Below are 72,089 nucleotides of genomic sequence, written 5' to 3' on the forward strand. Positions count from 1 at the left end.
GGTAGGCAAGTGAAGGTGTATTGCTTGCCTTGCCAGCTAAAGGCAAACTGCTTCTGATGGTGCTTCAAAACAGGTATGGAGAAAAAGGCATTAGCCAGATCAACAGCTACACACCAGATACCAGGGGAAGTATAATTTCCTCAAGCAACAAAATCACATCTGGAACCGTAGCTGCAATTGGAGCCACCACCTGGTTAAGTTTTTGATAATCCATTGTCATTCTCCAAGATCCATCTTTTTTTTTTGCACAGGCCAAATAGGCAAGTTGAATGGGGATGTGGTGGGAATCACCAACCCTGCATCCTTCAAGTTCTTGATGGTGGCAATAAGACCCATAAAACAAAAAAAGACTAAAGGGGCACACCAACCCTGGGGCAAAGACTGGAAGGCAGGAGGGGAGAAGAAAGCCAGTAATATGGAACCCAGGTTTGAAAAGGGAGAGTGTTGATATGCCATGGGGTTGTTAACCAATATCATAAAACAATGTGTGCACTAACTGTTTAATAAGAAACCAGTTCTGTATACCTTCATCTAAAGTACAATTTGAAAAAAAAGAAAAGAAATAAGGTTTTCTGTCAAGGCACAAGTGGAAATTTTGAGGTTGTTTATGCGGCACGTGAGCTTTGACTCTGAAACCGTGAACTCATCTCTTTCTTTCACTGCTTTGTCTAGCAAAAGTAGGACCAACCAGCCAGCTTCCTTATACTTCTCATTCTGACAAAATTGTGAAAAGGTATCACACATACAATTACCCAGAGCTTCGTCTTTCACCAATACCTGACCTATTGGTGGTGATATTTTGCATATTTGAATTGCCACCTCACAGCACGGATTGTCAGTGCCCTCTTTACTAGTAGAAGAAGAGGCTTCAACACCTTTAAGACTAACCAGACTTGAGAACCAATTTAGAAAACTCATCCTTACAATTTTGTTTCTCTAGAACCACTCTTGGTACCAAATGTCTTAGGCTGGGTTTTCTAGAGAAGCAAACCCAGTAAAGCATATAAATATATACAGAAAGAGAGATTTATACCAAGGAAATGGCTCACTTGCTTGTAGAGGCTGAAACGTCCCAAGTCTATGGATCAGGATAGTGGTTTCTCCTGATTCATATAGCTGCAGGGGCTAGTGAACCCAAAATCAGTAGGTCAGGCAGTAGCTCACAGGCTGTGACGTTCGACAAATCCCAAGATTGGCAGGCAAAACCACAGGTAACCTGCTAGCTCAAGTCCAAACAGGAGTCATCTGCAGGATCCAGAACAAGTGAAAGCCCCCAAGCTTTGTCAGAATGTCCACTTGTATTCGGAAGCAGGCCCCATGCCCAAGAAAACTCCCTTTCAATTGATTGGCTTCTCACACCAGATCCCATCATGGCGGTGATCACATATCGAATCTCAGTAGGGAAGTGATCACAACATTATACAACTGTCAAAACACTGAGAATAATGGCTCCGCCAAGTTAACAAACAATCAAATTTTCTTTGTCAGTTGAATGCTGCCACTTCAGCCCTATCACCATGGGGTCTAATCAGTTCCATTGTAGTTAGGTATCTTAATTTAGTTAGGGCAGTTCCCACTGTCAAATCTGACTTACATAAAATAGCTATCACAGCAGCCTTCAAGGATGCTGGAGCTCTCTTCACAAATTTGTCCCTCACCGGTGCGGTCAAAGGTGTGTCCTCTGGGCACTCCATCTGTGAGTCTGTGGATCTAACCTGATAAATCCTGTCTCACATGTCAATTTCCCTAAACCTTTGGATACCTTCTTTTTCAGTACACCAAGGCAGATGTGGTACTTCAGCTTGGTTCAGTATAGGCTACCTCTTAATCCATGCTTCAGCAACCCAACCAAATAAACTATTAGATCCTTTCCTAACCTCTCGAACTCAAACATTGAATAAAGGATCTGTGCTTACTGGACCCATATCAATAAACTCAGACTGATCCATCTTTCTGTTCCTTGCACCATTATTCCACACCCTTAATAGCCATTCCCACACATATTCCCAGGGTTCTGTTTGTACATATTAGAAAACTCAAGCAGTTCTTTTGGAGTGTAGTGAACCTCCTCCTTGGTCACACTTTGTACTTTACCTTTTGGGGCTTGCTGGAACTTAAGTCTAGCTATAGGTCTATGTAATGGATTGGATTGTGTCCCCCAAAAGTATGTGCTGACTTGGTTAGGCCATGATTCCCAGTATTCTGTGGTTGTCCTCCCTTTTGTAATTTTCCTATTAAATCATAATCTCTGCTGTGATTAAAAAGGATTAGGGTGGAATGTAACATCCTTCTCAGGTCATATACCTGATCCAATCTAAAGGGAGTTTTCCTGGGGTGTGGACTGCACCACTTTTTATCTTAAAAGAGATGAAAGGAAAGGGAAGCAAGCAGAGAGTTGAGGACCTCATACCACTAAGACAGCTGTGCTGGGAGCAGAGTGAATCATTTAGACCCGGAGTTCCTGCTCAGAGAAGCTCCTAGTCCAGGGGAAGATTGATGACAAGGACCTCCCTCCAGAGCCAATTGAAAAAGTCTTCCCTTGGAGCTGGTGCCTGAATTTGGACTTCTAGCCTACTAGACTGTGAGAAAATAAATTTCTCTTTGTTGAAGCCATCCACTTGTGGTATTTCTGTTATAGCAGTAGTAGATAGCTAAGACAGTCTAGAAGCCAAAATGGGTGGTAGGGGTGTGTTTTGAGAACATTCATCATTGTTTTGTAAGGCATGTGCCTTATGCAAGGCCCCAGGCAATGACCTAAACAAAGGCTGTTTAGACACTGCTGGGTTAATATCATCAGATGGAGATGAAGGGACTAACGATTTTACTGGGGTGACTTAGCAGACAAAGGTGGAGTAATCTCTGCAGATGGGAGTGAGAGGGCTGGTTCTGTTGGAAGGAGTGATTCAACAGAGTTTAGGGGTTCAGCCCCCCTCAGCTTTCTGAGTATCTGCCCATCTGTCCCCATCCCAGATTTCAGGATTCCATTTCTTCCCAATCAATGCCCTCACTTTAACTTCAGACACTACTTGAGGCTAGGAATTCAGTTGGCATTGTAATTCACCCACTCTTATGATAAGACTCTGAGTTTGGTTTTCAGCAATATCCACTCTGTTACTACAAAAAGTAAGACTTTCTTTCAAAGCACAAGTGGAAACTTTGAGGCCATTTATGCGATGCTTGAGTTTTGACTCTGAAGCCCTGAGCTCATCTCTTTCTTTCACCACTTTGTCTAGCAAAAGTATGACCAACCAACCAGCTTCCTTATACTTCTCATTCTGATAAAACTATAGAAACATATGAAGCATGCATTCACCCAGAGCCTCACCTTTCACCAATACGTGATCTATTGGTGATGACATTTTGTGTGTTTCTATTGCCACCTCAAACCATATATTAGCAGTGCTCTCTTAAATAGTGAAAGCAGAGTCATCAACATCTTTAAGACACCAGACTTGAGAAACAATTTAGAAAACTCATTCTTATAATTTTGTTCCTCTAGAACCACTCCTGATACCAAATGTCTTTGGCTGGGTTCTCTAGAGAAGCAAAACCAATAAAGTACATAAACATTATGTACTTTATATTAAGCAAAACCAATAAAGTACATAAATATTATGTACTTTATATTAAGGAAAGGGCTCACAAGGTTGTAGAGGCTTGAACATCCCAAGTCTGAGGGTCAGGCTGGAGACTTCTACTGATTCACGTAGCCACAGGGGCTGGTGAACCCAACATCAGCACTCAGGCAGCACAGCTCTGGCTCACAGGCTGTGAAGATCAACGAATTCCAAGATCAGCAGGCAAGGCAGCAGGCAAGCTGCTAGCTCAAGTCCCAAGAACAGGAGGTCAGAGGAACAGGAGCCAGCTGCAAGATCCAGAGCAAGCAGAAGCCCCTGAGCCTTGCCAGAAAGTCCACCTGTATTGGATGCAGGACACATGCCCAAGGAAACCCCCTTTCAATTGATTGGCTAGTCACAGCAGATCCCATTATGAAGGCGATCACATTATATCAAACCTCATTATAGAGGTGATCAGATCATTACACAACTGTCAAATTAAATCCTAAGTGCCAAACCACTGAGAAACATGGCCCGGCCAAGCTGACACACAACCGTAACAATCACACCATATGATCCAGCAGTCCCATTCCTAGGAATATATCCTAGAAAAGTAAGAGCCATCACACCAATAGACACATGTACACCCATGTTCATTGTAGCATTATTCACAATGGCAGAAAGATGGAAACAACCTAAGTGCCCAACAACAAATTAATGGATAAACAAATTATGATACATATACACAATATAATACTACACAACAATACAGAACAATGATGAATCTGCAAAATACCTCACAACATGGGTGAGTCTGGAGGGCATTATGCTGAGTGAGATAAGTCAATATCAAAAGGACAAGGAAACAATCAAATATCCTCAACTAGTGAATGCATAAACAAAATGTGATATATCCATGCAATGGAATAGTGTTCAACAATAAAACGGAAAAAATGCTGATATATGCTACAAAATGGACTTTAAAAACATTTTACTAAGTGAAAACAGTCACACACAAAATATTTTTTGCCACATGATTCCATTTATATGAAATGTTCAGAAAAGACGAATTTATAGACACAGAAAGCAGATCAGTGGCTGCCTACGGTTTGGGGTGGGGAAGTGACTTAAGTGTAAACAGGAGCCTTTTTGGGGTGATGAAATGTTCTACAGCTGGATTGTGGTGATAGTGGCACAAATCTGTAAGTTTACTAAGATCATTGAAGTTTACATGTACGATGAGTGCATTTTGTTATACATAAATTTTATTTCAATAAACCTGATAAAATAATCTTTAAAGAAAAAGAAGTCTTTCTAATAAAAAAATTTTTTTAGAAACCAAAAAATTCAGAAGACAGAAAAGAAAAAAATATATTTGAATAAAAATTTTAAATTTCTTAACATGCAGAGAATGACAAAATCAAAGAAATATGCAAGCTTCAGGGAAAAAGTTGCAACAGAAAAGGCAGATATTAGGCTAAATTTCTTATTGTATAAAACTGTCGACAAGTCAATAAATTAGTGAACAAGAATCCACGAGAAAATTGGGCAAAGGATATAAACTATTTACAGAAGAGAATACGCCAATGAGCAGTAAAATATATGCTCAAGCTCACTAATAATCAGAAAAACGCAAATCCAAATAGCAATGTGGTGAAATATTTCTCCCCCCAAACTAGCAAATATAAGTTTTTATTTTTTAATCAATAATTTGCACGACCCTGTGAGAATGGAGTCTCTCATGTAGTATTAGGATTGTGAATGGGTGGCAGCTTAAAGCAAAAGCCAAACCAGTTGCCATTGAGTGAGTAGATTCTGCCCCATAGCGACCCTATAGGTCAGAGTAGAACTGTCCCATAGGGTTTCCAAGGAGTGCCTGGTGGATTCAAACTGCTGACATTTTGGTTAGCAGCAGTAGCTCTTAACCACTGAGCCACCAGGGTTTCTGGGGGCAGCTTGGAGGTATCCAATTCAAAATGTAAATGTAACATGATTGATGACAACAACAAAAATCCACTCTTGGTATGTATCCTAGAATATCAGCCCTATATGAGCTCAAGAAGACTAAAACTGAATATTTGTTGCACCAGGGTTTGGAGTATTAAAGATATTTCCAAATTCTAAAACTAAAGACTGATAAGTTTATCCTGTTCATTAAAATTCTGTACATTGAAAAGCTGTAAAATACATGAGATGACATCATATTGCAGGATTATATTTGGGTACTGTACATGGGGATGTGAGTGTAAATTGGTATACTCCTTTGGGTGGTTTGGATAATCCAGTATTTCCATCCTAGGTGTTTACACTCTAGATAAATTCTCACATGTAGGCCCAAGATTACATATAAAAATGGTTTATTGTACCACAATAAAAGAAAAGAAACATTCTGAATTTTCAGATGGAGAATGGATAAATTGTTATATACCCATTCAAAGGAATAAAAAAAAAAACACAGAGCTTAAAATAAATGGACTAAGACTAGCAACGTGGATAAGAAAAAAATCATAAGATGTAGCGCCGGTGAGGATGTAGAAAGTTGCAAGGGCCATCTCTGCCACCATAAGGACAAGAAAACAAATGTATAAGCTAAATGAAACGGCTAAATTGGAAAAAAAATCTTATGTTTAAAGCGTCCAAATTACTGTAGAGGCAAACAAACCTAAAAACTCCACATTCCAGATATGGACAAGCTCTGCTTAGTTGAGGAAGGACAGATTTCCACTCTCCTCCCTTGGATCATCTGCTGAATCGCAACACCGGTGGAAGGAAGTTTGAACCTATCACGGAAGGGAGATTTTGATGGGGTAATGAGAAGTCAACAAAGCTTTATATAGTCTGTGGGCTTGTGTGATGGACTGAATCTGTAGGGGCTCCAAATATTAAACTAGTTTAACCTTGCCAGCTGATTCTCCTCCCAGAACTTTTGCTAAGTTCATGATGGTGGTGTGGGAACTTGGGAGGTGGATACAAAAAAAAAAAAAAAAAAAACTAAGTTCACTGCCATCAAGTAGATTCCAACTCATAGGGACCATATAGGACAGAGTAGAACCGCCCCATAGGGTTTCCAAGGAGCACCGGATTCAACTGCCAACACTTTGGTTCACAGCTGTAGCACTTAACCACTAGGCCAAAAGGGTTTCCAAGTAGGTGGATAGAAGTCAGAAAAACAACTCTATAATTTCGTGCAAACAAATATCAGTAAGGAAATCAAAGCTATAACTATTTTCAACCATCTTGACCCAACTGTCATTTATAACAGACATATATGTTGACTACATACAGGTCTTGCCTGCCCTGTCCCGCAACCAGATGAGCTCCAGGCTTCCCTTGGATCCATTTCCTGCATATCAAAGTTATACCTGCCCCTTACAATGAACCATTATTAAGAGGGGGCGATGGAATAAGCAGTCTATATTTTCTTGGTGGGATTTCTTACCTATTTTTGTTCCTGGTGTCAGCAATATTAATATTATGACCAAAAGGGAGACATTACAAAAGTTTGTCACCGGTACCCTAGATGACAATCAACATGGACTTGCTGCTCTTAATAAAAAAAAAAAAAAAAAAAAAAACTGCCGCATGCGAAAGCGGTGCTCCAGAACAGAACGGCTTTGGACAGGATAACGGCAGTCCAAGAAGCCATCTGCGCTTTATTAAAAATCAAATGTTGTATATATATTTCCCGTTATACAGCCCTCATAAACCACTCCCTTGTTCACTTGCAAACCCAATTAAGTCATATAGAATGTATGGAGGATGACACCTGGTTGGCAGAAATCAAGGGGTGGTTCACCGGGTAAAAAACACAGTGGAAAAAAATTACTATTTAGCCCTCTTTGCACAATAATAGCTGCAATCATCCTTTGCACCTGCTTATACAGCTGGTGTGGTATATGTTTACAGTGTTTTAATAAGTTAAAAAAGGGAGCCCTGCACTCATTTACCCCATCCTGTAGGCTCTGGAAAGCTCTCAAAAGAGGTGGGTGCAGGAGATTATAAAAAGGGGATAAAGGGGTGGAATGGGGGATTGAGGTTTATCCAAAACAGGTCCTGCCCATGAAGGACTCTGGGATTGAGCAAGAGTCACTTACCGGGCAGTAGCCTGGTCCCGTAGTTAGACAGGAACTTTAACCAGACTCCCCTCTCTTCTCCCTCACCGCTGAAGTTAAGAGCTACTGATTAACTGCCTTTATGTGTAAATTCAGCCTTCAATTAACAAAGTAAACTCCCTAAGATTCCTTAGGACCCTTAGGACCGGCTACCCCACTGTTTTCAGAATTAACTTCCCACTCCCTTACCCCTGTGATACCCATATCACATTCATTTCCCCTTTTTAATTCACCCACACTTTGAGAATATAAGTGTTAGAACAAAGGGGTCCCCCCCCCAATGCCACACACACAGATTATAACCTAGGTTAATTGTCAGCACTTCCTGGTTTGTCATGGGATTCAGAGCTGCCTTCTATCCATAATTTTCCCCTAATTAAAAGCCTTTTGTCCAATCAACCTGGCTTTTACCACCTCTTTTTTTGAAATCCCAACCAAACCTTTCCAGGGTGTTTCCTGGTTGCTTCACCACATGTGACTCTGGCCCCCATCTTTGGTATTGCCCTGACCTGGTCCAGAGTGGTACTATGGAAGTGGGAACCAATAATACAAGGTAATTCATATGCATAAACTACATTCCCTCCTAAAACAGAAAAGTCTTAGGAGAGAAGGGGTCAGAGTTTATTTAGTATTTGTTACACGATTTCCTCTCTCCCTCTGAATGCTAGCACAGTATTAATGAGAGCGAGTGCAGCCCGCAGCTACTCAGACACTGTTAAGCAAGACCTGCTCCTCCTGTCCATTGTCCTCAAGACCCTGAGCACTGCCTGTAATTCAGTTTCTTCCTTAAACCAGTCGAAACCAGTGTATTAGCCTCAAAAGTGTCCTAAAGTAACCTAAGCCTCATTAAGACCTAATTGAATGTTAAGAACCCTGCCCCAGGCCGAGCTTATCCATTTTCTATACATGTTGTTGTTAGGTGCCATGGAGTTGTTTCGGGCTCATAGAGACCCTATGTACAACAGAACGGAACACTGCAAGGTCCCACGCCATCCTCACAATCGTTGTTACGCCTGAGCCCGTTGCTGCAGCCACTGCGTCAATCCAATTTGTTGAGGGTCTTCCACTTTTTTGCCGACTCTCTATTTTACCAAGTATGGTGTCCTTCTCCAGGGACTGATTACTCCAGATAACAAGCCCAAAGTATGTGAGACATAGTCTCGCCATCTTTGCTTCTAAGGAGCGTTCTGGCTGTACTTTTTCCAAGACACATTTGTTCATTTTTCTGGCAGTTCATGGTATATAGTCAATATTCTTCCCCAACATCACAATTCAAAGGCGTCAATTCTTTTTCCGTCTTTATTCATTGTCCAGCTTTGGCAGGCGTATGAGGCGATTGGAAACACCATGGCTTGGGTCAGGCGCTCCTTAGTCTTCAAGGTGACGTCTTTGCTTTTTAACACTGGGCCGCGCGGTGCGGGGGTCGTGGCGCCACAGTTTCCCCGCAGAGAATTACCTGTTCCAGGCACCAGCGGAGCGCTACTGCGTTTAACCGGACCCATCCCTTCCTAGAGAACTACATCTCTCTAACCAGGACAGCGACGTGGGTGAGTTGGTGGCGGGGACGGTCATCGGCCAAGAACTGGAACACACAAAAGGACACCATGAAGGAGAGGCGGGCCACGAAAGACACGTTCTGCACACGCCTCCGGGAGCTCAACCTGCAGCGTCGACGTGAGCCAGGCGGCGGGCCCGGGGAGGGTGGCGGCGGCAGAAGGGTGTCCTCTGCAGTCCCGACTCACCAGGGCCGCAGGGTCCGCGGAGAGACAGCGGGAGCGCGGACGTTGGGTGAGGAGCAGGAGGACTTTGGGGCTGAAGATGATGAGGGAAGAGAACCCGCCGGCAGGCTTGCTATTTGTCCATGGGAGAGAGGGCAGGTCCTGAGCTGGGCTGTTCAGGAAATGAGAGAAGAGGAAATCAATGACAAATGGTCAGGGAGTTAGTGGCCCTGACAGCTGGTTGGATGTGGGTGTGAAGGGAACCCAGGAGACAAGTCCGGGTTTGTATTGTGGGACATGGAGACAGTACCTCCCAGTGAGTAAAGTGATGTAGGAAAGAAACACTTGTAGGGGAGACTGAGTTCACTTTGGGGTCTGTTGGCTTTCAGATGCTTGAGGGACACCCAGGGGGACTGTGTGATGGACAGTTATAGTAAAGGGCCTGGACCTGTAGAAAAGGGTCTGGACTAGATGAGATTGCCTAGGGAGAGGAGAGCCAGTGAGAAACATAGAGAGCAAAAGAATAGTTGACATTTGTGGTGTTAGCTAAGAGACAAAAGCCTATGAAGGAGACCAAAAAATAAAGAGCAGGTGTTAGGAAAATCAGGACAGAGAGCTGTCCTAGAAGCTGGGATAAAGCGTGACCAAAAAGGCACAGTAGTAGACAGTTGGAGAGAAGACTTTGGAAAATCAAGTAAATACAAGTTGAAACGTGGGTTTGGGAATCAGGGAGACCTTGGGGAAGCCAGACTGGCTACAGCAGTGAGAGCAGGAGCTGGGCCACAGTGGCCTGAGAAGTGAGTGGGAGATGGGGTTGGGGGAGCAGGTGAGGATGGGGTTGGAGAGTAAACTCCTTCAAGGCTGAGATGGCATTTTATTCCTCTTTGATTCCTCAGCGCTGGCACAGAGTAGTTTTTGTGCTGAATTGCACTGTTCGTTCAAGAAACTTGAGTTGTCAAGGGAAGAAAAGGAATCAGGTGTGTGTAGAGTCAAGAGGAATTTTCAAGGATAGGAGAGAAGAGCCTTAATTTCTTCCTGTTAGCTTGTAAAGAGGGAGACTGGGTACACTAACCAGAGGTAACCAAAAGAAACAGTATCCAGAGGTGGAGGGAGGAGCCTTAAACAAAAACAAGGGCCCTTCTCACAGAGAAAAAGAAAAGGATGGAGGGTGGGAGCAGGGAGGAACTGTGGTAGATGACAGCCTTTGACCCTTTTTTCTTGGAAAAGCAGAAGAAAAGGTCATCTTCTAAGAGTGAGATGGAGGACAAACTGGGTAGGAATGAGGACAGTGACATGTGTTTACGAAAGTTGCCGAGGTAATTAGGTAAGAGAAGTGTCCAAAGACAAGTAATAGGATTGGCAAAAACTGTTGAGGCCCTTACCAAGAATTTGTAGGGGCATAAAACTTCTTTGTGGCACCATTGTCTTTAATGATAATCAGCCGCCGTATTGCAGAGAGCTCTGAATGCCAGCCTAAGGAGTTTAGGTTTATCTTCTAAGCCAGTTGGTCCCCAACCTAGCTCTGCTCACCAGAAACTCCTGGAGATCTTTAAGCACAGACACACCAAAACTACTGCCCAGAGATTCAGACTCAGGGGATGGTGAGGTCTGGAAACCTATATTTTTAATTAGCTCCTTAGTGATTCCCATGTAGTTGGATAAGTGTTGCCAGGCACTGAAGATTTTTTTAACTAGGAAAATGATAAGATCGGGGCTGAGTTTTCAGAAGAGTGTGAAATGAGTTGGAGAAAGAAAGGACTGGAGTTAGGGAGATACAGTAAGAAATTGTTATTATTGTTGTTGTTGTGAATAATAATGAGGACATGAATTAGAATGAAGAAGAACATGAAGAGGTAGGTGAGGAAGGGAGGATGGGAGTTGTGGCAATCAGTTCTGATGTGGATCCCCAACTAAGTTCTATAAGTAATTGAACAGACTTGGGGGGGGCATTAGACAAGGCAGTCTTAGAGTAAATAGAAATCTTTTGCCTTCGTGAGGAGCCCTGGTTGCCCAGTGTTAGGAACTTGGCTGCTAACCAAAAAGGTCAGCAGTTTGAATCCACCAGCAGTTCCTCGGAAACCCCATGGGGCAATTCTACTCTGTCCTATAGGGTTGCTATGAGTCGAAATCAACTCAATGGCAACAGTTTTGGGGTTTTGTGTTTTTCAGTTTTTTGTTTTGTTTTTTGGTTGCCTTTGTGAAATGTATTTTGAGCTGGGTCAGAGATTGAGACCATTTGACCTCTAGACAGCACCGGTACCTCCTAGAGGTTGGCTGTATACTACAGGCAAAGTACCTATCATAGAATGCTCTGGGACCTTAAAATAGATGCTCAGGGATAGCCCCTGATTTGCATGGGGCCAGGAGTCCTATGGAAGCAAACCTGAACCTAATCCACAATTGGGAGTCAGATTTGGGTTGAACTTTCTGATGAACTGTGAATTTATATAGGTGATTATAGTAGGGTGAGACACAAGATGTCCCTAAAAGAAAATCAACTTAAGAAGGCTGGCAGTTTTGACAAAACTGGGCACAGGGCAAAATATCAGTGGGAGCAATGGGTCTGTGAATAGTTCAAGACTATGCGTTTACCTGACCCAGCCCCACCTCAAGATCTTTGTGTTCTCTGGGAGATAGGAAGGAGAAAACTTATTAAGGACCAAGAACCTCTGATGGGGAAAATCTCTCTGAATGGGCTGTTCTTCAGGGATAGATGGATCTGCCCTCTGGAGGGAAGAAGGGTACTGATGGCAAAGGTACAAAACAAGTAACTGCACTGGGGGTTGGAAGGTGACAGGCAGTTCGCAGTAGTATAGACATTGATCTAAAAGGACAGAGAACATGATCAAGGAGAAGAAAGGACGTCAAGTAGAGAGATGCAGAGGGACAGGTACACCTGATTATTTGTGAGAACCCTCGGGGAAGGAACCCAAGAAGACATAATTGCAGGGAAGCAGAGAAGGAACTTGGGAAAGTTCGGGAATTCCTACTAATCAAGCATGTAGGGCCTCAGAATACTGGGTTTGGAGCTATTGCTATAAAAATGGGGAAAAAATTTTGTAAGGGAGACCATAAAACATATAGGCTATTTTTAAAATAAGTCATATCAAACTTATTTCATTTCCTTTTTATTTTTCTTTGAAATAAAGTCACTGGTCCAAAACAATGTCATTGTTCAAGAGTATCTTAACTTCGACAAATTATTTGAGTGGATTTTTCATCTTTTTCGTCAGGATAGAGCATTGAAAAGTTAGGGAGTTTCACAGTTGGTTAAACATTCTTTGTCCAAAGACTATTAGTTAATGGTTTCCAGTTAAAATTTCTGTTGAGTCTGCCACAGAGTGCTAGCTTTGTCTCTCTCCTGTTCTTCTCAATCTTTATTATGTAATTCACAGCCATATATATTCCATGTGAAGGCCTACTTCTGTCTTTTCAATACCACCCTCATCCACTAGCCTAATTATGTCATTTTTATTCTAAACACCTAGAAATCGATTCCATGATGAAAATGTCAAAAATAATAAACTCCAATGCCATTACGTTTTTTTCTTCCCTGCTGCTAGTCAAACCTAACAGGAACATCTCCGCCTCTAAGAAAGCGCCGCTGTAGCACCATGATCTGTTCTGCCACATCACAGCTGTCTCTCCAGGCAGCATTCAAGTCCAGTGTTTCCTTGAATGGGCAAGAGGGGCTGGGTCCACAGAACTGATCCGCAGTGGAGACTGGACCTTCCAGATCCTGGTGAAGCTGGAAATGACCCCTTATCAGGACAATGTCTACACCTACATATGGAGCTCCCGAGCCTGGACAGGCCTGTCACTGTGGAGTGAGTTACTCCCTGATGACCCCTCTAAATCTCACATTCTAAAGAATAGGGGACCCTCTCATTCTGGGGCCCCTTTGTATTATGTTATAGTGGAGTCACACCTACCCCATCTTTCTCCTATACGAGCCCCTGACTCTGGTTCTGAGCTGGGGGCGTTGGAGACTTGTCTGTCCCTAGTCAGAGGATCTTGAGGAGTCACAGTTCTCCCCCATTGTCAGAAAATCTAGTGAGCTCAGACACCTTCCGGAATGACCCTCAGACATGGAAACAGTTCTATTCCCTCAGCCTTTTAGCCTATCCTGAGTTATTTTGAGAGGCAGCTGCCAGAAATCAGTGTTTATCCCCTTGATGAAGTCACCACCTGTCTTAGTCATCTAGTGCTGCTATAAAAGAAATACCACAAGTGGATGACTTTAACAAAGAAAAATTTATTCTCTCACAGTCTAGTAGGTTACAAGTCCAAATTCAGGCTGTCAGCTCCAGGAGTTGGCTTTCTCTCTGTCGGCTCTGGAGGAAGATTCCTTGTCCTTAATCTTCCCCTGGTCGAGGAGCTTCTCAGGTGCAGGGACTCCAGGTCCAAAGGACACGCTCTGCTCCTGGTGCTGCTTTCTTGGTGGTATGAAGTCCCCAATCTCTGCTTGCATCCGTTTCCTTTTATCTCTTATAAAATAAAAGGTGGTGTAGGTCACACCCTAGGGAAATTCCTTTTATATTGGATTAGGGATGTGACCTGGTAAAAGTGTTACAATCCCACCCTAATCTTTAACATAAAATTTATGATCACAAAATGGAAGACAATCACAGAATATTGGGTATCATGGCCTAACCAAGTTGATACACACATTTTTGGGGGGACATAATTCAATCTATAACACCATCCTAAGGTCCAGAACCTGGAGACCCTTTCCAGATTTACTCCTCCAGAGTGTATCCTTCTTGCTTTCCTTGTGTTGGTACTCTACCTCAGACTTCAGGACCTCAGACAGGACCTGAGAGGTGCAGCAGGTGGAAGTGAGACTGCCCCTGGGATCTGTTCTTCCCAGAGGCGTAGTCTGATTCTGCCCAAAGCAAGATGCTTGAAGCCATCAGCTAATAGGCTCTTGTCAAGCAGACTATCAAACTGAAGTCAGCTAGACACAGGGTTGGAAGTACAGAAAGGTTTATTCACAGTTTGCAAACTGGGAGGCAGGCAGAGTCTGTGACCTAAGGCTGCCAGCTCCCTGAACGAGGGCAAATTTGTTCCTTTTATAAGGAGTGACATACATATGCATGAACAGTGAGGGGAGCATCCTCAGTCTTGTGATGTGTGCGCAGTTTGCATAATTTTAGTGAATGAGTTTTTGCACACAGCTCTAAAATATTGCATACAGCCCTAAAAAAATGGTGATGGCTTAGATTCTGAGTCGGTGTCCCTGCACCTCGGTCTCCTGCCCGGAGAAGAGAAGAAACCTGTGGATTCGACAAATCATGGTGAAGTGCTATAAAAGTTGCAACAAAAATGTAGCAAGAATAGACTTTTCTGGAAAAACAACTATTATGGGATGGTTAATAACCCTTTCATGACTGTCTGCTTCATGTTGACTGCAGTTGGGGGATTTGTACTGAAATTCATCATCCTCGAAGTGAGTGTCTTCATGCATAAGAGAAGCAAGAAAGGTAAGGAATCTTCAAGAGGTGGCTGAGACTTGCCTTCCCGTGTATCACTCACTCATCTTCCATGAACAGGGTCTGAGCCAGAAAAGCAACTCCTGAGAATCCTGGAGACCACAGAAATCAGATGGTTGAGGAGCAAAGCTGGCCTGTAGGTAGAGAGGAATTCCCAGGCTGAGGTCTCCAGCATTCAGGCTCTTGCAGGGGAGGTGGCGGGGAAGGGGAGACAGGGGTGGAGTCATTTAGTGATTGGTTACGCTCCAAGAGCCCCTAAATTCCTGATGACAGGATGAGGGCAATGGGGGATGAGGTGGGAAAGTTTATTTAATTGTCTCAGGTGTTTTGTGCAGTTCTGTTCTGTACACATGAGGTCACCATGAGAATAACACCAAATAATGAAGCAGGGAAAATACATTTTCTCCAATGTTTTAATATTAGAATATATTTCCTTGTTTGTTTTAGTATAGCTGTATAAGCTGTGATTAATCTCTAGTCTTTAGAAAATAGCGCAGGTTCTGTTCAAGATATGGCTGAGCAGCCTGTTCCACTCTTAACAAACACCCTAATACCTTACAACATGTTTTCTCCTATTCACAATGGGTGATTGAGAACTTGACATAACTAACGCCATAATGATGCTTTAAGTAATCTCTGAAAACATTTTTTTATTGCGCCAGCTACACCAGTCTCTTCCAAAGGGGTGCAGAGCTCTCTCAGCTCCTGTGGCCTTGATCTCTCTTCTCTTCTTTGTTCTCTCAAGAAATGTCCTTCAGCCTATAAGATGGCAGCTAGAAAAGATGCCCAACATTTTTAATCTACAACTTTCTTTCTTGCTCCCTATCTCAGCCAGAGTGGACTTGGCAGGACAGTTCCACTAGCCGGGAGATTCTTATGTGAGTTTTTTCGGCCTGTTACAAACATACTGATTAGAGCCCAGATGTCTGACATGCATATCTTTAGTTTAATAAAGAGTTTCTTGTAGTTGTTTTGTGATGTATAAGACCATCTGTGGACTATGTGCTCAAAACATTAGGTAACCCTGACCTTCCCTCTATAAAACTCCCCCGCTAGTTCTTTAGAATTAGACAGAATTTGGGAGAAATTTAACCCCCTCTGTCTCTTGAATACCGGTATTCAATAAAGCTCTCTTACTGCTTACCTTCTCCTGTCTCAGTACTGGCTTTGCAGCAGGCAGCTCAAACCCGCGATTTGCAGAAACATAGCTGCACCTAATTCTGTTTGAAATGGCATGTAGAATGACAAGCAGACTAAAAAAATACCTAGATACTTTATAAAGGAACTGTAAGAACTTCAAAGACAAAGAGGAAATTCTGAAAACTTCAACCTATACAAGAACAAGAGCAGATCCATCTATAAAAGAACAAGAATCAGATAGACATCATTTTTGTCAACATTAACACTTAATGCCAGAAGATAATGAGATACAGAATTTCAAATTCTAGTGGAATCCAGCCTTTCTGGAGCCATGGAGGCTATATGAACCTCCAAAACTATTGCCCTGAGATAGTCTTTAAATCTTAAACCAAAAATACTCCCTGAGGTCTTCTTTAAATCAAACAATAAAAAAAAAAAAAAAAAGTGCCAGTTTAGCTTAATTAGTAAAGAATGGCTGCCTTGAGCATTGTGCTCTTTTAAAGAACTATCTGTATGGGATCAAATTGACAACAGCGACTGGGAAGGTTAGATAGGAAGCTTGGGGAGCGGTGAGTTTATGTTAATAGGGGAGGAACAATTCAGAAATGGAGGAGAGAAAGAATGGTTGTATAACTTGAAGAATGTAATCAAAGTCACTGAATTGATTTACATGCATAAATTGCTGGATTGGTGTATGTTTTGGTGTGTGTATTTTCAACAATGAAAAAAGAAGGTAATTGGCTGTTATTCTCATAGAGCTAGAGGGAAAGAACTTTCAATCTCAGATTTTATATTCTGACAAAAACCCATTGCCTTCCAGTCCATTTTGACTCATAATGACCCTATACGACAGAGTAGAACTGCCCCATGAGTTTCCAAGGAGGGCCTGGTGGATTCGAACTGCCAACATTTTGGTTAGCAGCCGTAGCACTTAACCACCATGCCACCAGGGTTTCCTGCAACAAATAGTCAGTTTAATATGATAGGTATTCTCAAACATTCCAGGCCTCAGATGTTTTGCTACTTACAGTACCACTTTTAAAATGCTTTTAGAAGAACCCAAATGAAAAGAGAAACACATCTAAGAGGATTGTACATGAGTTATCAAAAATAAGAAAGATAAAATAGTTTTTAAAAGTTAACTGTTATCTTAAAAAGCAAACACAAATTTTTTTTAAAGGAAAGGAAAAGTGTGTTTAAAACAAACCAAAACTTTTAAATGTAGAGAATGTCCATATGGAGTTGGTGGCAGATGATGCCGATGGGAAGGAACAAAAGTACTGCAAAGAACTTGTCTTTTGGAGTGGGGGCAGGAAGAGTATAGAAACAGATCAGCTTTTTAAAGTCCACAAAGTAAATAAACGTAATTTAATGGCATTAAGATAAAAACACTTTATGAATATAATTAGAATGTTTATCTTCTATAACAGATGAAGTGGACCTAACAACTGGGAAATAAGAAATGAGAAAAATGAACAAAAATGAAACTTACTAAATGAAATATCTTAATAATATGGCAGCAATGTTGTAATATAATAGCATTTGCAGTAAATTGAACAGGTTAAAGAACCAATTAAAAAGGAGAGATTCTCAGGTTGTATTTTTGAAAAGACCTAACAAATTCAAACAAAATAAAAGGGTATATAAAAATTGAAAATCAAATAGTAAAAAAAAGCATCAGACAGATATGAAACAAGAATAACAGGCATAACAAATTTTATGTCTGAGATAGAGGTCAAAGGGAAAAAAGAGAGCAAGGAAGTATAATCCTCATGAACACGTATGACCCTAAAAATAAAACCTTAAAGCAACAGATGACAGAAATATGTAGATGAAGAATTAAATCTAAAAACTTAGCTGTAGATTTTAACATAGCCTGGGAAATTGAGAGCAGAAGCAGCAAACAGAGATACAGACCATCTCCTGTGGATCACAATGGTCTGATCCCATTGTGCATGGAGTTGCAATGAGTCAGGGGTCAGCTTGACAGCAACGAACAACAACAAACAACAGAAAAGGTCTAAATAATACAATGAATTAGCTCCAACAATTAGTTACATAGAGATTTCTAAAACCAACAAAAAGAAAATAATATGCATATTATTTTCAAGCACACGTGGAACATGTATGAAAATTTAGCATTTTTTAAGCCACACAGGGAGTCTCAATAAATTAAAATTGATCAATATCTCATGAACTTTATTCTTTGAACATAATGCAGTTTAATTCTAATCAATTAAAAGGATAAATAAATGAGTTCCATGTATCTAAAATACACAACTAAAGGATCTTGGAGCTAAAAAACTAAATTACAGAAAACTTAGTTCTGAATGAAAAACTATATCAAGAGTAGTGTCTAGATGAAAATGTCAAGTTTTAAATAAATGTACTAGGAAAAGAAAAAGGAGCCCTGGTGGTGCAATGGCTACGTGCTCAGCTGCTAACTGAAATAATCAATATAAGGGCAGAAATCAATGAAATAGAAAATAGTAGAAAAATTGCCAAAACCTAGTTTGGTCCATTGAAAGTTTAATGAGGTTGACGTACCCTGGCCAGACTGTCCATAAAAAATATAGATTTAAATGAATAAATACAGGCCGAAAAGGGGAAAATAACTTAGACACGAGTATTTTAAAATGATTAAAAACTTGTTATGATCAACTCTATACTAATAAACTTGAAAGTTTTGATAAATATACAGGTCAAAATATAAGAACAAACAGAAAACTAAAATAGACTAATACACATCAATGAAACCGAAATGATAAGCAAAGAATTGCCTCCTCCAAGACCCCCAGTCCTAAAAACATTACAGGTGAGTGAATGCTACCACATTTCCCAAAGAACAGATCATTCCTATTATTCATATACATATACATGTTATTCATATACATATACACGTTTATAAGCTAGTCTAAATGAAGAACAGGACACAGGAGTGGAGGAAGACTCATTAACAACCTACATTATGCACATGAGACAAACCTTGCTAGAGGAAAGGAAGAGAACCTGAAGCACTTCCTGATGAAGATCAAAGACCACAGCCTTCAGTATGGATTACACCTCAAAATAAAGAAAACAAAAATCCTCACGACTGGACCAATGAGCAACACCATGACAAACAGAAAAAAGATGGAAGTTGTCAAGGATTTCATTTTACTTGGATCCACAATCAACACCCATGGAAGCAGCAGTCAAGAAATCAGAAGACATATTGCATTGGGCAAATCTGCTGCAAAAGACCTCTTTAAAGCATTGAAAAGCAAAGATGTCACCTTGAGGACTAAGGTGCACCTGACCCAAGCCATGGTGTTTTCAATCGCCTCGTATGCCGGTGAAAGCGAACAATGAATAAGGAAGACCAAAGAAGAATTGAAGCCTTTGAATGTGGTGTTAGAGAAGAATATTGAGTGTACCATGGACTGCCAAAAGAACAAAAAAAAATCTGTCTTGGAAGAAGTACAGCCAGAGTGTTCCTTAGAAGCAAGGACGGTGAGACTACATCTCACATACTTTGGACATGTTATCAGAAGGGATCAGTCTCTGAAGAAGGACATCATGCTTAGTAAAATGGAGGGTCGGCAAAAAAGAGGGAGACTCTCAACAAGATGGATTGACACCGTGGCTACAACAATGGGCTTAAGCACAGCAAAGGATGGTGCAGGACCAGGCAGTGTTTCATTCCATTGTACTTGGGGTCGCTATGAGTTTGAACAGACTTGACAGCACCTAACAACACAACATATATGTATGTGTGTGTGTATATATATATATAGTTCTGGAAACCCTGGTGGTGCAGTGGTTAAGTGCTACGGCTGCTAACCAAAGGGATGGCAGTTCAAATCCACCAGGCGCTCCCTGGAAACTCTATGGGGCATTTCTCACTATAAGTCAGAATCAACTCAACGGCACTGGGTTTGGTTTGGTTTGGTTGTATAGTTCTAAAAAATAAAAAGATACAAAGCTTTCCAGATCATTTTATGAGGCTGTTGCTTCCTTATTTCCAGATCCAGCAAAGGATATACTACGAGAGAAGTACGGGCTGTTCTCATCCATGTCACTGAATCCAACAGTGTGTTTTTAAAAATTTATTTTGATTAAATAAGTTTTCTTCTAGAAATGAAATGATGGTTCAATGTCACAAAATCTATAATGGGATAAAACATATCAGTAAGTCCCAGGGTGATGCAAATGGCTACGAGACAAAAAGTTGGCCATTCAGACACACCCAGGGGTGCCTGAGAAGACAGACCTGGTGATCTGCTTCCAAAAGGTCACAGCCTTGAAAACCCCATGGAGCAGTTCTCTGCACAAGTGAGGTCGCAATGAATCACAATCAACTTGACAGCAACTAACAACAGCAACAGACTAAAGAAGAAAATTCATATAATTTCAATTTAATTTGACAAAGTAAAAGCATAAAAAGAATGAACAAAATTCACCATAAAGATTATAAACTAAAAAGCCTATAACAATCATGTTTGTGGAGAAATTAGATGCATCTCTTTTAGGTTAGGCACAAGATAGGATTGTTGCAACTGTTCAGCATAGTACTGAAGGTCTGAACATCACTGTGAGAAGAGAAGAAAATTAAGGCTGTAAATATTGCAAGGAAGAGATATAATGGTGGTAGGTGATATATGTTGAAAATTTAAAAAGAATCAATAAATTATTAGAAAAATAAGAAAGGGTGGCAAGTTCACCCTTTTTTTGTAAGTCAGAAAAACTTACCAAAATCAAGTCATACTCAGCTAGAATGATCAATAAGATTATTGATTATAATCTACAGACTATATCTACAGATTAATATAATCAACCATTATCCACTAGAAAAAGCAAAAAAGGATACAATACCATTCACATAACAAAAATTACAAGAATCAGTATCCACTTAAAGAAAACACAAGAACCCCCCCAAAAAATTGTAAACTCTAATAATGAATATTTTAAAGGTCCAAGTAAATGGAGAGATCTTTCACGCAAAGATTGGAAAGGCTTAATATTCTAAATATTTCAATTCTCCCCCAAATTTATCTACAGATTCAATGTAATTCCAATCCAAAGCCCAGTTGAAATCTCTGAAAAATTCAATTAACTTATCCTACAATTACTGGAAAAAACAAACTGCACAGCTGCACAAATAATTCAATGCCATAGCACATAGTTTATAAGGACACATCCAAATAATTATACAGATTGTCATAGGCACCACTGCTGTCCACGAAGTGCCCTTACCAAGCCATTGCCTACAACCCCAGCTGCAGTGAGTCCTGGTTGCCAACAGCTCACAGCTGCACCCTTTTCCTGAGAACTGCCCTCAGTAATCACTTTGCCCAAAGATTCTGGCAAAGGTTGCCCTGAGTCAGGGGCAACTCCAGGGCAGCTAACAACAACCACCCCCACCCCTTAGTGGCAACCTCACAGATAATGACAAACTAATAAAAAAAAAAAAAAAAGAGGGGTACAAAAGCCTGGTCTCCTTGACTCAAGTTGGAACAAAGTCTGTTACAATTCATGCTGCAGGTTCCTCACGGAACAAGGCTGGGGCTAGACTCCAGCTGTGATTGCGTCCCTGCTGACCTTCCTCCTCAGCCTCATCCTGCTGCCCTCACTCCCTTACAGGTTTCTTCCTCAATAAGTCACTTACACAAGAATCCACATCTCAGACTCTGTATCTAGACACACATCAGCCGTTTTAGGATGTTCACACTATGGTGGAAAAAAGGGGTCTAAAAGGGAAAAAATATAAATCATAAAACAAGAGGTAATTGTGTGGACTAATGGTGACAGCATACCATGAACTGAGGAGTATAAAATAATGTAATGCTCTGCACCTAAAGTCCAAAATTTTTTTTAAAAACTAAATTCAAAAGAGATGTGGTCATTGCCACTGAGAATGTCACTATTTAATAGAGGAAAGAGGTACATAAACAGATACATAAGTATCTTTTCAAGTGGAAGTGCAGCAACAAATAGGGAGCTAGGAGCACACACGTAAGAGGCGGGGGTGTGTAAGTTCTCCATTAGTGAGGCCAGAGGGTGTTCGCTGGGAAGAGGAGGAAATAGGTGACTGAGCATCTGTCGCAATGAATTTTAAGCTTGAATTTCTGTGTCTTGTCTTCCACTAGATGACCGGCTCAGTGAGACCTGGGAGCTGCTCTCACACTTCATGTAACAGAGGCAGAGTGACACAGCAGATAGGAGTGCAGCCTCCAGGTACCCAGTGCCTGGCTCCAAACCAAGCTCTGCAGCTTTCAAGCTGTGTCACCTCGGACAGATTGCTTCACCTCTCCTTATGTCCATTATTTCCTCCTCTGTAAGATGGGAACAATAACAGTACCAACCTCCACACATAAACAAGTGCAATACATAAGAAGCATTAGGATAGTGCCTGGTACTTAATAAGCAACTCAACTAGTGTTATTTATCATTATATGAGTAATCGTTATCATCTAACTCAGGAACTCTAAAATATAAAATGCTCAAAGAATCCCTGTTAAAGTGTTTCTCCTTTCCATACACCATCCATAACATGCTTTTTCCACTGCGTCCCCAATACCCCACCTCTCGGATGATTCACAGGGATCCCTGCACTCAGGGATGCTACCAGAACACGTGGTCTTCAGGGGGACGGTGACAACAACAATGCCCGCCAGGCCCAGGACACAGACCACATCTCCGTCATCTCAGGCACGTGAATGGGCTCCTGGGCCCCTGGGACACAGAGGAAAGGAGTTGGAAGGTGAGGAGAGCAGGGGCTGGCCTTGTATGTAGGGGTGTGGAGAGTTAGAAACCATGAGATGGGAAAGTTTAGACAAAGTGAGAATGGAGCCTTGGAATAAAGGAAAGCAGATGCTAAGAGGGAGGATCCTGGAAATAAAGATGGTGTCAGGATGGCAGTGCCAAAGGAAGGACGACTCATACCACAGTGCTTGAGGAGTGGCTCCTCCAGGCCCCAGTGCTCCACTTTGCAGTCATAGATGTCCTCGGCTGAGGGGACAAAGATCAGGTAGTCGAATTTGTGGAATCTGAATTCCATGCTGGGTAGGAAGATGGTCTCAGCAACACCCTCATTGACTGGTTGCCCACTGCTTAACCATGTCACATTGAGCACCAGAGGGAAGAACTTGTCAACATGGCAGAAGAAGGTGTTGGGCTAGCCCAGCTCCACAGGAACTTTGTGAAACACAGTCACCTTAGGGGGACTCTGAGAGGAGACAGGACCTGGTGAGTCTATAGCCATTGGCTGAATTTCAAAGATTCCACTACCCAGACCCTATATTCTCCAGATAAGGAACCTCCTTTTGCAGACCCAACCTTCTGCTCCCCCAGGGCTCCCAGGTCAGAGCCACAGCTTCTCATCCTCCTGATCTTGCCTTCCTCAGCTCAGCCTTTCTCCTGAATTAGAAGAAAGTGCCTCCTCCTCTGATGACCCAACCCCCCAGCTTTGTGGGGACAATACTGCTCACTCGGATGGAGGGGCACATTCATGAGTGGCCATCTGACTCTCCCATTTTAGTGTGGCAGAGGCGTCCTCCCCAGTGGTGTCACTAGGGTGGGTGTCAACCGGTGCAGTAACTCATGGTGTCACCCAGTACGGTAACTCATGGTGTCACCCAGTACGGTAACTCATGGTGTCACCCAGTACGGTAACTCATGGTGTCACCCAGTACAGTAACTCATGGTATCACCCAGTGCAGTAAATTACAGTGTCACCCAGTATAGTATCTCACGGTGTCACGCAGTACAGTATCTCACGGTGTCACCCAGTGCAGTATCTCACGGTGTCACCCAGTACAGTAACTCATGGTATTACCCAGTGCAGTAACTTACAGTGTCACCCAGTGCAGTAAATCGTGGTGTCACCCCCTATTAGATCTCCTCCCATACCAGACCATGCAGAATACTTAGTAATGTTTATCAATTTTAATCATAGAATAAAAAAAAAACTATGTGATAAATACAGTTTTAAATTCCTTAAATGCAACATTCTTAGATCATATGAATACTGACAATAAAATTGTTTCCTGAAATCTTTTTACATTGAATTATAATATTATTAGTTACAAAATTATTAGTAACTGAGTGAAAGCTTTTTTTTTCTCCTTTTTTTTTTTTTCCTTTAGTTACTACTACATTCTCAAAAAAGTTACTGATACAGGATCTCAGATACTAATTACCACAATACTGCGGCTAAAACATCAGAAAATTTGACAAAATCAGCAACTATAAAAACACCAGCAACAACAAAAACAACAGCGTGTGCCTGTGGTGCCTGCAGACGAAACCGCACGATTGGAAGTGTCGCTGTAATCGGGTAATAATGGCAGCTCTGACTGAAGTGCGTTAGAAGGTTCAAATAGTAAATTAGCATAGAGTTTTAGCCTTGCAGGTGTATTGATACATGTAAGCTGGGCCTATGAAAAATGCTTTTGTTCTTATAACTAACTCTAGGGATATTTTTATTTTAAAAAATTATAAATTTCTGCTGAAACACTGCACAAAAATTTTATAGATGGTCATTTTGGTGTCACCCCCTCTGACAGTGTCACCTGGTGCAGCCTGCACCCCCTGCACCTCCTAAGTGATGCCACTGGCCCTCCCATTCCCCCAGACTGGGTTGTAAAAAACAAGCAAGGGTAGGCAGTACCACTTGTGGCCCGGGTGTAGTTGGACCATTGGATCAGGGTGTTCAAGTTCTTCCTTGTCATGATGATGTCCGCGATACCTGTCCAAGCATCAAAGTCAAAGGCATGAATTAACTCTGGCATGTGCCAGACGGTCTCCTCATCCGGGTCCATGTAGAACTGCTCACCCTCATCAAACTCAAACATATACTCACCGGAAGGTTTATGTGTCTGGACAAACTCTGCATATGCAGACACATGGCTCGTGGCATGAAGAGGAAGAAAGGAGGCTGCAGAATGGGCAAATATTTAGGCAAGTAAACAAAATACAAGAAGCAAGAAGATAAAAGGAAGGGTAATAGGAACATGAAGGAATGGCAAAGAAAAGGAGAAGTACAAAATGAAAGGAAATAAAAGAAATGGGAAGGACAGTATGAGAAATGCCTCATTGAAAAGGCAGGTGTTTCCCCGTCTCCCTGAAGACCAGGGCACTCTGTCACTCCACAAAATAATAATAATATTAACACCATAATAAAATAATGAGATAAAATTTATTGAGCAACTACTGTATGCTAAACATTACCCATTGAATTCTCACACATCCATGCAAAAGGCATTATTTTGCATGTTAGGAAACTGACCACAGAGGGATAAATAACTTGTCCAAGGTCATTCCTAAACCCATTGTCATTGAGTTGATTCTGACTCATAGTGACCCTATAGGACAAAGTAGAACTGCCCCTATGAGGTTTTCAAGGAGCAGCTGGTGGATTCAAACTGCCAACCTTTTGGTTAGCAGGCAATATCTTAACCGCTGCACCACCAGGACTCCAAGTTCTCTCCTAGCGGAGGCAATATTGAGTTGTACCCTCCCACCCCTACATGCCTCCCTGCACCTCATGCACGTGAGCACACGCACACGAGATCTCAGGATTCTTATGTATGTAGGTTATGTAACTTTGTTCACAACACTTCATTTTAGGCATAGTAAATTCAGACAACATTTATAAATTTTCTGAAGTGTATGTTTTAGAGTGTAATTTCAATTTAAATACAAGTTGTTGCATTTAAAATACCTATGGCATTGTATCTTAAGTGTTTGTAACTGATGTATTTGAAGCAGCAAGGGACTCCCTGGGTGGTACAAATGGTTAAGTGCTTGGCTACAAACTAAAATGTTGGTAATTCAAATCCACCGAGGGGCACCTTGGAAGAAAGGGCCGCCACTGAAAACCCAATGGAGGGCAATTGTGTCACTCCATGAGTTGAACTCAATGGCAACTGGTTTGGTTTTTTGGTTTATGAAGCAGCAAAAAGTTGGGAACAAAAAAATCTTTCTATTATTTTTATTACAGTACAACAATTGAGAGAATTTGGGATTCAGAATGCTGGAGGAACTAAAGCGAAATGAGATTTCAGGATTAATTGGTGTAACTCCTTAACTAGGATTCCCCTCACACAGCCCCAGCGCTTGGGGAACCAACCCTCTCCTTAGACCCTTGTAGTGACAGGGAGCTTGTTGTCACACACCAACACTTAAGTTCTCCTTGATTTTAGTGTCTAGAAGACTCACTAATCTACAGAAAAGAAAAGGAAAAAACCAAACATTACTGAGTACAGATTTGGCTACATAGATGTACTTTGTTCACGTTTGGATATTTCATTTCTATCATATTCACAAATTCTTAAAACCAAAGTTCTGTGCATTTTGAAATAAGTTACACTCTTTCAAATGTTAATTTTCATTCAGTAAAAAAAAAAAAATTTTTTTTTTTTTTTGAAACTTTACTCTCCAGACACTGAAGATATAACTAATAAGACGTGGTCCTTGTCCTCAAGATACATGAACTCCAGAGGAAGAGAAAGACAATGAAACACAATTACTACATGTGTGATCTAACCACAGCTGACTTATCTCACAGTATCCCCAAGATGCCACCTGGGAACAAAAGAAGGACATTAAAATCAAAAGGTTTAAGGAAATCTTCCTAGGGGTTGTCTCTACCTGAAGTTAACAAAGCGGAGAAGGAGGAAATGGAAATTCTATCAAAGGAAGAAGTGTGTTCAAGAGCAAAAAGACATGCAACAGCATAGAGAGAACTGCAATTTCTTCGGTACAACTAGAGGTAAGGGGGAGCTGTGGGTAGGGCCATGTTGGGTCTAAATTTTATCCTACAGGGCATGGGAAATTGTTAAAGGAACTTAGGATAAGAGTAATGTGATCAGATTTTATTTGGAAGGGGCAGTGGTAGGAAGGATAAATTCAAGAAGTCTAATCCAGAAGCAATTGGGCAGTGGTTGTTCAGTGGTAGGATTCTCACCCTCTATACAGGAGACCGGGGTTTGATTTCCACCAATGTACCTCAAGTGCAGTCACCACCTGTCTTTCAGTGGTGGCTTGTGTGTTGCTATGATTCTGAACAAGTTTCAGTGGAGTGTCCAGACTAGGAAGAAAGGTCTGGTGATTTACTTCCATAAAATCAGCAAACGAAAACCCTATGGATCACAATGGTCTGATCCTGTTATGCATGGGGTCCCCATGAGTTGGGGGCCAGCTCAAGGGCAGCTAACAATAACAAGACCAATAGGACTCTTCACAATCAGGTGAGAAGTGATGAAAGGCTGTAAATGAGGGTAAGAAGGTCAGATGGGCTTGAATGGCAGTAAAGAGATAAGAACCCACAGGAATCAGTAGATGATGTAGTGGAGGTAGGGATATGGAGTCCAGAAACACCAGGCAGCATAGAGAGTTGCATACACAAGATGCCACCTGGGAACAGAAGAAGAACATTAAAATCAATGTCATTGACCAAAAAAGCAATGAAGAATGAGGAAGTGATTGAGAGCACATGCTGAGTTTGAATCTCTATGGAACAAAGCTGAGTTGAGTTGAGGGCAGTTGAAATAAGTGGTTGGCTCTCAGGCTACACTGGACTAGAGGCATAGACTAGCTAGGTCTTCGTGGTGGATAAAGTTACGGGTTTGGATTAGGTCACCAAAAAAAATATAGAAAGTGAGAATAGCGAGGGTCTGAATGTGTGAGTCCTGGAAAACACTGACATGAAGAAAGAGACTAAAAAGGGGAGAACTGAAGAATAGGGGGAAAACAAGGAGAGAGTGTGGTCAAAAAGGACAAAGGATAAGAGAACGACTCCATGATGGAGGAAGTGGTCAACATCACAGATAATATTACTGACACAAGTAAGATATAGATAGAAAAGTAACCACTGGTTTTGATTGTGTACAGGTCATTAATGGCCACGCTGAGAGCAGCCTCGGGGATGTGGTGAAGGCAGAAGAGAGAATTAAGTAGGTTAAGAACTGAATGAAAGTAAAAAGTAGACTTTGCAGGTTCCTATTTCAAGAAGTTCGCCTCTGAAATGTGAGAGAGATAGAGAATGAATCTCCAGATGAAGGTGCAGAGTCTTGGCTCTTCACTCATCTTCTCTGTAACATTGGAATCTGGTGACATTTTTTAATCTGTTTGAGTTCTCAGTTTCTTCATTTCTAAAATAGGTTAAGAAATGCCTTCCCCCTTTAAGAAGCTAACATTTGTCAAGTTTTGGTGTAATATCAAAGAAATATATTCGCAATTATCTGGAATGATATTAAAGTCTTCTTTTCCCCTTAAACAAAAAATATCCCATGGAGTCTTCATGAAACCAAACAATAGTTTAGCTGAACTGGTAAAGAATGTCTGCCTTGAACATTGTATTCTTTTAAGACCTATGTGGGGTCAAATTGACAATAGTAACTGGAAAGATTAGATAGGAAACTTAGGGGGCAGTGAGTTTATGTTAATTGGGGGAGGAACAATTCAAAAAAAGGAGGGTGAGAATGGTTGCAGAACTTGAAGAATGTAATCAGTGTCACTGAATTATACATGTAGAATTGATGTATGTTTTGTTGTGCATATTCTCAACAATAAAATAAATCATTTTTTTTAAAAAGGGAGAAATCTTCCTTTTCCAACTAAAAAAAAAGAAAGAAATACTTTCCAAAAAAAGCTTGTTATGAGGATGAAATAAGGTTTGGCACTTAATAAGTGTTCAGTAAATAATGGGTATTGTTGTTGTTAGAGTGGGTAGAAGCAAAGGAGACCCCTCACACAAGGGAATAAAGAAAGGAAAGGAAACAGCACCCATTGGTTCCAGAATCTCCCTTAGCCTCCCACACTCTCTTGTCCACCTAATCACTTACTTCTAACGGCCCCAGCTCCTTGGGGCTCCGCAGGGCAGTCAGGACCAGGGCTCGCAGAATCACGGCTCAGGCCTGGCTCCTTATCCCTTCAAGGTGATAATCAGCAATGGCCACAGTGAGTCAGAAGGTGAAAATGAGACAGTGCAAGGCAGGGAGGAGCTCTGAATCCAAGGCTTATTTCCCTTCCCCTGTGGAGGAAGAAGGGGTGGAGATGAAACAACTTGAGGGGCTCGGTCAACCAGAAACCTCCAGAAGTGACGGAGAGCATTTGACTGGGCAAAGATGATGCTAGAATGGCTGGGAGAGGCAGTGGGAGAGTTTGCAGGTACCAACATAGTCCAGAAGACCCCAACCTACTGCAAAACTTGGGGACAAGAGGAAGAGAACTAAAATGGAGACATCATAATTACCTTCCTTTTATTTAGGTTGTTGGAAAACATGTTAGAGAAATTGATTCTTGAATATTTTTTATTTGTGATTTATTTTCTTCATAATTTTGCATTGGTTCTTAGTATCACAGAAATTCTTTTGATTGTTACCACATGATATCACTGTCACTCTTTCATATCTTGGATCATTTTGAAGGACTTCTTTGATGTTTCCAGAGGCATAAACAAACTGCAAAAAAAAATTTTTTCATTTCTAATTATCATTGTTTTTTATTTCTTCCACATATGAGAATGTGGTGATTCAAATGTCTTAGTTATCTAGCGCTACCGTAACAGAAACACCACAAGTGAGTGACTTTAACGAACAAAAATTTGTTTTCTCACAGTTTAAGAAGCTAGAAGTCCAACTTCAGGGTGCTAGCTCTAAAGGAAGGTTTTCTCTCTCTGTCAGCTCTGGAAGAAGGTCCTTGTCTCTTCTGAGCTTCTGCTCCTGGGCAATCTACTTATCGCTTGGTCTTTCTCTTCCCCGGTCCTTCCTTGCTAGCTTGCATTTAATCTCGTTTGAGTCAAAAGAGATTGACTCAAGATACACCTTACACTAATCCTGCCTCATTAACATAACAAAGACAATCCATTCCCAAATGGGATTATAACCACGTACATGTTGTTGTTGTTGTTAGGTGTCATCGAGTCGGTTCTGACTCATAGCGACCCTATGCACAACAGAACGAAACACTGCCTGGTCCTGCGCCATCCTTACAATCGTTGTTATGCTTGAGCTCGTTGTTGCAGCCACTGTGTCAATCCACCTCGTTAAGAGTCTTCCTCTTTTCTGCTAACCCTGCCTCTGCCAAGCATGATGTCCTTCTGCAGGGACCGATCCCTCCTGACAACATGTTCAAAGTATGTAAGAGTCTCGCCATCCTTGCTTCTAAGGAGCATTCTGATTGTACTTCCTCCAAGACAGATTTGTTTGTTCTTTTGGCAGTCCACAGTATATTCAGTATTCTTCACCAACACCACAATTCAAAGGCATCAATTCTTCTTCGGTCTTCCTTATTCATTGTCCAGCTTTCACATGCATATGATGCGATTGAAAATACCATGACTCAGGACAGGCGCACCTCAGTCTTCAGGGTGACATCTTTGCTCTTCAACACTTTGAAGAGGTCCTTTGCAGCAGATTTACCCAATACAATGTGTTTTTTGATTTCTTGACTGCTGCCTCCATGACTGTTGATTGTGGATCTAAGAAAAATGAAATCCTTGACAACTTCAATCTTTTCTCCATTTGTCATGGTGTTGCTTATCGGTCCAGTTGTGAGGATTTTTGTTTTCTTTATGTTGAGGTGTAATCCACACTGAAGGCTGTGGTCTTTGATCTTCATTAGTAGGTGCTTCAAGTCCTCTTCACTTTCAGCAAGTAAGGTTGTGTCATCTGCATAATGCAGGTTGTTAATGAGTCTTCCTCCAATCCTGATGCCCCATTCTTCTTCATATAGTCCAGCTTCTCAGATTCTTTGCTCAGCATACAGATTGAATAGGTGTGGTGAAAGAATACAACCCTCACACACACCTTTCCTGACTTTAAACTAATCAGTGTCCCCTTGTTCTGTCCGAACAACTGCCTCTTGATCTATGTAAAGTTTCCTCATGAGCACAATTAAGTGTTCTGGAATTCCCATTCTTTGCAATGTTATCCATAATTTGTTGTGATTCACACAGTCGAATGCCTTTGCATAGTCAATAAAACACAGGTAAACATCCTTCTGGTATTCTCTGCTTTCAGCCAGGATCCATCTGAGATCAGCAATGACATCCCTGGTTCCACGTCCTCTTCTGAAATTGGCCTGAATTTCTGGCACTTCCCTGTCAATATACTGCTGCAGCTGTTTTTGAATGATCTTCAGCAAAATTTTGCTTGCATGTGATATTAATGATATTGTTCTATAATTTCCCCAATCAGTTGGATCACCTTTCTTGGGAATAGGCACAATAGGAAAGAGATGATGGAAAAGCTTAATATCAATCAGAACAAGGCCAGGGGAACAGGACGGACTGTGGAAAAAATTGCTGATATGCAGTTCAAGCTGAAACTGAAGAAAACCAGAGCAAGTCCACGAGAACCAAAATATGACCTTGAGTACATTCCACCTGAATTTAGAGACCACCTGAAGAATAGATTTGACGCATTGAACACTAGTGACCAAAGACTAGACGAGTTGTGGAATGACATCAAGGACATCATACATGAAGAAAGCAAGAGGTCATTGAAAAGATAGGAAAGAAAAAGAAGACCAAGATGGGTGTCAGAGGAGACTCTGAAACTTGCTCTCGAACATCAAGCAGCTAAAGCAAAAGGAAGAAGGATGAAGTAAATGAACTGAACAGAAGATTTCAAAGGGCATCTCAAGAAGACAAAGTAAAGTATTATAATGACATGTGCAAAGAGCTGGAGATGGAAAACCAAAGGGGAAGAACATGCTTGGCATTTCTCAAGCTCAAAGAACTGAAGAAAAAATTCAAGCCTTGAGTTGCAATAGTGTTGGATTCTATGGGGAAAATATTAAACGATGCAGGAATAATCAAAAGAAGATGGAAGGAATACACAGAGTCATTATACCAAAAAGAATTAGTCAGTGTTCAACCATCTCAAGAGATGGCGTATGATCAGGAATGGATAGTACTAAAGGAAGAAGTCCAAGCTGCTCTGAAGACATTGGCGAAAAACAAGGCTCCAGGAATTGATGGAATATCAATTGAGATGTTTCAATGAACAGATGCAGTGCTGGAGATGCTCACTCATCTATGCCAAGAAATATGGAAGACAGCTTCCTGGCCAACTGACTGGAAGAGATCCATATTTATGCCTATTCCCAAGAAAGGTGATCCAACCAAATGTGGAAATTATAGAAATTATAGAACCACATACATAGCAGTTAGGATTTATAGCACATATTTTAGGGGGACACAAGTCAATCCATAACAAGTCACCCTTATTAGTAGTTTTTAAGAGGAATTTCTTTATTATTTTTCTATGAATTATAATGCTAACTCTTTGCTTTTTGTATATGTATATTCTTTGTTTTATGATTAAGAAATATAGAACTCTAAAAAGTGCCTCTAGTGTTTATTAATAAAATGATAGAACTTATATTATTGGATTTAATAGTTTGTTATGTTGAATAAATAGGTTTTTTTTATTTCATGTTTTGAACTAGCCTTGCATTGCATTTCTTGGGTTACTTACTGTGTGCAAGACTCTGTTTTCAGAGATTTACTAAAACTTAGTATTACCTCAGTTCATTTCCTAATATTCTATGATGTAGTCACCGTAATAACCTTCAGTCTACAAAACAGGAAACTAAAGCACACCGGGAAAAATAATTTGTCCATAGTCATAAAGCCAGAAAGGGGCTTCATGCCCAGGGAATTTCACTCTAAAACTGTGCTCTGGCCACTTTTCTATAATGTATCCTCATCTGATAGAAAATCTAAGTTAGTCATTTTGCATGCTTTCATTAAATTTATCAACATATGATTTAAGTACAAATTTGTTGGAAAATTTTATTTGTTTTGTCGTTTTCTTTCATTGGTTTTATGTTCAGGAGGATATTTGCCTCATATCAGAAACTACCTGTAAATTGGTTTTGGGGGAATTATTTGGTGTTTAAAGGTTACCGAAAAAAAATATTGAACTGCAAAGACAGCTTATTTAGATGCTTGGAAAAGGCTGGTTCTTGATAACATTTTGTGTAATGATCCATTAAAAAAACCTCTGGGGTCTTTACATTTCCAAGGCTTTTTTTCTATGTATGCTCTCATTTAACCCTCACAGAGTTACTGAGAAGGTAGGTGCTACCATCCCCATTTCAAAGATGAAGAAACTGTGGCCCAGAAAGAACAAGAAATTTGCCCAAAGTCGTGTACTTACTTATATGCCAAGTCTGGTATTAAAACCCAGGAATCATTACTCCTCCTTCTTTACACCTCTAAGGTCTACCAGACCTCCAGGAGAAGGAGAAGCTGCACACAGACATTTTGCACAACCCCTCATACAAAATCTAGGCCAATTGCCCCAGTACTGCTTCAGAGTTCTGGGGTGGGCAAGTCTTTAGATCTTTAACACACGGGTGAGGATTTGCTCTGCTCCAAACTAAGTCTGTGCAAACAGGATGGCATCCACCATGGGGTGGAGGGGCATCAGATTACTTGGGTTGTGTTCCAGGACAGGGAAAACGTAAAATCCAAGCCTCCTGACTCACCTAGTTGCTCAAAATGAGGATCCCCTTTCCTTGTACTATCTTAAGTCGGTCTTACACCTTCACGTGTCTTGAACATTAAACAGAATCTCTTCTGTATGAGTGAGGAACTTCTGCTTATTGGTTCCTTTTGCAGAATCTGGCAACAGTCAGGGGATGCAAGAGGCTCTCCTGGCTCACAATCTGTGATATTTTAGGCTTGAGCCCCATTGAGTGAGAACTGCTCTGACTGCAATTCTCTCAACTCCTGACCTGTCTCAGGCTCCAGGATCGTGGTCCTTCAGGTCTCTGGAGGCCTTTGGATGGTAGCTCTGATGGTGTCACTGAGGATGCTGAGCTCCCCTTTGGCTCAGGGTAGGGAGACGCCAGGTAAGTTGCTGCTCTTGGAGGGCTGGCTCAGAGGAATGACTCCCGGGGGCATTTTCCATAACGGTCCACTACCTGAGAAAGGCTTTATAGTCCCACATCTCCCAAGAGACTCTATTTCTACCAGGGAAAAAAGGAGATGTTGAGGACAATGGTATTTTGTAGTCCAGGATGATTTTGGAGAAACATGGTTCTCAAGAGGAGAAGTCAAGATGGCATTTCAGCATCAGAGAACTAAGAAAGGTAATTATGATGTGCAGGATCCCAAGATCACTCTAAAGAGTCAATGCTCCAAGTAGAGACCCCTCCACAGGACCAGGCCAGAGCCCCTGTCCCATCAACAGTGATAGCCAGAGGAGCAGATGGGTAATGTGGACAAGCTGTGATTACAGACTGACAGGATGCTTGTTGGAGCTGATGATCCCCTACTTTCAGAACTTGATCAGAACACATGGGATAGGGAAGAGAGGAAGTGAGAAACAGGAAATTATCTTTTTTTCATGCTGCCACCAGTGGCTAATTTGATATTTTGGCTTCTAATTTTGTGTATCAAATCCTATGGTGCCACTTAAATTCCAGTGAAGTACCTGATGTTAAAATTCCCCAAACTCCCCCTCTTCCATCTACAGAGCCCACCACAATTCTTCCTGAGCCTCTGGTGCTCTTATTCTACTTTGCTAATTTCAATAGAAAACTGAAACTCCCAAACCTATCTACTCTACCACATTTTACCCATTTTCTGAGAGGGAGAAGGGGGAAATTTGTTAATACTTATCATTAAGAGGTACATAAGATTGGACAAGCACACCTCACATGTGGACTTGTACCTTCAAACCCAGAGATGAGAGAAAAAGAAACAGAGAAGCTTGAGTCTTCAAGAGCATCTGCTGGAAGGAGATGATGTAATGGAACAATGTCCAAAAGGAGGTGAGAGGATGAAGAGCAGGAATTGGGATAAAAGGAGCTGTTCTGGGGAATAAGGGGCTGTGGGTGATGGTGGGAGGGGTAGGTGTGAAGGTAGGCAGGCCAGCAGATTGAGATTTGTAGGTGAAATGAGGTAAGAATTCTTAAGCTTGTGAAAGGGACCAGGTGTGAGCAGAGATGGAGTCCAGAGTTCTCTGCATAGTTTAGATGCAGAGAATTCATTGCTGAGTTAAATGTGGAGTCACAGAGGAACTTGAATTGAATGGACTGTGCAAATTCCACCATACTCTTCCAACTTCCCAATGTTCCGTCAACTTCCTAAAGAGCAGACTTGATAAGGGACAAAAGGGAGAGGCTGGGTTACAATGGCATGGGAGAAACTATAATTGTTGAGAAAACACTAGTGAGTGTGGGGTCATGAAGAAAACTGTGGCCTAAGGAGACATGTGACTCACAGACACAACAGACTTTTGGGAAAAATTAATTGTTCATGACATCTGTCGTCCCGATGTTAAAAGCCTGGGATTCCTCAGGGAGACAATCAAGCCAGGGAAGAAAACTAGAGAAGAAAGAAGGCAGACATCTGTGAAAACACTGGACAATTCTAGGTCTTACTAACAGCTAATTCAGATGACCAAGATTTCTTAGTTAAAATCTTTCCCCCCTTTTTTTTAGTAAACTGAATGGGAAACATTTGGAACCTAGAGTTTTCTCTTATTAAACTAGTTTTCTGACATGCTTTCAAATGTACAACTGATTCATTTCCCCCCAAATATTTGCCAGACAGCATCCTCCGGTTGCAAAAACTTTCTAGAATGCAAGGTATTCTCTAGAGTCCTAAGACATGAAATCAAGTGTACTGAAATAGAAAAAGAGGAGGCGGAGCCAAGACAGCAGAATAGACAGATGCTTCGGTGAGCCCTCTTTACAACAAAGACCCAAAAAACACAAGTGAAACGAGTATATTTGTGACAAGCTGGGAGCCCTGAGCTTCAAAGGCAAGCTTAGAAAATGAACTGAGGGGCAGGGGGAGGAAGAGACCGTTCAAAAATGGAGAGGAGTTACGGGCCTGAATCACGGGAAGCCCTCAGGCACCATTCCTGGAGCTGCAGCGGTGGGCTGGTGCTGGCATCCAGCCGCAGTTTCCTCAGGGAGAAGCAGCAAGCCACACAGCCTGCTCACATCTCCGGAGCTTGAGAAGAACTGCACTCCCAGCAAAAGCTGAGTACTTGCGTATATTTTACTGCACTGCCCCACCCGCAAACTGGCTTCAGTGGCTGAATTCCCTGGGCCTGAGATAGGCCCTGTTGAGCACCTAGAGCCATCCTTCTGGCCTTGGGGAAGGAAAAATTTGCATTTGGGGGAGAAAATAATTTGCTAGCTCCACTAACTGGGGGACCTCAGGACAGAAGCAGCTCCTGTCCAGGCATAAACTGTCCATGGACTTTGAGCACCTTTCCCTTCTGCATGCACCTGTGTGGGCCTATTTCAGGAGAATAGGCCCTTCCAGGCAAACTCCAACCATTTCAGCTGTGCAATGGAGAGGTGGGTGTTTGATGTTTGACATTGCTTTGCCTATTAAACAAGGTCCTCACCTACCCACATCAGGGACCTAAGGACTGGTAGCTCTACTCAGGTCACCTAGCCACCCATGACAGAGGCTAAAAGATAACTGGTACCTCCCAGTCCTTAAAACCAAAAACTTTGGGTGTCCATGGTCTGTCTGCAGAACCCACCCCACCGCATGCTCTAGGACAGGGATGCACTTTACTCAGAGACACTCAGGGGGCAGTTCTCAGCCCCCTGCCTTGTTCAGAGCACGACCCCCTGCTGCAATCAGATACCAGTATATACAACAATCACCCCTGCCCCTCTAAGACTGTAGGACAAAGCCTGTACCACACACTTGATCAGCTACCTGAAACCTGAGCTGAATTCATACAAGAAAACTGAATGGACTCCTAGACTGATATACCTGAAAACAGCTCTAGCCATCTGGGAACAGGACATCAGAGCTCCAAAGGCAAAAATAATCAAGCTAGCTCACTCAAGCAACCCATTTGGGTATACCAAAACAAAACAAAGCAAGAAACTACAACACAGTAAGCAAGCATAATACAATAACTTACTGGTGGCTTGGAGACAACAGTCAATATCAAGTCACATAAACAAAACAGACCATGATCACCTCAACAGCTCTCAAAACAAAGAATCCAGGGATCGTCTAGATGAAAGTGCATTCCTGGAATTACCAGATGCAGAATACAAAAGTTTAATATAGAGAACCCTTCAAGACATCAGGAAGGAAATGAGGCAATACGCAGAACAAGCCAAGGAACACACAGATAAAGCATAGAATAAATTAGAAAGATTATTCAGGAACATAATGAAAAGTTTAATAAGCTGGAGAAAATCCACAGACAGACAGCAATCAGAAATTCAGATGATTAACAATAAAATTTTAGAAGTAGACAACGCAATAGAAAGTCAGAGGAGCAGACTTGAGCAAGTAGAAGCTAGAATTTCTGAACTCAAGGATAAATCACTTGGCACTAATATATTTTAAGAAAAATCAGATAAAAGAATTTTAAAAAATGAAGAAACCTTAAGAATCATGTGGTCCTCTATCAAGAGAAATAACCTATGAATGATTGGAGTACCAGAACAGGGAGGGCTAACAGAACATACAGAGAAAATTGTTGAAGATTTGTTGGCCGAAAACTTCCCTGATATTGTGAAAGATGAGAAGATATCTATCCAAGGTGCTCATCGAACTCCACATAAGGTAGATCTGAAAAGAAAGTCACCAAGACATATTATAATCAAGCTTGCCAAAACCAAAGATAAAGAGAGAATTATAAGAGCAGTGAGGGATAAACAAAAAGTCACCTACAAAGGAGAGCCAATAAGAATAAGCTTGGACTACTTGGCAGAAACCATGCAGGCAAGAAGGCAATGGCATGACATATTTTAAAAATTGGAGGAAAAAAATTGCCTGCCAAGAATCATATATCCAACAAAACTTTCTCTTAAATATGAAGGTGAAATTAAGACATTTCCAGATAAACACAAGTTTAGGGAACTCGTAAAAACCAAACCAAAACTACAAGAAATACGAAAGGGAGTTCTTTGGTTAGAATATCAATAATATCAGGTATCAACCCAAGACTAGAACACTGGGCAGAGCAACCAGAAGTCAACCCAGACAGGGAAATCCAAAAAAACAAAGCAAGATTATTAAAAAAAGAAAAAAAAAAAGCTCAAAACAGGGTAACAGTGATGTTACTATATAAAAGAAGACAACATTAGAATAATAAAGAGGGACTAAGAAATCTAATCACATACCTTCCGTACGGAGAGGAAGATACGGCGATACAAAGAAATAAAAGCTAGGTTCAAATTTAGAAAAATAGGGGTAAATAATAAGGTAACCACAAAGGAGAAAAACTATCCTACTCATCAAAATAAAATACAAGAAAAAAATAGAGACTCAGCCAAAGCAAAATCAACAACAACAAATATGACGAAAGGACAATATATAAAGATAATCTACTCAGCACATAAAATTAAGTGGGAAAAAGAAACTGTCAACAACACACAAAAAAAGACATCAAAATGGTAGCACTAAATTCATACCTATCCATAATTATGCCGAATGTAAATGGACTAAATGCACCAATAAAGACACAGAGAGTGGCAGAATGGATTAAAAAACAAAATCCATCTATATGCTTCCTACAAGAGACACACCTTAGACTTAGAGACACAAACAAACAAAAACTCAAAGGATGGAAAACAATATATCAAGCAAACAACAATCAAAAAAGAGCAGGAGTGTCAATATTAATTTCTGAAAAAATAGACTTTAAAGTTAAATCCGTCAGAAAGGATGAGGAAGGACACTATATAATGATTAAAGGGACAATACACCAAGAAGATATAACCATATTAAATATTTATGGACCCAATAACTGGGCCGCAAGATACATAAAACAAACTCAGCATTGAAAAATGAGATAGACAGCTCCACAATAATAGTAGGAGACTTCAACACACCACTTTCGCTGAAGGACAGGACATCCAGAAAGAAGCTCAACAAAGACACGGAAGATCTAAATGCCACAATCAACCAACCTGACCTCATACACATACACAGAACACTCTACCGACAGCAACGAAGTATACTTTCTTTTCTAGTGCACATGGAACATTCTCTAGAATAGACCACATATTAGGTCATAAAGCAAGCCTTAGCAGAATCCAAAACATTGAAATATTACAAAGCATCTTCTCTGACCATAAGGCCATAAAAGTTGAAATCAATAACAGGAAAAGCAGGGAAAAGAAATCAAACACTTGGAAACTGAACAATACCCTGCTTAAAAAAGACTGGGTTATAGAAGACATTAAGGATGGAATAAAGAAATTCATAGAACACTTCCTATCAGAACCTTTGGTACACAGCAAAAGCGGTGCTCAGAGGCCAATTTATATCAATATATGCACACATTCAAAAAGAAAGGGCCAAAATCAAAGAATTATCCCTACAATTTGAACAAATAGAAAGAGAGCAATAAAAGAAACCCACAGGAACCAGAAGAAAACAAATAATAAAAATTAGAGCTGAACTAAATGAAATGAAATAGAAAACAGAAAACCAATTGCAGAATTAACAAGACCGAAAGCTGATTCTTTGAAAAAATCAAAAAAATTGATAAACCACTGGCCAAACTGACAAAAGAAAAACAGGAGAGGAAGCAAATAACCCGAATAAGAAATGAGATGGGCGATATTACAACAGGCCCAACTGAAATTAAAAGAATCATATCAGATTACAAGGAAAAATTGTACTGTCACAAATTGGAAAACCTAGAAGAAATGGATGAATTCCTAGAAACACACTACCTACCTAAACTAACACAAACAGAGGTAGAACAATTAAATAAACACATAACAAAAGAAGAGATTGAAAAGGTAATCAAAAAACTCCCAACAAAATAAAGCCCTGGTCCAGACGGCTTCACGGCAGAGTTCTACAAAACTGTCAGAGAAGAGTTAACACCACTACTACTAAGGGTATTTCAGAGCATAGAAAAGGACGAAATACTACCAAACTCATTCTATGAAGCCAGCATATCCCTGATACCAAAACCAGGTAAAGACACCACAAGAAAAGAAAATTACAGACCTATATCCGTCATGAATGTAGATGCAAAAATCCTCAACAAAATTCTAGCCAATAGAATCGAACAACATATCAAAAAAATAATTCACCTTGACCAAAATGGATTCATACCAGGTATGCAGGGATGGTTCAACATTAGAAAAACAATTAATGTATCCACCACATAAACAAAACAAAAGAATCACATGATTTTATCAATTGATGCAGAAAGGCATTTGACAAAGTTCAACACCCATTCATGATAAAAACTCTCAGCAAAATAGGAATTGAAGGAAAATTCCTCAACATAATAAAGGGCATTTATACAAAGCCAACAGCCAACATCACCCTAAATGGAGAGAGCCTGAAAACATTTCCACTGAGATCGGGAACCAGACAAGGATGCCCTTTATCACCACTCTTATTCAACATTGTGCTGGAAGTCCTAGCCAAAGCAATTAGCCTAGATAAAGAAATAAAGGGCATCCAGATTGGCAAGGAAGAAGTCAAAATATCTCTATTTGCAGATGACATGATCTTATACACAGAAAACCCTAAGGAATCCTCCAGAAAACAACTGAAACTAATAGAAGAGTTCAGCAGAGTATCGGGATATGAGATATACACAGAAAAATCAGTTGGATTCCTCTACACCAACACAAAGAACGTCGAAGATGAAATCACCAAATCAATGTCATTTACAGTAGCCCCCAAGAAGATAAAATACTTAGAAATAAATCTTACCAGAGATATGAAAGACTTATACAAAGAAAACTACAATACACTTCTGCAAGAAACCAAAAGAGACTTACATAAGTGGAAAAACATACCTTGCTCATGGACAGGAAGACTTAACATTATAAAAAATGTCTATTCTACCAAAAGCGATCTATACATTTAATACAATTCTGGTCCAAATCCCAACAACATTCTTTAATGAGATGGGGAAACAAATCACCAACTTCATATGGAGGGGAAAGAGGCCCCAGATAAATAAGGCATTACTGAAAAAGAAGAACAAAGTGGGAGGCCTTACTTTACCTGATTTTAGAACCTATTATACAGCCACAGTAGTCAAAACAGCCTGGTACTGGTACAACAACAGATACAGGGACCAATGGAACAGAATTGAGAATCCAGACATAAATCCATCCACGTACGAGCAGCTGATGTTTGACAAAGGCCCCAAAACAGTTAAACGGGGAAAAGACAATCTTTTTAACAAATGGTGCTGGCATAATTGGATACCCATCTGCAAAAAAATGAAACAAGACCCATACCTCACTCCATGCACAAAAACTAACTCAAAATGGATCAAAGACCTAAAGATAAAATCTAAAACGATAAAGATCATGGAAGAAAAAATAGGGACAATGTTAGGAACCCTAATACATGGCATAAACAGTATACAAAACATTATTAAGAATGCAGAAGAAAAACTAGATAACTGGGAGCTCGTAAAAATCAAACACCTATGCTCATCCAAAGACTTCACCAAAAGAGTAAAAAGACTACCTACAGACTGGGAAAAAGTTTTTAGCTATGACGCTTTCGATCAGTGCCTGATCTCTAAAATCTACATGATACTGTAATAACTCAACTACAAAAGAAAAATAACTGAATTAAAAAATGGGCAAAAGATATGAATAGACACTTCACTAAAGAAGACATTCGGGTAGCTAACAGGTACATGAGGAAATGTTCATGATCATTAGCCATTAGAAAAATGCAGATCAAAAGTACAATGAGATTTCATCTCACTCCAACAAGGCTGGCATTAATCCAAAAAAAAAAAAATAATAAATGTTGGAGAGGCTGTGGAGAGATTGGAACACTTCTACACTGCTGGTGGGAATGTAAAATGGTACAACCACTTTGGAAATCTATTCGGCACTTCCTTAAAAAGCTAGAAATAGAACTACCATACAAACCAGCAATCCTACTCCTTGGAATATATCCTAGAGAATAAGAGCCTTCACACGAACAGATATATGCACATCCATGTTTATTACAGCACTGTTTACAATAGCAAAAAGATGGAAGCAACCAAGGTGCCCATCAGCAGATGAATGGATAAATAAATTATGGTACATTCACACAATGGAATACTACACATCAATAAAGAACAGTGATGAATCTGTGAAACATTTCCTAACATGGAGGAACCTGGAAGGCATTATGCTGAGTGAAATTAGTCAGTTGCAAAAGAACAAATATTGTATAAGACCACTATTATAAGAACTTGAGAAATAGTTTAAACTGAGAAGAAAACATTCTTTTGTGGTTACAAGAGGAGGGAGGGAGGGAGGGCGGGAGAGGGGTATTCACTAATTAGTTGGTAGATAAGAACTACTTTAGGTGAAGGGAAAGACAACATGCAGTACATGTGAGGTCAGCACAATTGGACTAAACCAAAAGCAGTTTCCTGAATAAACTGAATGCATGGAAGGCCAGCGTAGCAGCATCAGGGACTTGGGGACCATGATTTCAGGGGACATCTAAGTCAATTGGCATAACAAAATCTATTGAGAAAACATTCTGCATCGGCTTCTGGGCTCTTAAACACTAGCAAGCGGCCATCTAAGATGCACTAATTGGTCTCAACCCACCTGGATCAAAGGAGAATGAAGAACACCAAGGACACAAGGTAATTATGAGCCAAAGAGACAGAAAGGGCCACATGAACCAGAGACTACATCATCCTGAGACCAGAAGAACTAGATGGTGCCTGACTACAACCCATGACTGCCTTGGCAGGGAACACAACAGAGAACCCCTGAGGGAGCAGGAGAACAGTGGGATGCAGAACCCAAATTCTCATAAAAAGACCAGACTTAATCGTCTGACTGAGACTGGAAGGACCCCGGTGGTCATGGCTCCCAGACCTTCTGTTGGCCCAGGACAGGAACCATTCCCGAAGCCAACTCTTCAGACATGGATTGGACTGGACAATGGATTGGAGAGGGATGCTGGTGAGGAGTGAGCTTCTTGGATCAGGTGGACACTTGAGACTACTTGGCGTCTTCTGCCTGGAGGGGAGATGAGAGGACAGAGGGGGTTCGAAGCTAGCAAAGTGGACACGAAAAGCAAGAGTGGAGGGAGAGAGCAAGCTGTCTCATTAAAAAAAACACATACCAAGGTGTATATAAGTTTTTATGTGAGAGACTGACTTGATTGGTAAACTTCCACTTAAAGCACAATAAAAATTATTTTAAAAAATAGAAAAAGGAAGTCAGGGACAAACGGGGCTATTTTAAACTAGTTTCAAACTTTATTTTAAACTTATCTCAATTTTGTTACTCTACAGTTTCACATTCCCAGTTATAAGGTGTTGGTTTTATCTTTCATAGATGCAAATATACAAATAACCCCTCACAAAAAACCAACAAAATAAAAGATCAAGTTAAAGCAACAAAGATCACAGACAAGGAAGAAAAGAAACATTCTGAGTGAATCACTCAAGCAAGAGGTGACTAATTCCTAGGGCAGAAGAACAACAAAAATAGAAACCCAGGAATGGTTTTCTCCAACTAGTTTTGGGGAGAATTGGGAAGTGTCCAGCCTGCCCACTAATTAAAACCCAGAAGACAAGGTGGAAACAACCTACAGGTCCATCGGTGGTTGAATGGATAAGCAAAAGATGCTCTGTACATACAATGAACTATTACTCAGCCATAAAGAGAAATGAAGTTCTGATGATACAGGCTACGACATGAATGAACCTTGAAAGCGTTATGCTGAGCAAAATAAGTCAGTCACAGAAGGATAAACACTGTATGAAACATCTAAACTAGGCAAATGTACTGAGAGTATTAGTGGTTGCCAGGGGTGGGAGAGAGGGAGAAAGAAGCACTGCTTGGGGGACCCTGAGTTTCTGTTAAAGGTGGTGGAATAATTGGGAAATGGAAAGTGATGGCCGCCCAACGTGATAAACGTAATCAAAGTCACTAAACAGCACAGGGAGGCATTGCTGAATTGGCAAATGTTTGGTTATATCTATATTTTTACCACAATAAAACATTTAAAACCAGAAAAAAAAAACCACCTAGGCAGCAACAGAAGACCACTGAGGATTTAAGCTTTTCTTTATTGTTTCCCCCACCTCCGCATCTGCCATCCCCAAATAAAGCAAGAAAAAAAAGCAAGAGGTAGACAAAAATCAATTCTGAGCCTTAAGTTAATAAAAGCTCCTTTTCAAGCGTTAAGGCCTTACCCCCAGGACAGCTTTTTCAGATATTCTGAGTGAACTCGGGATTCAGGACTTGGGTTTCTTTTTGTTTCTGTGTGTCCTAACCCATCATAGCTTAATACGGAGTAAGCCACTAATCTCCAGGCAGCAGCACCAGAGACTATGCTCTAGATTTTATTTACAATATCTTACTTAATATGCAGAGTCATCATTTAAAGTAGAAAAACTATAACATCCCATTTTTTATGTATGGAAAAAGTTAAGACTCAGAGAGGTTATGTTTCTTGCCCAAGGCCACACAGCTGGTCAGTGTACATCCTTATGACTCGGCCCCACATTGCCTTCCTTCTATTCCATGTAATTACGTTTTCTCAGTATGACCTGTTCAGTATGGAAGGTGATTAAATTTATACCAGTAGCTTTCAAGTTACACTCTAGAAAGTTCAGAAATTCTTCAAGACTTTCACAAACTCTGTTGTATTTTTCACATCCACTCCAAAAAAAAAAAAATACCATTGGAGAGGCCCCTGTGTCACCTACATACACCTGCTTTGCAAGTAAGATTTCGTTTGGGAGGAAAAAGTCCGTTGCTTTAAAAAAAAAAAAAAAAGAACTCAGACTACTGTTCAGGAGTAACAGGAATGTGTCCTGATTGATAAACAGGTAGGGAAAGCTGGAACTCAAACAGGAAACAAAGTTGGAGATAGAGGAGTAGAGCAGGGAAGGGCAGGTAGAAGGCAGATGTTACAAACTCAAAGCTGGATGGGGTCTGTTCAGAGGCTGCCGCTCAAGGCACTGGAAGGAAGACAGGGTTAGCGTCTCTAAGAGAAATGAAATGCTACCTTAGCACAGACCTCCTAGGCTAAAAGTGTTTATGGAATTCCCTGAGGCTTTTATGGTGGTTCCCAAGGCTAGCTCCACTCCCGCCTCCTGCCCGTCTTAGCTACCAGTTGTGCAGGTTCTGGCTGGGGCACATGGAGCAGTAAGAAGGACAGGGACACACACCAGATCAGCCAGATCAACTCTGGCCTTCTCTGCAGTGACAGAGGCGGTGCCCAGGCCCCCTCACACCTTCCCCCTCCTGCTGCTGGATCCTCAAGCCCCTTGACTTCCACTCAGGGAGGCTCCTGAGCAGCTGGCAGAGCATCCAGAGGACCTTCATCCAGGGGTCTGGGCTTCCCGGGTTTAACCCCACACCAATGGGGGAGCCACATGGCAGGCTTTTCTGACATCGCTTTACATCTGCAGGTGCCAGATATTGTCACATCCCCTGTGGTCTAGGATGTTGTGTGAAACATTGGATCTGGAGTTTCTAAGTCCTATAGAGAAGCTGGCAAATTTTTTGGTTTGTTTGTTTGTTTTACTATTTTATTGTGCTTTTGGTGAAAGTTTACCAGGAAATTAAATTTCCGTTTAACAATTTCTATACGTATTGTTCAGTGACATTGGTTACATTCTTCACAATGTATCAGCATTCTCGTTATTTCCATTTTGGTTGTTCTGTTTCCATTAATCTAGTTTCCCTGTCCCCCTTTGCCTTCTCATCTTTGGCCTTGGGGAAATGTTAAATATTTAGTTTCATCTAAACAATTATTTTGAGAAGCACAGCACGCACGGATGATATTATTTAGTTTATGGGCCAATCTGCCGTTTGGCTGAAAGGTGACCTCTGGGAGTGGTCTGAGTTCCAAGTTTAAAGAGTATCTCAGGGTGATAGTCTCAGAGGTTCATCTAGTCTCCACCGGTCCAGTAAGTCTGGCCTTTTTTAAGGAATTTTAGTTTTGTTCTACGTTTTTCTCTCATTCTATCTGGGACCACCCATTGAGTCTCTGGTCAGAACGGTCAGTAGTAGTAGCACCATCTAGTTCTTCTAGTCTCAAGGTAGGTGATATTGTTGTTCATGTAGACCATTGGTTCTGTAGACAGTTTCTTCTTTGAGTCTTTGGTTGCCTTCTGAGAAGCTGACAATTTTACAGACTCCTTCAACAAAACTATGTGGGTATCAGTTAGGTCCCAGGTAGTCAGCAACTTAAAAGCAATTCCCTACCCACTCTTTCTTTATTTGAATACAAGTATTTACTGAGATTTATGTTAGCCGTTGTATAAAATATGAATAAAAAAGTAACTGGCCTTCAAAAGTTCAAGCGTAGTAAGACAGACATGAAAACAAATCATACTGTCTCAGTTTCCACTGTGATCATTGAAATAAGATTCAAAGAGACACAGAGAATATACGAACCCACTTTAGTGGTTTTCTTCATATTTGTTGTTTGTACATGTTCTCACAAAATGCATGCTTTTCTTGTTTAATGTTCCTACACAATATTGTCATAAATTTTATTGCATTTCTTGCTTTTCACTCAGCCAATGTTTCTTAGATCAGACCAAGTAGTGAAGTGTCCAGTCATTGGATTTGTTCTAACAGCTGTGGAATGTTCCATGGTGCACGTCAGCATCATTTAGGTATTTACTCTCCCAGTAATGATCAAACTGATTGATTGCTGTCACCTCCCATTTCCCAAATACTGCTACACCCAGAGTCACCCCCTACCTGTCCCCATATGAACCTGCATGAACATTTTTAGCTGTCTACCAAGTTGTGGAAGTGCTGGGTCATATGGCATATATCTACTCCTTATTATTATGTGCTCTGTGCTTTGAGCCCAAAACAGGAGGCCAGACAGCTCAGAAAAAGGGCCAGGTTCCCTGTTAATGAAACACAAAAGGGCTAAGATAATTGGGTTGGTAGATCTTGCTATAAACTTTTTTTTTTTTTGTACAGGAGGCTAGGAGACATATAATATAAATAATGAATCAAGTGACTTCGTTACTTATTTTTAAAATAGATACCAGTCTGATAGATCAAAGGAATGCTATTGACTAAATATTCTTTTTGCAAAACAACATTGAAAGGGATTATGCATCCTTTTGAGCAAGATGGAAAAAAGCAAAGTTCAGTAGCTTCATAAACAAAACCAACCCATTGCCATCGAGTCGATTCCAACTCGTAGCGACCCTATAGGACAGAGTAGAGCTGCCCCACAGAGTTTCCAAGGAGCACCTGGTGGATTTGAACTGCCGACCTTTTGGTTAGGAGTTAAATCTCCCATCTACTGAGTGAAAAAACTTTGAACCAGGGAGGGTCTATGATTTATCCAAGATCACATGACTGGTTATAAGAAAAAATGTGTATTTTATAACTGTGGGAGGTGACAGGTTTAGGGACAATTAGCAAAATACTTTTATATCAATACTAATCAATAATATTTTGTTGATTTGTTGATTCATTGAGAGAGAACAACAGAGAGACAAGGTGGAGGGATAGAGATAGAAAAAAAACGCTGAGAAGGTGACAAAGGCAAAGTTTCTGTTTCGGCCACACTCTAAGACCCAGAGGGTGTTGCCCTGGGTCAGCGCTCCCTGGTTGGAGGACAGAGGTGTTCCTCTGAGTTCTAGGACTGGACACTCCTCTAGACTGAGGATGGGATGAAAGTTCAGGAGAAAAGAGGCAAAAGAAGGGAAACAGCTACTCAACTCAGCCATGAAGGGGCCTGCTGCCGAGAAAGAGACAGAGGTGCCCTTGATGGTTGGCAGCCCGGGAGTGTGGACATCAGGGCTTCTCCTGGCTCAGCCCGGCCTGGCCCCTTGCTCCCCAGGGAGCTTTAAGTGCACCAGAGGAGGAGCGACTGCTATGAGTTTCAACAGTACCCAGCGTTTCTTGGAGCGATACATTTACAACAAAGAGGAATACATCCAACTTGACAGCAATGTGGGGGTGTTTAAGGCTATGACTGAGCTGGACCAGACAACTGCCAAGAACTGGAACATCTAGAAAGAGTTCCTGGAGCTGAGACAGCAGGCTGTGGATGTGGTGTGCAAACACAAGGACGAGTTGGACAAGGGTTTCACCCTCAAGAGCAGAGGTGACGGGCTGGGTGGGAGAGGGAAGCCCCTGGAAGTCTGGATTCAGGCAGCAGAGGAAGGGAAAGGTCTCTGCCCCTTCTCTGAGCCCCAGCATGTCCGAGGCTTGTGCTTTGAGCCCAAAACAGGAGGCCAGACAGCTCAGGAAAGGGCCAGGCTCCCTGTTAACGAAACACAAAAGGGCTAAGATAATTGGGTTGGTGGATCTTGCTATAAACTCTTTTTTTTTTTTTTTTTTGTACAGGAGGCTAAGAGACATATAAGATAAATAATGAATCAAGTGACTTCATTTCTTATTTTTAAAATAAAGATACCAGTCTGATAGATCAAAGGAATGCTATTGACTATTCTTTTTGCAAAACAACATTGGAAGGGATTATGCATCCTTTTGAACAAGATGGAAAAAAGCAAAGTTCAGTAGCTTCATAAACAAAACCTATTGTCATCAAGTCGATTCCAACTCGTAGAGACCCTATAGGACAGAGTAGAACTGCCCCATAGAGTTTCCAAGGAGCACTTGGAACTGCCAACCTTTTGGTTAGTAGCTGTAGCACTTAACCACTATGCCACCAGGGTTTCCAATAACTACATAGCTGGTTAAATATTTGTTGTCAAAATAATATTAGGAGGTTTGGTGGCACAGGGGTTAAGCACTCAGCTGCTAACTGAAAGGTCAGCAGTTCGAATCCACCAGCCTCTCCATAGGAGACAGATGTGGCAGTCTGCTCCTATAAAAATTAGAGCCTTGGAAGGCCTAAGGAGCAGTTCTACTCTGCCTTCTAGGGTTGTTATGAGTTGGAATTGACTCAACGGCCATGGGTGAATAATATTAGTAGTAGCTTCTAGGTTTCTGGTGAAAGTGCTACAGAATGCTGACCTTGTTCTGTCCTAGTCTTCTCTGCTCCTTCTTTATTATGTATGACAGGTTGTTCCTATAATATTTGAATATCTAATTCTGTTTTTCTTACACTTTTCCCCATCTTCTCTCTCCAAATACCTAAATAGGTGATATATGCATTTTAAACATCTAGGAACTGATTCAACAAAGTAAACAGCTAAACACACTGTTGAACTGCCTCAGTTGTTGTAATAAGGTTCTTTTCTCACTCCAAGTCCTGCCGAAAGTGAACGTGTTCCCCTCCAACACAGGGTCCCTACAGCACCACAACCTGCTTGTCTGCCACGTGACAGATTTCTATCCAGGCAGCATTGAAATCCGGTGGTTCCGGAATGGACAGGAGGAAACAGCTGGGATTGTGACTGCCGACCTGATCCGTAATGGAGACTGGACCTTCCGGATCCTGGTGATGCTGGAAATGACCCCCCAGAAGGGCGACGTCTACACCTGCCACGTGGAGCACCCCAGCCTGGACAGTCCTGTCACCGTGGAGTGGGAGTAAGTCACTCCCCTATGCCTCTGCTGGGCCCCATGTTCTACAGAGCAGGGGATGCTCTGGCTTTGGGGTCCCCTCATGTTGTGTTGTGTTAGTATACTACACATTGGGGTCACATCACCCTGGGGTTTTCCTAATTCGCCCCTGACTGTGGTTCTGAAGTGGGCCTAGTGAAGACCTGGTGATCCTAGCACGTATTTATCCCTGACCTGGGGGATCCTAAGGAATCTCTCCTTGTCAGAAGATCTGAGGAAGACAATTACCTCCCCCGCTGGCCCTCAGACGCGGGAACTGACATCTCCCTTCAGCCTGTAAGCCTGCACTTAATGGGCTGATCTGTGGGACGGCTGCTACAATCACCATTTGCATCCTGGGGGAGGCACCACCCTGAAGCCCAGATCTTTGAGGTGCTCTCCATACCTGCTTCTTCTCCACACTGAGTTAGGCCTGGCATTGTCCTCTCCCTTCTGTCTCCACAGTCTACAGATAAGACTCCAGGATCTCAGACAAGAACCTGAGAGTGTAGCAGGTGGGTCATCACTGACCATGGGTCTGTTCTTCCCAGAGGCCCAGTCTGATTCTGCACAGAGCAAGATGCTGACTGGAGTTGGGGGCTTTGCGCTGGGGCTTATCTTCCTCCGAATGAGCTTCGTGGGTTACTCTTTGCCTTTCTGCTGTCTCACTCACCTACTCTCCTGCAATAAAGAAGCTGAGGCAGAAAAGCAAAACCACAGAGCCCAAGAGGCCACTGGAAATTGATTCTAATCAGGCAAAGATAGCCGTGTGGGGAGAAAGATACCCAGACTGAAATCATGGCCCAGAAGATACCTAAGACTCCCAGTTACCCCCTCTGAGGGTAGTCTTTAAGCCTGGGCCATAGAGGTGTATCTAAGGTATGGCAGGTATGCCAGGTATTGAAGGGGGATGCCACTGAGCAGTTTCTATTAACCCTGTACAGCCCAGCATCCTTTCTCGGCACGATAGACATCCAGAGGTGTAGTAAGGGGGGGGGGGGACAGAGCAGGGGCACTTGCCCTAGGTGCAAGTTCAAGTGGGTGCCAGATGAAGCGCCTAATGACATTCCGAGGAGGCATCACAAATATAAAAGGTGCCTGACTGAGGCAGCCGGACAAGAGGGGAGAAGATGTTTCTGCTAACCTGTTTCAGCTATCAACATCTATCCGTCTTGAAATTGGTAGGGGGAGAAACACAACTTACAGATTATCCCCGGGCTTTTGGATTTGGCGGTGGGGGAGGCACAACTTGGAGATTGTCCCTGGGCGCTGTCACCCTAACTAGGCCCCTGTAGGGGCACAATTTCAGTGCTTGCCATAGGTGCGACTTTCTGTAGATACGCCTCTAAGGTTCATGTCTACAGATTGGGCCCTGCTGTAATTACAGGGGAAAGAGGGATGGCGTGCAAGTGTTCATGTAATTTTCTAGGGTGTTGTCACTCTTTCTTCTCTCAGTGCTAAGTACGTCTTCCTTTTCCCCTACAGTTCAGGAAACAAGACCCTCAACCAGTAGGTGGAATTCTGCTTTCTTTTTCCTTGGTGGGAATGTAATTCATTTTCTTGCAACATGATTTGGGCATTTGTTGAATACTGGTGTTATGGGATGTGCCGTGATGGATCAGGAGATACCCTCAGAGATGGTACTTTTTTTCAGGCTGAGCTAATTTCCACCCAACTTCTCTGCATTTTCGTCTTTGGGTGGGTGTCAGCAATGGGCATCACTTTGCTCTACTGTCAGAGAAAACCCTAGAAACTCTCTTCTGGTTTTCATCAGATGAATACTCAACCTCTGTATATAATTTTTTTTTCTTTCCTGGGCTCTAGAGGGAAAGAAAATGTAGACTCTAAGCTTTAGATTTATTCTTCTTCTTTCAGGGCTCCTGAAATAATCTCAAAGACCACATGTCCCTTGGAGCAAGTATTTCTGATACTTCTGTTTCCAGCAACCTCCAGCCTCAAAAAGGACATTACAACTGAATTGTGCCCCTGACACCAGTTTTTGAGTCTCTTACGTTTTAATTCAATGTGCTTGCTCTGTTTCAAGTTCTCCAGCCAATAGCATGCCCTTTCCTGAGTAACATAAATTACCTAAATCCAATATTAGTGTCTGTCTTTCTTCTTGAGAGAGAGGAGGTGGTCATCTCCTTGTGGGGTTTGGTGGCCACGTTGTCAGTCATGACAGGGCCAGTGAAAGTTCTGAAGATAAGCCATCGTTGTACCCAGGCACTGAGAAATAAACTTCGGGATGGCAATCAATTCTTGTTACTGAAGAGGAGGGCAACTGATAGTGGACCTCCTAAAATTGGCTCTATTTCATTGTGGATGCCCAAATTCATGTTGTACCCTCACCAGTGAGGAATGGGGCCATTGCCCCTAGTAATCCCAGATGGAAAAGACACTGAGCCTGGCTTTTGCCACTGAAAGGCATTCAGGACTGATAAAGTATGTCAACTGTTGAGATTATGTTTTCTGAGTGTAAAAATTGGTGGAAGATCAGAATCAGGACACACAGTATTTTTCTTTTTATATCACTATTTGCATCAAGACCACCCTAGAACCCCTTTCCCTGTGAGTCATACAATGACAGTTTGAAATGTCCCCAGTTTCAAAATGGTCAATAATATATTTACGCCAGCTTTTTTAGACATAGTCCTGCTTTTAGAGTGCAGTTTATTGCGATTTTTGTAAATCATTTTAATCGATGTTTGAGACCAAGACAGAAGTTATATTTGATTCAGCCATGTTTTATGGTATGATATGCCATCTAAGCCTCAATTTTACACAATAGTTGCATGAGAACTTCTGATTTCTATAATATCCATAGATTAACACCAAGATTCAAAGACAGCGGGGCCTTAACCAAGCTTAAAGAGGTTTCCTTTCTTAGCTGACCTTCTTGCAAGTGACTACAGGGAATCATTTTGATGAAATCTATTTATCAACTACAACTATCATTTGGTTTTAGTGATTTTAAATATTACTAGGTACCAATCCCAAACAAGGAACAAGTCATCCATTTTGTTGACAATTCTCAAAATTAACACTCGTATCCACTTTTATTAAAGAAAGCCGTATGTTGATGGTATATATGTTGATACACCATAGAAAATACTCTTAAATCCTAGTTTTCTGGAAACACTGGTTATTACAGAAGACATAGGGCTAAATTAATATAATTACTTATTATCCTAAAATGATTATGACAAACACTTTATAAATCCTTTTAGCATTTTTTGAAAAGCTGAAGTTATGACAAAGAATGCAGATGAAAGCATGAGGTTTCTATTCTGGGCAGTTTCTACTTTTTGCTTAATGTCCTGAGAAATTACACACGCTTCTACTTTGCAATATTTCTAGTAGAGAGCATGGTAGCCCATCTCTCAGGACTCCAAATGAGAAAGGAGCAGTTGTAGTTTGATAACTCCATCGTCAATCGTCTTATAAAAAGAGAGAGGCAGTCCATTTTGTGCCCAAAGAGTTCACATCCAAGGATTTTGACCATGACTGAGCCTTCCACCGTCTGCATCGCCTAAGGTAAGAGAGCCTTCACTGTTTGAGATTTTGAGAAGAAACAAACAAACAAACCTCATCAACAGAAGGTTGAGAAACCAGTGTTTATAATGAAAACCAAATGAGTTGCCATCAATTCCAACTCATAGTGACCCCACATGTTTCAGAGTAGAACTGTGCTCCGTAAGGTTTTCAATAGCTGATTTTTCAGAAGTAGATTGCCAATCCTTTCTTCCAAGGCACGTCTGGATGGATTTGAACCTCCAACCTTTTGGTGAGTAGCTGAGTACTTAATACCATTTGTGTCACTAAGAGGCTCAATTGTATTTATAATACCTGATGATTAATACAGAGGTCCCCCCTTATCCAGGGGGGATATATTCCAAGACCCCCAGCGGATCCCTGAAACCTCCCACCCCAACCTCAGATAGTAGCAAATCCTATATATACAATGTTTTTTCCTATCCCTTGCTGAAGACTTCCTATAGGCTCAATGCGTTCTGGTGCAACACGATGCCATCAATTGGAAAGTGTTTTCTGTTCATGTCTTCCAATCACAAATTTAACATCTTTTCCATCTTAACTAAACACTTTATCACTCACCATGGCTGTAAGTTTTTTTACAGTTTGAGGTGTGACAGCAAAACTAGTGTGAATTTCTTTTTCATTCTTCATGGTTTCATGGATAGAAATTTCGTTCTTACTGTAGATCTTAGCAATCTCAGCATACAATTTTTTTTCTTTCCTTATTATTTCTTGAACTTTCACCTTTTCACTTAAAGGAAGCATTTTATGGCTTCACTTTGGCATACTAGAATTGCCAGCGTCACTACTCTTGCACATTGGAGCCATTATTAAGTAAGATAAGGGTTACTTGAACTTAAGCACTGCAATACCTCGACAGTCTGTCTGATAACCGGGATGGCTATACAGTGACTAATAGACCGGTAGCATGTACAGCGTGGGTACACTAGACAAAGGGACAATTCATGTTCAGGGTGGGACGGTGCAGGATGGCTTGAGATTTCATCAAGGTACTCAGAACGGCCTGTAATTTAAAACTTATGAAATGTTTATTTCTGGAATTTCCCATTTAATATTTCCGAATCGCAGTTGACCGCAAGTAACTGAAACTTTAGAAAGTGAAGCCGTAAATAATGAGAGACTACTCTGTATTAGCTTGAGTTGTAACTAAAAGAGACTTAGTAGGAAAACCCTTTTGACTGCTGACTCTTGGAGTCCTGAACATTTCACCCTCTGCCTTATAAAAAGAACCAATAAATTCAGGGCTTGACCAGGAGAAGGAGGTCTCCCCTGATTTTGTTCTGCCAAGAATTCCTCCTAACATGGTGTTGTCAGAAGAGACTCATAAACCTGTGAATTAACTCGGAAATCTAATCTTTGAGTAAGATTGTGAGACTTGCTCTCTTGGGGGTAGAGGATTATCATGTAGAAACATGGTGAGTGAATAATGTGGTACTTCTTTCCTTTCCCTATTTTATTGGACAACTTCAAGGAATTAAAACGGTGGGATTTCTTTAATTCTCATGAAAAATGTTTTTTCAGGAAAAGGCCAAATTACCCATTGCAATGAATATGAATTTTGAATGGCTTTTTAAGGCTAAACTCAACGCTGTCAAGTCTATTCCAACTCATAGCGACCCTATAGGACAGGGTAGAACTGCCCCATAGAGTTTCCAAGGAGCGCCTGGTGGATTCAGCCTGCCAGCCTTTTGGTTACCAACTGTAGCTCTTAACCACTAAACCACCAGGGTTTCCACTCATAGCTCTAACCCCAATAATAATAAAAAATAAAAAAATAGAGATTATTAAATAGACTTCTACCTCCACCTAGTGGTCAACAGTGGAATTGAACTTGGAACAGAAAATATTGTCAGCTATTTGGAAATAACTCCAGCATTCTTCACACCAGTTAGAGAAGTTAGGCGTATGAAACAATGTGAGTTGCAACCAATATGGACAAATATGCTTTGGCAGCACCAGTGCTTCTGTGGTTTGGCCATGCATTTAACAATATCTGTGTTCTGTTGCCAAACAGATGCTAATTATATTTTTAAAGAGTTGAGTATATAGGGAACATACCGACAGAAGGCAACCCTTCAACATCTACTTGGTCAAGAGGAAGGTCTCCAAAGGTAGAGTCCTGGTATCTGTAAAATGAGCGTGATCATCAGAGAACATCTACAGCAGTGCTGTCCAGTAGAGCTGTCTGTGATGATGGAATTGCTCTACATCTGTGCTGTGCAGTAGAGTAGCCACCAGCCCCATGTGGCTACTGAGCATTTGAAACGCCAGTGGCTAGTACAATTAAGTGGCTGAAATGTTTATTTAATTTCATTTTAAATTACTTGAATTTAAATTATTATAGCCACTTGTGGCTCATAGCTACCATATTGGACAGGTAGAATACAGCTTACAATCTGCCTCTAAAAAAATGTATGTCCCCTCACACCATGCACAAAAACTAACTCCAAGTGGATCAAAGACCTAAACATAAAGACTAAAACGATAAAGATCATGGAAGAAAAAATAGGGACAACCCTAGGAGCCCTAATACAAGGCATAAACAGAATACAAAACATTACCAAAAATGATGAAGAGAAACCAGATAACTGGGAGCTCTTAAAAATCAAACACCTATGCTCATCTAAAGACTTCACCAAAAGAGTAAAAAGACCACCTACAGACTGGGAAAGAATTTTCAGCTATGACATCTCAGACCAGCGCCTGATCTCTAAAATCTACATGATTCTGTCAAAACTCAACCACAAAAAGACAAACAACCCAATCAAGAAGTGGGCAAAGGATATGAACACACATTTCACTAAAGAAGATATTCAGGCAGCCAACAGATACATGAGAAAATGCTCTCGATCATTAGCCATTAGAGAAATGCAAATTAAAACTACGATGACATTCCATCTCACACCAGCAAGGCTGGCATTAATCCAAAAAACACAAAATAATAAATGTTGGAGAGGCTGCGGAGAGATTGGAACTCTTATACACTGCTGGTGGGAATGTAAAATGGTACAACCACTTTGGAAATCTATCGGGCGTTATCTTAAACAGTTAGAAATAGAACTACCATACAACCCAGAAATCCCACTCCTCGGAATATATCCTAGAGATACAAGAGCCTTCATACAAACAGACATATGCACACCCATGTTTATTGCAGCTCTGTTTACAATAGCAAAAAGCTGGAAGCAACCAAGGTGTCCGTCAACAGATGAATGGGTAAATAAATTGTGGTATATTCACACAATGGAATACTACGCATCGATAGAGAACAGTGACGAATCTGTGAAACATTTCATAACATGGAGGAACCTGGAAGGCATTATGCTGAGCAAAATTAGTCAGAGGCAAAAGGACAAATATTGTATAAGACCACTATTATAAGATCTTGAGAAATAGTAAAAACTGAGAAGAACACATACTTTTGTGGTTACGAAGGGGGGAGGGAGGGAGGGAGGGAGGGAGAGGGTTTTTTATTGATTAATCAGTAGATAAGAACTGCTTTAGGTGAAGGGAAAGACAACACTCAATACATGGAAGGTCAGCTCAATTGGACTGGACTAAAAGCAAAGAAGTTTCCAGGATAAAATAAATACTTCAAAGGTCAGTGGAGCAGGGGCGGGGGTCTGGGGACCATGGTTTGAGGGGACTTCTAAGTCAATTGGCAAAATAATTCTATTACAAAAACATTTGGCATCCCACTTTGAAATGTGGCGTCTGGGGTCTTAAATGCTAACAAGTGGCCATCTAAGATGCATCAATTGGTCTCAACCCACCTGGAGCAAAGGAGAATGAAGAACACCAAGGTCACACGACAACTAAGAGCCCAAGAGACAGAAAGGGCCACATGAACCAGAGACCTACATCATCCTGAGACCGGAAGAACTAGTTGGTGCCCGGCCACAATCGATGACCGCCCTATCAGGGAGCACAACAGAACTCCTGAGGGAGCAGGAGATCAGTGGGATGCAGACCCCAAATTCTCATAAAAAGACCATACTTAAGGGTCTGACTGCGACTGGAGGAATCCCGGCGGCAATGCTCCCCAGACCTTCTGTTGGCACAGGACAGGAACCATCCCCGAAGACAACTCATCAGACATGAAAGGGACTGGTTAGCGGAGGGGAGAGAGATGCTGATGAAGAGTGAGCTAATTAAATCAGGTAGACACTTGAGACTGTGTTGGCAACTCTTGTCTGGAGGGGGGATGGGAAGATAGAGAGAGAGGGAAGCTGGCAAAATTGTCACGAAACGAGAGACTGAAAGGGCTGACTCAATAAGGGAAGAGCAAGTGGGAGAAGGGAGTAAGATGTATGTAAACTTACGTGTGACAGACTGATTGGATTTGTAAATGTTCACTTGAAGCTTAATAAAAATTAATTTAAAAAAATGTATGTCCTCTCTGAATACTCTTAATAAAGGCAGAACCATCTACAGGAGAAACTGACAGAGAACTGAAAAATGAAAAGGAATTTGAGAAGCCAGGGAGGATGGAGATAAAGGGTCTGGTCATGGCTCATTTGATTTGGGGATACCAGAATCCCAAAATCATAATAGACCCACCAGCGAGTTAATAAAATCACAAAAGAAGTTAAGAAAGTATTGATTCTAATTCAAGTTCAATTCTAGCAGATACAGAAGCTACAGTCATAGAAATAGTCTTGGCAAACCCTCAACTCGTGTGGTTTAAATGTGCTGGGAGCCAAGCCTAAGGGGAACATCAAGACAAAGAGCCTATAAACTCTAAGGACACATTTCTCTCAGCACACACAGAAAACGGGCACTTTAGCAACACCCTCTTCGATTTATCCCATTCTTTCTGAGTTTGAAGAACTATCCTAAAGATCAGGCTAGTACCTCTCATGAAAAAAAAAAAAAACCAAACCCATTGCCGTCAAGTCAATTCCGACTCACAGCAACTCTACAGCACACAGTAGAACTGCCTCATAGAGTTTCCAAGAAGTGCCTGGTGGGTTCAAACTGCCGGCCTTAACCACTCTTAAGCACTATGCCACCAAGGTTTCTAGATCCTCTCATAAAAAAAAAAGGACAGGACAAATAGCCCCTATGCCCTTCCCCCAAGACCTGTAACAACATTTGATCTGTTTGGAGACACTCTACACTCTAGTTAAGATAGTTTGGACAAAGGACGGTATTTAAGAATTCCAGGAACTTTGGGATACAGGATCAAACGGCAAATTTTTTTTAGGAAAACATAATCTAATAAAAACGAAAACAAACCCATTGCTGTTGAGTCAATTCCAACTCCTAGGGTCCCTGTAGGACAGAGTAGAACTGCCCCATAGAGTCTCTAAGGATCAGCTAGCTGGCGGATCTGAACTGCCGACCCTTTGGTTAGCAACCGCAGCTTTTAACCACTGCGCCACCACAGCTCCACATAATCTAATAAGAAGGGATATTTTGAATATTGGAGTATATGGAAGAGACAGTATCTGAGGTGGCAGGTTGTGATAATGTTAAATGGGGATACAGTGCACCCAAAATTTTTCTGTGGTGATTTCACCTGCCCTTAAGTATGTTATTTGAATTTACTTCTTGCAATTCTGGGAAATGGGAAGCTCCCATTTCAATGAATCTCTGGAACTCCACTGTCTCATCAAAGAAAAGTAAATATGAAACAGTCTCAAGTCCCAGGCACCTACCCTGGTGCTGATTAGTGAGAAGCAAGTGCGACTCTGTTTATTCATCTAATCAATGAGTCACGAAAACTGGCGGACAGGACAGAGGTGTGTCAGACAGTTCGATGTGTCAATAAGGCATTTGTCGAATTTAGAGCCATCACTAATGATTTCAGAAGGAAGTCTGGTGTAGATTTATTTGCAGTAATACATCAATAACACAATCCAGTCATGGTTATACTTCCCAGTTTCCCACGTTACATCTGAATCTGCTGGGTACGAGACTTAATATCTTCAAAGCAGTTGCAAGAGCCATGAAATTGTTCTTTAAAGATACAGCAAAGTGGTGTTGGTCAAACGTATAGAAGGTGTCTGTTTAAAAGAAGCCAAGGAGAGTTCCACAGCAGACCACAGCAGACACCTCTTGGGGTGTCTCACTAATCCCATTTTATCTGGAAACAGTGCCCCCAGCACTCTACCCTTGCCCCAGAACCTCTTCTATTATTTCACTGGGTGCCAGCCATAGAAAATTAGTTCCCCATGAGACAGCTGACCCAAGCTAGGCCCACCGGATTGTCACTCTAGGAATCTGAACTGTGGAATGCAGAGACACAGAGGTTGAGAGAAGCTCAGCAGAGCTATGTTCCTGGCCACGCTCTCGGGACAGAGTCCATGAGCCCCTACTCCTGAGTTCCCCAGGCTGCCCTCTTTCTTTCTTACTGGGCCAACTCTTCCTTCAATTCCTTGAATATCTCGATCTTTTTACGATAAATTCCCTTTGGGATTTAAGTTGTTCAGAATCAGATCTTGCCGTTTGTTTAACGAAAAGAAACATAAGAAGTGTGGGATTTGACAGCACTAGGATCAGAAGCGTAAAGAGGCAGCGGCGTGCCCCAGACGCCAGTGTGTCAGCAATAACCAAAGCCAGGAGATAGAGCCAAGGTAGCTTGGCCGGTTCCCCTGCCCTCCCTTTCAGTGCAAAGTCTGTCATTCCCTTACAGAGCAGGTACTATCCCCATCTTACAGATGAGGAAACATGCTTATATTAAATGAGCAACCCAGTTAGAAGCAAGCACCACTGGCAAGCTAAATGAAGGAGCTCTTCCTAGGAACACAGAGAGGTCCTCTTCCAGCCAATGCCAGTGCCACCCTTGGCCATAAATCCAACCTCTGCTCAAACCTGCTCAAACCTAAACCACCTGCCACTATGGACTTTTCTGTCTGAATCTCTTTGTCTCTGGGGCCCCAATTAAATGTGGTGCTGTTTCTCACCTGCCTAACCTTAATGTTTCTGGAATATGTTCATTGATTTTTGTCTCTTGTTGGCTTCTATAGATTTTCAGTTCTGAAAAATAAGGAAAGCCTTTGGAAGTTAAAAAAAAATAACCACAACTGGAAAAGTGCAGAGTTTTAAGAAATCTTTACTGGCGCTAGTGCTATTTAAAAAAAAAAAAAAAAAACATTGCCTTCGAGTCAATGCTGACTCATAGCGACCCTATAGGACAGAGTAGAACTGCCCCATAGGGTTTCCGACCTTTTGGTTAACAGCTGCTCTCTTAACCACTGCGCAACTGGTGATATTGTTGATGTTGTTGTTAGGTGCCGTCGAGTCAGTTCCGACTCACAGCAGCCCTATGCACAACAGAACGAAACGCTGCCCAGCCCTGCACCATCCTCACAATCGTTGCTGCGTTTGAGCCCGTTGTTGCAGCCACTATGTCAATCTATCTCCCTGAGGGTCTTCCTCTTTTCTGCTGACCCTGTACTTTGCCAAGCATGACGTCCTTCTCCAGGGACAGATCCCTCCTGACAACTGTCCGAAGTATGTAAGACACAGTCTTGCCATCCTTGCTTCTAAGGAACATTCTGGTTGTACTTCTTCCAAGACAGATTTGTTGGTTCTTTTGGCAGTCCATGGGATATTCAATATTCTTCGCCAACACCACAATTCAAAGGCATCAATTCTTCTTCAGTCTTTCTTACTCATTGTCCAGCTTTCGCATGCATACGAGGTGATTGAAAACTGGTGATACAGGTATACCTTATTTAGTGAGGTGAACTGGCCCGCTACCTGACCCAGCACTACACCCAGGCCCTGGGGAGACATGAACACAACAGAGAAATAGATCACCTGTGACTTAAGCTCAAGTCTCTACAGAGTCTGAGCCCTTTATAGATGAAGTGGTGTGACCTAGGACACGACCTCTACATGAAGCTCAGCCCGCTTGAACTGTCACCATGTCCAACAGGTCCTTTATCTGTTATGCTGTGGAAAACCATCCACTTCTTGGCAATTAAAAAACCTTCAGCCTGGAAATTTAAAAAAAAAACAGTTGTAGAGTCAGCTCTGACTCATAGCAACCTTGTGCTCCATAGGGTTTTCAATGGCAGTAGATCACCAGACCTTACTTCTGAGGTGCCTCTGGGTGGACTCGGCCCTCTAACCTTTCTGTTAGCAGCCAAGTGCATTAACTGCTTACACCATCCAGGGACTCCCATCAGCCTGGAAATAGGATGTTACTAACAGAAAGAAAAGCCAGAGAAAAGAAAACAAAATGGGTTGACGTGCTTCTGCCGACTGGGAGGAGGCAGTGTGATGACCTGGCTTTCACGGAGGCCAGAACTGAGCTAGCTCTACTGTCCTGGCTGCTTGGGTTTGACCCTGAAGGAGACACACCTGTAGATGTCCCTGGTCTTCATTCAAAGCCTGCTCTCCCCCGCTCAGATGGCAGCCTGCTGGCAGAGCCTGTTAAGCTTCTATGTTCCCATGAAGCTACCCTGAAGATAAGGAAGAAGATAACAGAAAGCCAATTGCAAGCAAGAGGGTGGCCTCTGCTCATTCCTGCAGGTCTGAATTGAGTTGAAAACTGACCATGCACACTTCGTGGATGCACACTCCCTGTGCTCTGAAAGTAGGGCCTGGAAGTAGGGTGGATGCAGCCTGGAGACCCCTGCTGACCACACCAACCTGAAGGACAGGGGCTACACACACAAAACCAGGTCACTACCACCTACTACACAGGAACTGCTTCCTGAGGCAGCCAGAGCCTCGCTTTGACCCACTCCCTTCCCTGTCTCCTCTCTGTACCCAACTGCCCTGATCCATTCAGAAACCACAAATCCCAGCATGCAACAGAACCAAAGGAGGGAGAAAGAGAGAGTAACCCGTGGCTTTCTAGAATACGTCGTGCTCCCAGCTACAATGATCTAAACCAAAAACCAAACCAGACCAGCTGCTCTTGAGTCAATTCTGACTCACAGCCACTCCATGTGTGTCAGAGTAGAGCTGTGCTCCATACGGTTTTCAATGGCTGATTCTTCAGAAGTAGACCACCAAGCCTTTCTTCCAAGGCACCTCTGGGTGGACTCAAACTTCCAACATTTCAGTTAACAACTGAGTGCTTAATCATCTGCACCACCCAGTAACTCTGAGTGGTCCATATTTTATAAGTTGCCTTTTGACCATAAATCACAGATGCCAAAAATACCAGACCAAGGCTGAGGAGCAGTCCCAAGGGTGTGACAGGCTGGACGATCCCTCCCCACAGCCTTTCCTCTATAATCTCACTGCCCTCCCTGTGCCAAGACCTCCTCCCCTAGGCCTCCAAGCCTGCTGTCGGCCATGTGCCTGTCTCCAGCCCCTTCATGCCCTAATCCAACCTGGGAAGGGCTTTGCTGGAGTACAACTCCATCATATCACTTTCCTTTTTAAAAACCATCAATCACTGCCTCTCAGTACTGGTTTCAAGTTAAACTCCTTTGGGAGGCAGTCAAGACTTGAGAATCCAGCCCCTCCTACAAGACTTTGTGATCCGCCCTCAACAGACCGGAAGTAGCTCCCCAAACCTCTGTCTCTCTTTTAACTCCTCCCCGCCCCATCCAGAAGCCTCCATTGCCCACAAGCCTCTGGAGCCACTCCTAGTACCGCCTGCTTGAATGCCAGAGCACCTGCACTGCCCACACCCAGCGCCCCCCTACGGCCCCACTCTGGAGCCCTGCCCTTCAACTCTTTTCTATCTTGCCCCAGAGCCAGGCCCAGGCTTGGGGGAGGGAAGAGAGACGTCCCCGCGGGAAGGAGAGGGGTGTGGCCCTGGCATCCTCATCTGCATCTTGGCACAGAGTCGCTCATAAAATTGTTGTATGCGGTCGGTTGGCACTCTAGTTAAATAGGCTTTTGTGGATTGGCCTGGGGACCTAACCGCCGTTTATAAATGTTATATGAGTGTATGGCGTTGTTTCCATGGAGAAAAGCCTTCTGAGCTCAGAGTATCTGAACAAAAGTGACCTCTGGGAGACACGCCCTTTTGTGCGCTGGGAGCGACCTCCGTGGGTTTGGCACCAGCCGCAGAGAGAGGCGGAGATCCTCGGCCCTGGCCCCGCCCGGCTGGGAGTGAGTGGGGAGAGGGCGGAGAGCGTCTGTGTAGGTCTGACCTGCTCCTGACCTGTGGCCAAGGCGGGGTGGGGGTAGGAGTAGGAGAGTCTGAAGCCCTGAGACTTGGAGATTGGAAGGAAGGTGTGGGTGACCTCAGAAACCCCATCCAACGCCTCTGACCCCAGTTAGACGAGATGGGGGTGGGGGGCTTCCTCCATTCTTCCCCCTCCTGGGTACGGGGGAGTGAGAATGAGAGTTCAGTGGGTGACCAAGGAGGGGCAGCGATTTAGAGACGTCTGCCCTGGTGGCGCAGTGGTTAAGCGCTGGGCTGCTAACCGAAAGGTCGGCTCTTTGAACCCACCAGCGGCTCCAGGGAGGAAGTTATGGCTGGCATCAGCTTCCGTAAAGATGTATGGCCTTGAAAACCCTGTGGGACGCTTCTGCTGTGTTCTACTGGGTCGCTCTGAGTGGGAATCATCTGGACGACAGTGGGTTTGGGAGTTGTTGTTTGTTTGTTGTTTGTTTTGTTTGGAGGACCTAAATGATTCTGCTTGCCCGTTAGCGGGTCGAGGCCCGGCGTAGGCACCAGGGGGCAGCAGAAGCGGGGTGATGCGCGGAGCTCGCCGAGCCCGGCGGCGGTTTTCACCTGAGGTCGTTTATCCCATCCACCCGCCTGTGCGATGTTTGTAGGCTCCCACAGGGCAGCTTCCTGGGATCGAGAGCGAGTTAGCGGCCAGACTCCAGGGTTTCAAAGATCGGGGTTTGTCCTTGTGGGCGGGAACCATCAAGGCGGTGCCGTGGGGGATCCACCAGGAAGAAGTACTGAGAGGGGGAGCGGCCTGGCGGCACCCAGCGGTTTGCGGACGCGAAACGGGGACCGCACACGCGTGCACACGCGCTCCTGCACTGTCTCTTCCCCGCCGCTGCAGCCCGGCGTCCAGCGAGGAAGGGGCGACCCAGTTGGGATGAGGCTCTGGCATGGTCTTAATCTGCCGCCCAGGAAGAGCGGGGCAGGGGACGTCAAGAAACGCTGCGTGGATAGGAAGCCCCAGGAGAGGCGGGAGGCCAGTCCTGGACAGAAGGGGCCGCCCTGGACACCTGACCCGGCGGGCATGGAGTTGCTGAAAAAACCGGGAGAGGACCAGCTGGGAAGAAGGGAGGTGGGGGTGGCCCGGAGTGGGGGGAGAGGGGGCGGGGCCTGTACATACTGACACAACACAAACCAAAGCCTCAAATTATATGGACGTGAATGCGCGCCAGTATGGAAGGCCTTGATGCCAGGACATCGCAAGCCTGAGAAGTGCAGTAAATGAGATTACGTGCGGGTAAATGGTATCTTGGAAGTGGGCCTCAGTCTTCTCATCTGCAGGGTTTATACCATCTAAGGCTCCTTCCAGCCTTGATGTCCCTAAAGGTCTGAGGTGGGAGAGGGTTGAGGCAGAATCAGGGAGGGCACCCACCCTCAACCAGAAACCATCCCCCACTGGTGTCAGACAGAACCCTGGGCCAGAGGGACCCGGAGCCCCCACCCCATGACACCGGGGTTTGTGATTCTGTACTTGCCACCCAGGTTTTATAAAGTCTCTGGGCCCTGACACCCAGCTGGACAGGCCTGCCAGGGGGTAGGGTCATCACCCATTCCTGGTAACAGCTCAGCTGGGAAGAAGGAGTGCTAGGTGGGGGAATGAGGGGCTGAAAGAAGTCAACGCAAGCACCACACACATACACCCTGGGAGGAGACAATCACATTATTTAACCATCAGTCAGAATGGACGCTGGTCCTAGGGCTAGACAGGGTCCTGAAGGTCCCCTCCATCCATATGCCAGACATTAACCCTTTAATTGCAGGATCAGGGAAGATGGGGGGTGACCAGGGGAGGGGCTGTGGTGGCCGGGATGGCAATGGGATACTTGGGGGCTCAGGGCCATGGTAATTTACCAGTGCACATGGAAAAATTTCAATTGTTCCAAAAACCAGCTGAATATAAACCCCAAACACTCCCTTTACCATTCATTCCTCCCTGGGAGAGTGCCCGGACAAGCCTCAGGCAGTCCTGCCAGACCCAGACCAACTAAAAGCCAACAGGTTCATGGGCCAGGAACCAAACACCTGGTAAGTAGAGATGAGAGAGCCCCGCCCTGGGGAGAGAAAGTCAGAGCCCTGAGGCAAAGGAGACCATATATTCCAACATTCACAGTGGGTGCTACAGGTGCTGTGTTGGGGGGGCCAGGGTTCACCCCAGAAACCCCCACACAAGTCACTGAGGAAAGCCCTGAGGCAAGGATGAGGTGCCAGGGCCTCACCCCTGGACAGCCCTGTCTCAAACATCCGCTGATGTTTATTGGCATTTCTCTATCTTTTTTGTTATTTCACTTTCCGCTCTTTAAATAATTAAAATAATTAATTTTAAATACAAAATACACAGTGTCCTTTCTCTTCCACTTGTTTGGGGTGGTTGGGAGGCGAGTTTTAAATAAGGGTCTCAGCTCTCTGACAGGTCACAGGCTCCAGGTGGGAGGGCCAAGAGCCCCAGGTGCCACCCCTCCCCTGGGGTGTCCCAACTCCCACTTCACCCCTCCCCTGGGCTGCCCCTGGAGGGGTTCTCAGTGCCCTGGCCCATGGCCTCCTAGATGGTCAGGGGCCCTCTTGGGAAGTGGCACGTGGCTGATACTGCGGGACTCCAGGTGGGCCTGGTTCCGACAGGCAGGGTCAGGTAGACAAGGTCCTAGCCCATGAAGCAGACAGGCCCCAGCAGCACCCCACCCCGCCTCGGGGGTGCCCCCAGGTCTGAGAAGGAGGCATCCAGCACAGGCAGCTGTTCCAGCACAGGCGTCCGCACCTCCAGCACGGTCCGGCCTTGCTGTGTCTGGAGGGGGAAAAGAGGGAGGAAGGAGCGAGGGTGGCTGAGGCACAGGGATGTCCAACCTCAACCCAGGCTCGCCTCGCCTCTGAGCACCCTGAGATGTAATTCCCCCAGTCCATGTCACATGTACAGGCTTGCTAAATTTCTTCTTAAAATTTCTTCCAAAGAGAAGGATTAGAAAAGTTGTGTGTGTGTGTGTGTGTGTGTGTGCATAAGCCAGTCTGTGTGACTTTGGGTTTGTCTTTGAGATGATCTTTCTGTGAGGGTGGTTCTGTGAATGTGTATACATTTGCATACATTTGTGGGTGCACCTGTGTGACCAAAGTCCACATATGTGTACCTGTGTGACCGCATCCAAGAGTCTCTAGGATATATGTACAGATTTGACTCCACGGGTTTGTGGGTTTGCAGCCAGTGTACATGTGTTTGTGAGCTGGCAGAATTCACCCTGTGTGACTCCAGTATGTGCACACACGTGAACCCCACCAGACGGCTGCCACAGTCTGGCTTCCATTCTTCTCATCCTCCTCAGTCCCAGCTGAGCTCCCTGAGGACCCCAGGGAACATATCTGAGACCAGGAGGCTGGCCTCCTCCACTGCTTTCCCAGGGGCCCCTGCTCCAAGGGTCTTCCCACCTCTTTTCTCCAGCCTCAGAACCTGGGATCCCTTCCCCCACACCACCCAACTCTTCCTGGTTCCCACCTGACAGCCATCTCTGAACTCCTTGACATAAGGGCTGGTCTCTGGGCTCAGGTCGTCCTCATTGGCCCCACGGAGTCTCAGGAGACCATCCTGGGCCCCCCCAGAGCATGGGTAGGAGATGTCCTGATGGGCCGAGACGCTGAGCAGCCGCAGGAAGGTAAGCTGGACCACACCTACTGGGGAGCCCTCTGAGTCCACGTAGGAGAACTGTAGGAGAGAGGGGTCAGGATCAAGGGAGACAGAGGCAGGGGGTCTGAGGAGCACCCACAGAACTAGGGCAGCTGGGGCAGGTGATGATCAGGAATGGGTGGAGAAAAGTGTTTGGGGGGAAATGAGGGCACAGCGTGGGAGCCAGGGGGCTGGGGTAAAGGAAAGGCAAACATCAGGGAGGGTTGTCAAGGAAAAGGTGAGCATCAGAGGACAGGAAAGAAGTCACAGAAGAGGGAGTCAAGGAAAGCAGGCTCTGCAGGGATGGAGGGCAGGGATCTTGCTTGGGTCACATGGCCCAGAAACCACTAGGCCCTAAGGCGGGATACACTATGGGGCAGGGGAAGGGGTGGTCAGGGGCCAGCTCTCACCTGTGTGATATCGTCCCTGGGCGTCACACAGGTTTCCCCTCCTGCTGTAAAGTTGCAGAAAACCCGGAAGGCATCCCGAGCACAGCCCTGGTTGGGGTCGACCCAGTACTCTCCTGATGGGGAAGGGAGAGGAGCATCAGGGCCCCGAGGTTGCAGGCTCCAAGATGCTCTTGGCCTCCACATTCCCACTTCCCTCCCACTGTTCCAACCCCCCCACCCCAAGCTCTCCCCACCATGTTTTCAGTCTCCCAGTCCTTCTGCTCATCCCTTCCTACTTCAGTCTCCCCCACTGCTTTATACCCCTGCCCTGTCTCTGCACCATCCTTGGCTTTCTGACACCATCCATCCCCACCAGTAACCAAGCCCAGGCTCTTCTGAATGATGAGGATACATGCATAGTCATATTGCATACAGTGCATGGTTGTGGGTATGCACATCTGTGTAAATGCAAATTTGTGTGTGCATGTATATGCATCTATGCCTGTAGAGACTGTGTCGATATTGAACTGGTACCCTCTGGTATGACCACATTAGGTTGTTGTTAGGTGCCATGAAGTCGATTCCTGACTCAGCGATCCCACGTGATGGAGTAGAACTGCCCCATAGGGTTTTCTTCACAGAAGCAGATTGCCAGGTCCTTCTCCCACTGAGCTGCCAGGTGGGTTCGAACCTTTTGGTTAACGGGCTAGCACTTAACCGTTGGGCTCCTTGGTATGACCATGTCAGTCGCTAAAATATTGAAACACTTCTGAACTGGTTGGTGAATAGCTGCTGTTCCAAGCCCCTCAGCCTCTAACCAACGCTCTAGCGTCCATTCTGATTGTTCAGTGCCCATGCTGTGGTTAACATTTTAACTATCACCCCTGGTATGTCCCTGAGGCCCTCACTGACCATCAGGCAGCTCAGGGTGGCACAGCTTCAGGTCCTGGCAGGTCCGGGCGGGGCTGTCCTGGGTCCCCGTTGGCCGCCTCATCTGCTCGATCTCATCGCGCAGGGAGTCAAGTGAGCCAAAGATCTCCTCCAATCCCCTAGGACTGCCTGGGGCCCCCCCAGTCGGCATGGCCTCATCCTCTTGCATCAGGCGGCTTCCATCCACAGAGCGCCGAGTCTTCTTGGGCATCTGGATGGGCAGTGGCTGGATCACCTCGCCCGGAGGGCCCTGCGGGGAGGGACAGGTGGAGAGGTCAGAGACACAGTCAGTATGAGGTTCTGTGAAGCAGAGAAATACCAGGACAGAAAGGGCTATTCTGTGAGAAGCAGGCCCTAAATCGTCACTCACTGGGTGTCCTGGAGGGCCTTGGACGCCCTTCTCTCCCTTGGGTCCAGCTGGGCCCTGTCAAAGGAGTAAATGAGGTCACAGAGGAGTCAAGAGGTCAAGTATGGAATCAAGGTCACAGAAGAATCAAACCAGTCTTCAGACCTGGAATGAGGCTCCACTGCGGGGGAGTATGTTTGCCCTGGAGAGGCAGTGGGGGTCAGAGGTCAGAGCTGACTGGGGATACTCACTGAGGCTCCTTTGGCTCCTTTGGGGCCAGCAGGTCCCTGTGAAATGAGGAGCAAGAAAGACACAGTCACCACAGGGTAAAGACAGGACAGAGAGGAATGGAAAGGCAGGGTGATAAGTCCACAGGTAAGTGCAGGAGGGGCAGGCATGAGGGAGTGTGGGAACATCCAGGGAGGCCCTGAAAGTGTGGGGGAAGGAACACGCAAAGTGTAAGGGCATGGCGGGATACTGAGGGCTCTATCTGTTAGGCTGGCACATGCCATGGAAGTCGCTGGAAGATTCTAGAGCCAGGGAGTGATGGGGTCTAGAGAATTTAATGGAGGAACAGATGGGGTACTCACAGGGAGGCCAGGGGACCCTCCAGGACCGATGGGGCCAGATGCTCCTGGGATACCCTAGGAACGGGAGAAGCCGGATTCACCTGGTTCCTCCTTCCTCCCACCTCCCCCCAGCATCTGTTCCCTCAGGCCACAGCTGAGCCTCCACCCCCACCTCCTCCCCAGCCCCAATATGAATTCCCACCCTCTGTCCCCTCAGCCCTCCCAGGACCACCCCCTCCACTTACCGTCTCTCCCTTCTGTCCTGGGGAGCCCTGAGGGCCAGGAAGTCCCCGGTCACCCTTCTCTCCCTGCTCCCCAGGGGGGCCGATCAGTCCAATAAGACCTGGGTGACCCTGGAGGAGGGGGCAGGTGGTCAGGGGGGTGCAGAGGGGAGACATGTGGGTGATGGAGAAGGAGAATCAGAGGGTCAGAGCAGAGAAGATACGGAGATACAGGGTCTGGGGAGAGGGGGGCTGTGAGTGGCCCTCACTAAGTAAGGAACCCAGGACTCGGTGCTGGAGGCCTAAAGGGCAGGGTCCTTGGGGTCCCCATAGGCTTCCAACAGTGAGGGTGATGGGAGAAACACCTGGCCACATGTCTGTTTGCCACTCACCTTCTCTCCCTTGGCTCCAGCATCACCTTGGAGGCCAGGAAGCCCAGGGGGTCCCTATGGGGAGATAGGAAGTCACTCCCTCCAGGGAGAGGTGGGGCCAATTTCTCACACCACCACTTCGCACTTCCTCCAGGCTTCAGCCCGATGCCCACTGCCTCCCCTGGCCCCCACTCTGCCCAATCTATGGTCACTCACCACAGGACCTGGAGGCCCGGCCTGGCCTGTGGCTCCGGGGCGGCCTTGTTGACCCTGCAAATTCAAGGGGACCACAGAGGTCAGGAACAGTGTTCCCACCAGGCTGTCTCCTCTTCACTTCACACTACACCCCACCCATAACCCTTTACACTGCCCACCCAAGCAAGCCCCCCCCCCGAGATCCATGACTTACCACTGAGCCTGGGAGCCCTCTCAGACCATCAGGGCCAGGCTTTCCTGCAGGGCCTGCAGGACCCACAGCACCTGTCTTCCCTGGGGCACCCACAGCACCAGGGTCCCCCTGAAACACACACAAGGAATATGTCCTGAAGGGCAGAAGAGGGGGTGTGGGTTGGGGCATGGGGTCCAAGGTGGAAGGGGTGAGGTAGGAAGAAGGGGCCAAAACTGCAGGATCCCCTGGGGCAGGAACAAGCATGGAGAAGCCCTGTCCCCACAAGGGACCCAACGAGGGGGAGGTGGTCATCTGGAGACAGAGGAATCTGAGGAGCAGGAGGTGTGGGATGTCCCAGTGTCATGAGCAGCCTCTCCCTCACCTTGGCTCCCTTCTCTCCTTGTCGCCCCTCAGGACCAGGTGTGCCAGCAGGACCCTGCAGATACAGGTGGAAAGGGAGAGATGGGACAGTGGTTACTATTCCCATCGAGTCGATTCTGACTCAGGGCAACTCCATGAGTGTTAAGAGTAGAACTGTGCGCCATAGGCTTTTCAATGGCTGATATATCAGACGTAGATCACCAAGCCTTTCTTCCAAGGTGCCTCTGAGGTTGACTTAAACCACCAACCTTTCAGTTAGCAGCCAAGAGCATTCAGTTTACACCACCCAGGCACTCCAGGCAGTGTGGGTAGCCAGGCTCAACTCCTTCCCCCCTTCTGTCCTCCTGGGCACCTGCACACACATGCGCGCCGGCACAAACACACACATACACCCTTGTATATACACAGGCACAGAGGGCTGATTCACAGACAGTAAGAACTGGTACATCTGTACCAGTTGTTAAAATATTGAAGAGTTCTGTACATTTGGTGAAATGCCACTGCCACCCCAAGTGCTCCACCTCCTGCCCCAGCACCTAAAGGGTTAATCCCTGGCACAGCAGGGGCTCTTTGGTGTCCATTAAATTGGTCAGTAAACACTAGCCCTGGCAAGAGCTTACATTCCAAAAGCCAAGAACAAAGATACCCAAAGATACACAGCACACTTACAAACACACAGGCACACACACATTCCACCCCAAGGACAACCCAGAAACCAGCCCCAGACGTCTCCCTGCCCACCCCACCTGCCACTGCCCCTCTCCATCCACCTTCCCAAGGACTGCCACTCAAAGTCCCAGGTGTCTACTCTCCTTGCCTACCCGCTTTCCAAGTGGTCCAGGAGGTCCATTCTCCCCAGTGGGACCAGGGGATCCCTAGGGAGAGAAGAATAGGGGCGGCTGAGTGTTTGACCCCCAGCCAAAGGACCCAAGAATAGAGAGGACTCAGGGTATGGAATCTGAAGGTTTGGGCTGTTTTGGAGGGGTGGGGTCACTTGTCACTCACAGGCTGTCCTGGCTCGCCATCCTCTCCACGGTCACCTTTAGCACCATCCTGGCCCTTCAGGGACAATTTAAGTAAGGTCAGAGGGGAATCTTGACCCAGCTGGCATCACCCCAAAACTTCCAAAACTACGCTTCTTCCCATCTTTCTGCCTGCTCTGCCATACTCAACAGCTTCCAAACACCCACGCCCATTGGCCCTCCATAGAATCCCCCCCTTCTTCCCTTCCCCTCCCTGGGTAAGACTCACCCGAGGGCCACCTTCTCCAGGGGGGCCAGGGTCACCAGGAAAACCAACAGGACCCTGACTCAAAAGGAGAACAGAGGTCAGGCTCACAGCCCCCAGCCCACCCAAAGCCAACACAGACCCCCATAGGCATGTCACAATTTCCCTCTCAAAAGGCAGTGCCCCCTACCCGCCCCCCAGCAAGGGGCCTCCTACACCCCCTTTTCTCACGCACTCCATGCCTCTAATGCTTTTCAGGCTCTAAGTAGGGGGTATCTCTCACTTTCTCTCTCTCTGGATTCTGGATCCAGGAGACCCCATTCCCAGAGCTTCCCTCCCAAGCATCCCCCAGTTTTGGGCCCCCAACACTCCAAGGTGCTTACACTCCCACACACCTGTATTCCCAGGTCTCCCATTTACAAGGCCCTCCTCTCAGCCCCTCAAACTCACAGGGTTCCCTTTGGGGCCGTCATCGCCGGTGGGGCCTTTAGGCCCTGGTGG

At 43.7% G+C, this 72,089-nt stretch overlaps 1 protein-coding gene and 2 pseudogenes across 1 annotated transcript in view; 1 reads left to right on the plus strand and 2 right to left on the minus strand.

Annotated features, from left to right (window-relative positions):
* Nucleotides 1–9,185: 9,185 nt before the first annotated feature.
* Nucleotides 9,186–45,302, minus strand: LOC126068004 (HLA class II histocompatibility antigen, DP alpha 1 chain-like; annotated as a pseudogene).
* A 2,324-nt stretch (nucleotides 45,303–47,626) lies between these two features.
* LOC126068057 (HLA class II histocompatibility antigen, DP beta 1 chain-like) lies at nucleotides 47,627–64,243 on the plus strand (annotated as a pseudogene).
* Nucleotides 64,244–65,389: 1,146 nt separating this feature from the next.
* Nucleotides 65,390–72,089, minus strand: part of COL11A2 (collagen type XI alpha 2 chain) — a 29,589-nt gene continuing 22,889 nt past the window's right edge. Inside the window, exons 51-66 of the mRNA XM_049875152.1 lie at nucleotides 72,039–72,089; nucleotides 71,613–71,666; nucleotides 71,367–71,420; nucleotides 71,183–71,236; nucleotides 70,363–70,416; nucleotides 70,002–70,109; nucleotides 69,809–69,862; nucleotides 69,614–69,667; nucleotides 69,246–69,353; nucleotides 69,022–69,075; nucleotides 68,683–68,718; nucleotides 68,456–68,509; nucleotides 68,068–68,335; nucleotides 67,177–67,289; nucleotides 66,599–66,805; nucleotides 65,390–65,899 (exon numbers count right to left, since the gene is read on the minus strand). The exon at nucleotides 72,039–72,089 is cut by the window's right edge and continues 57 nt beyond it. Coding sequence (XP_049731109.1) covers nucleotides 65,759–65,899; nucleotides 66,599–66,805; nucleotides 67,177–67,289; nucleotides 68,068–68,335; nucleotides 68,456–68,509; nucleotides 68,683–68,718; nucleotides 69,022–69,075; nucleotides 69,246–69,353; nucleotides 69,614–69,667; nucleotides 69,809–69,862; nucleotides 70,002–70,109; nucleotides 70,363–70,416; nucleotides 71,183–71,236; nucleotides 71,367–71,420; nucleotides 71,613–71,666; nucleotides 72,039–72,089 — 1,464 coding nt within the window. The 3' untranslated portion in view covers nucleotides 65,390–65,758. The remainder of the gene's footprint in view (nucleotides 65,900–66,598; nucleotides 66,806–67,176; nucleotides 67,290–68,067; nucleotides 68,336–68,455; nucleotides 68,510–68,682; nucleotides 68,719–69,021; nucleotides 69,076–69,245; nucleotides 69,354–69,613; nucleotides 69,668–69,808; nucleotides 69,863–70,001; nucleotides 70,110–70,362; nucleotides 70,417–71,182; nucleotides 71,237–71,366; nucleotides 71,421–71,612; nucleotides 71,667–72,038) is intronic.

This window comes from Elephas maximus, chromosome 1 (assembly GCF_024166365.1).
Source record: "Elephas maximus indicus isolate mEleMax1 chromosome 1, mEleMax1 primary haplotype, whole genome shotgun sequence".
Lineage (NCBI taxonomy): Eukaryota > Metazoa > Chordata > Mammalia > Proboscidea > Elephantidae > Elephas > Elephas maximus.